Source organism: Pelobates fuscus, chromosome 3 (assembly GCF_036172605.1).
Source record: "Pelobates fuscus isolate aPelFus1 chromosome 3, aPelFus1.pri, whole genome shotgun sequence".
Classification (NCBI taxonomy): Eukaryota; Metazoa; Chordata; class Amphibia; order Anura; family Pelobatidae; genus Pelobates; species Pelobates fuscus.
Window position 1 is genome coordinate 243,576,723 of NC_086319.1, and position 72,089 is coordinate 243,648,811.

The 72,089-nt window shown below is 40.8% G+C and overlaps 1 protein-coding gene across 2 annotated transcripts; it reads left to right on the forward strand.

The window, feature by feature from the left end:
• The first annotated feature begins 21,266 nt into the window (after nucleotides 1-21,266).
• Nucleotides 21,267-44,131, forward strand: ASB13 (ankyrin repeat and SOCS box containing 13). 2 transcript variants are annotated; one of them, XM_063445462.1, is made up of 7 exons: nucleotides 21,267-21,392; nucleotides 35,949-36,136; nucleotides 37,603-37,753; nucleotides 38,576-38,710; nucleotides 42,219-42,410; nucleotides 42,989-43,160; nucleotides 43,919-44,131. In XM_063445462.1, the coding sequence occupies exons 1-6, from the start codon at nucleotides 21,326-21,328 to the stop codon at nucleotides 43,114-43,116; spliced, it is 861 nt and encodes a 286-aa protein (XP_063301532.1). In that variant the 5' UTR covers nucleotides 21,267-21,325; the 3' UTR covers nucleotides 43,117-43,160; nucleotides 43,919-44,131. The 2 variants fall into 2 exon arrangements, with proteins under 2 accessions (XP_063301532.1, XP_063301533.1); XM_063445463.1 differs by having other exon boundaries at nucleotides 38,606-38,710.
• Nucleotides 44,132-72,089: the final 27,958 nt, after the last annotated feature.

The window sequence follows — 72,089 nt, forward strand, 5'->3', positions numbered from 1 at the left end:
AATTCTCTTACAAACTAAGAAATGTATATCCTTTTTCTTTTTGACTGTTGAGAATTTTATTGCTAAAAACTGGAGGAGCACTAAAGTTCCTTCAATGCAAGGTTTAATAAAAATGCTTTATAATATATGTAAAATGCAATATATGGCCTATTCAGCTATTCTCTACCCAAGTTCTGGAAAATGTGTGGTCCTATCTTAGAGGAGAGAGTGAAAGATGAGGATTGCTGACAAAAATTTTTGACAAAAAGATTGCTGAAAAAAACAAGAATAATTTTGGGTAATGACATAGAGGCAGGTATTAACATCTAGGGCATTTGGAATTAAGATGATTCATATTGTATCAAAATTAGTGAAATTAGAAAGTCCCAGGTTCTTAATATTAATTAAATTTTTAGTGTTTATTTATGATTTAATTTGAATTGTAACACTCTTCTAATCAATTTTACGGTACTAAGGAAGGGTAGGTTGGCCCTTTCCAAGGGAGAGCGGAAAGATGGAAAAGGAAGGGGGATCTTTGTATCATACCACTCAAATTAATCAGGTTCAGTTATGTTTTCTAAGATTGTTTTTTGATGTATCATATTGATGTATTGGTATCATTTTATCAACATGAAGTATGATAATACGTAGGGAGAGACAAATAGACATGTGATTTACTGTTAGGAACCCATGGGACCTAGTGCTTTATGCTGAGGTCTCACTGAGTGAGATAAGTCTGAGGCTAATAGTGAAGAAAAACTAACCCATACTCAAGGTACATAACTAGGCTAAACAGGGAAGCGTGAATATGATATGGGCTTTAAAATCACGAAGAAGGCAATGACACATGAAAGGTTCCCACAAATTGAGTAACAGGAGTTACAGGAGTATTACTCATGTTAGTGAGCTTTTATCTGGCTTATACCCTAGACTGGGAGGCAGATAATAGCTGTACTGCGGTTGTTTAAAAGCCGTGGTAGGATGGGTGTGATGTAGGTCTGCACATAAGTAGACGCACAATTATATAGCCTGAGCGTATTAGTACAAGGCCACTGGAGTCGCTAACTTAGAGTTATGTGTGTGGCTATTATATAGCAATACAAACCCAACCAGACAATTATTTTTAGAGATAGGACTGGCTGCCTGTAAAAATAGGAAAAAAGAGACATAAAAAATAATAATGTTAAAAGAGATGGAAAAAAAAAAGTCAGGACAGCGTCCCGTAAAGAGTGCACAGGCAATTATTTTTATTAGCCACTAGTTCACATCCAGTTCATGTCTTTTATGGTATCCCCACAGGTAATTTAATGTGTCAATACTTTTAATACAAGGACTATTCCAACACGGCTTTTCTAAGTTGCATATTAGGAGGGGTTACAACAGAGCAAAAAAGTTAAATACTGAATCTTTAATTTTCATTAAACCAGTATATAAGAAGATGCAAGAGTTAGAAACAAAAGTCCTTAATTTGTTGCACACAATGTTCTTTGAAATCTGACAACACAAAAAATTAGATCATCTCTCTTCTTTTAAGGGCTTATATTTATTGCCCTTTCTTTGGGATACTTGTTCTCCAAGCCTTTTGAGTGACATAAGTGATGGTAAAACAGAGGTATGTTCCAGTGTGGAGGCAGATGTAAATGTAGCCAGAATGTGAGAAAAGCAACCTTTTTTTTTATTTCTAGTGTTACAGGACCTGAACAAATTTAAAAGACAACTATGTTTAAAAAAATGCTTTATGCGGGTAGATAGACATTTGGAACAGGGAACAACATCAAAATATGTTCACACCAACCTTAGGGAAAAATCAACTTTCTTCCAACAAAATTTTATATCTAAAGAAATGACCACATTTGAGCAATCTGTTATGGAGGATATAAATACTATTAAACCTATAAAGAAGAGGTAGATGAACCTAAATAAGGAGGAGTGGTTAGCACTAAAGACATTACAGAAAAATGCAGAAATAGTAATTAAACCCGCTGATAAAGGGGGTGGAATTGTAATCATGGAAACAGAAAAATACATACAGGAAGGTATAAGACTGGTAGGTGATACACATACATATCAGAAACTAAAAGGTGACCCCACAAAGGATATAAAACAAAAATTTAAGAATCTAATAGATAAAGGAAAAGATGAGGACATTATAAATGATAACGAACATAAATATCTAAATATTCATATGCCAAAAATACCCGTTTTTTACCATCTTCCTAAGATACATAAAGACTTGATAAACCCTCCAGGTAGACCGATAGCCTCTGGTATAGGATCAGTATCCAGTAGACTGTCGGAATACCTAGACAAATGTTTACAACCGATTGTCCAAAAAAACAAATAGCTATTTAAAAGACACTCTGAACATTATACAAATATTACAAGGCATAAAATGGGAATCTAACTTCTTTCTAGTAACCGCCGATTATACGATTATTGCCCACTCTAAAGGTATAGATGCAGTAAAATTATTTTTAACTGAAAGTGATATATATCCTTTAGAACAAATTGATTTTATTTTGGAGGGAATAGAACTAATTTTAACCAATAATTATTTTTGGTTTAATAATGACTTTTATTTACAAAATGTTGGCACAGCAATGGGGACCAGGTTCGCTCCCAGAAATGCCAATCTTTTTATGGCATTTTGGGAACACACTTTTATTTTACCTAGCAGTTACTGGGAAGCGAACCTGGTCTCTTACAAAAGATATATAGATGATATCTTCTTTGTATGGAGAGGCACGGAGGAAAGCCTGAAATCTTTTTTTACTTTTTTAAATACAAACGACTGGGGGATCACCCTGACTTCAGAATATAGCAATACGAAGGTGAACTTTCTAGATCTAACAATATATATAGACCAGGATCAAATTAAAACAAAAACCTACATTAAACCAGTAGATGTGAATAATTATATTTATCTTAACAGCTGTCACTTTTCCCCATGGTTAAAGAATATCCCCAGATCACAATTCCTTAGAATTCGTAGGAACTGCACAGACATTAACACTTTCCAAACTCAAGCCACAAAAATAAAAACACAATTTATGGAAAAAGGTTATGAGGAGGAACACCTTCGTAAGTTAATGGAAGAAGTAGAACAGACAGACAGATCCGAATTGCTAAAATATAAACAGAAAGACAAGAATGAAACACACAATGTATCCTTTATCTGCAACTATAACCACAATAGCCGAAAGATCAAACAAATTATTAATAAACATTGGCCTATTTTAAAAAAAGATCCAATGCTACACACAATTTTACCAGACATACCAAGAATTATACATAGAGGAGCACCAAACTTAAAACAAAAATTAACTCATAACCACATTAGGGAAAAAAATGTAATACCTTCTTTCATCAAGAAGGTTTTTTGGGATGTGGGAACTGTCTGGCGTGCAGAAGCACTAAGAGCGGAAAAATACATTTAATCAAGTTTCAAGATCCAAAAAACAAGAAGGAATACAAAATAAAAGATATGGTAACATGTTTCTCAAAACGAGTTATTTACATTCTAAAATGTCCCTGTAATGTTCTGTATGTTGGGAGAACTAAAAGACCATTACAAGTTAGAATAAATGAACATATACGCAACATCAGAAAGGGATTTGATAAACATAGTGTTCCAATACACTTTAAAGAAATGCATGAGAGTAACCCGGAATTTTTGGAATTCTTTGCAATCCAGAAGGTAGAATTAAATTGGCGAGGAGAGGATGAAATCAAGAAATTGGGACAAACAGAGACCAAATGGATTTTTAATCTGAGCACTCTAGCTCCATTTGGTCTGAATGCTGATTTTGAACTGTGCCATTTTTTTTTTATAAATTCTCCCTTGCACTTATCCATTTTTTATTTCTGTTTTTTTAGCATTTTTTCTTTTGTTAGTTCATTTTTATTCTTTCTTTATTTTATTTTTACCCCACTATTTTTTATTTATTCTTTGTATTTATTTTTACTTTTCTATTTTCATTTTCTCTTTTTTCATTTTCATTTTTATTTTATTTTATTATTTTTTATTCTACTTTTTTATATTTGTTTAGCATTTTTGATTTTGCATTTTTTCTATTTTTACATTCATATTCATATTTTTATTTTTATTTGTTTATTTTTATTTTTATTTGTACTTGTTCATTTTTTTCTTTTAGTATTCAAATTTATATTATTTCTTTTTTTAATCCATTTTTATCCCAACTAATATATTTTTACTTTCCATCTAATACAAGACCCCCCTTACCATTTATGGTACTAATTTATTGATTTGTTCTCTTTCCTCCAAAGCAATATCTACCTCTGTATATATTCTTATTTGTTTTACATCTCACATTAACTTTTTTATTTAACTTTGATATTTATGTATAAGCACACAATCACTTTGCATACATTGTATGTCAACAACCGAAAGGTGGTACCTTGATTGATAATTTGTGATGCAAAGGTAAACTGTATATAGATTTGAATTCTGTTTGTTTAAATATATTAGGATGTCATACATTATAATATCTATTATACCTATTCCTCTCTCCTATTTATGGATATGTTCATGAGTGAAATAATTATAAAGGACATTAAAACAACTGTAACATCGCTCTACACATCGGTAAAATCAACCGGAAGTGACGTAATGCTCATAGAGGATCATGGGATTTGAAGTCCCAGAAATGCCGGTCCGGAACGGAAATGACGTGACGCAACATCCCGGACCGGATATGACGTCGCGCAACCAATCAAGACAGCGCGAACGGACTGACCAATTGGAGTAAAGGCGGGCTTTTTTGAAGAAATAAAAAACGGAACAAGCAGCACACAAGTACAGCCGACTGAGGAAGCTAATTGCAGCGAAACGCGTCTTGGCAGAAGGAACGGAACTTTTACTCATTATTTTATATACTGATTTTTTTATTTTCTAGTTCCAGTGTTACTTTTTATTGATATTTGAATGTACTAATTAATAAATATAGTTATACATATTATTGTATCCTGCACTTGTTTCCGGTAAGGGGAGGTGTCACCCCATTTTGACACTAAGCCTGCAAACTTAGAGCCAGTGACCAAAAGGCTCTGGAAAAGGTGAGCACTTTTTTTAAACATCCATAGACTTCTAAAAAGTGGTTCCTAAAATACTACACCTAGAGTCCCCCTTTTTTTCCCTTTTGCCTTTCTATATCCACATTATGGAGACACAAATGAAGCAAGAATCTTAAGGAAGGAGAGGAAACAAAAAGGGGTTAAGCTGTCTACCCTAAAGACACGGACGCCTGGAAGTTTAGAGCCTAAAATCTCAAAAAGGCTCTAAAGAATGTGAGTAAATTAGAGCTCACTACAAATATTCACTTATTGGGTCTATACAATATTGCACACTTATTTTGTATATTTCTTTTATTTTCTATGTACACCCCCTAACAAGCAAAAAAGAGGGGTGAGTGACGTATACTTATTTCTAAATAGATCTACATAGCGCTTCACTCAAACTAGAGGCCTGGAAGGTGGTTGTTTTTCTTGGTTTTCTAACTTACAGTGGAATATTGGGAGTACCCACAGAGTGTGTATAGCAGATGAAAAATTCACTATGTATATTATAATAAGCGCCAACCAAAACCACACCTTTTTGTGTCTGTATCCTCTTACAGGACATTATAACTTCACCTCCTCTATTAATTGCAGCATACGTAATCTATTTAATGTCAAGCAAAAAATGCTGAATTTAGTATGTAGGTCAGTCATCTCAAACATTTAACGAATGCATACGATATTTTATTAAAGGGACACTATAGTCACCCAGACCACTTCAGCTCAATGAAGTGGTCTGGGTGCCAGGTCTCTCAGGTTTTAACCCTTCACATGTAAACATAGCAGTTTCAGAGAAACTGCTATGTTTACATAGCAGGGTTAATCCAACCTCTAGTGGCTGTCTTCCTGCCACTGTGAATACAGAGAACCACTTTTGTGTTGCCTATTGTTTTTAAGTACAGTTTTATTCTTCTACACAGGGGATTTATTTGGGCTAAGTTTTTTCATGCAAAGCAGTTAATAACTTATATTTGATATTTGGATAAAGGTGTAAATATTTTTGATTATAACATATACATTTAAATAGAGGGCACTCCTTATGGGGTCGGGGTGCATTGTTAATTGTAAGAGCAGACATTTTGATAAACAGCACATCAAATTTGAATTTGTGTTGTCTATATAGTCCACTAGTAGTTTTTTGTAGAGTTTTCTATACTTAATAGTATAAGTTCTTACTTTGTATCATTTCTGATATTAATTGTGCTATGGCTATTTAAGATTTTCGTGATATTTTTTCAGCATGAGAATTATGTTCCTTTTGAATAACTTGTTTGCAGCTTCTTGCCACTATTATAATTTTTTAATTCAAGGGGCAAACATTTATAGTTGTAAGTATATATATCCTAAAAAGTATTCTGCAATGATCTATGAGTGGTTATTTTTAGGGATGTATTTAATTATGCAATGTAATATAGCATTGTATTAGTTCTAACTAAAAAACTCAATAAAGCATTGCTTTAGTCCCAATTCTTTAAAAGAATGACATTTAGTATAGTGAGTGCCGTTTGGTTGAAGTACCTAATTTCCATAGTTATTTACTGTGAGTTGTAGAATGGTATAGCTCGCAATAAGTTTGGCTAATATTTGTATTGGTTGTACCCTTCAATTGCTACCCATTAATTAGTCTACCTTATATATTGATTTTGCACTCTGTATACATCACATACATTGTGTGCATTGTATAATTGTGCATTGCAGATAATGTAGAACGTGGCCAAAAATACAGATTAGGACCTAGTTTCTCGAACCAAGGGGCATGCACACCACAAGCAAGAGGTATGCCAAGAGCTGGCCAGCTGGCCTCCTTAATGTCCCCCAGGAAATGGCTGGGAGAGAATGAAGGCGGAAGTGGTGAGGGAGCTGTAATCTCTATGCTCTTCCAGCACTGGACCACAGGAAAAGGATCCACTTCAGCTCTCCCAAAGGTAGAGAGGCTGGGTGTACTTAAATAAAAATAATATTAAAAATTATAATTTGTGAGTGTGTGTAAGATAATTTGTATGTGTCAAATCAGTGGTGAGTGTGTCTGTCAGTGTGTGTCAAAGCAGTGAGTGTGTGTCAAATCAGTGAGCGTCAAATCGGTGAGGCATGCGAGGGAGCGCAGCAGAGAGAGTTCACAAATCAGCGCTCCCTCACCTCCTGCTTGGAAATTAACTAGCTGCCTTCCCATGGGGGCCCAAAGGTGGCAAGCCGGCCAGTTCTTGGGCCCCCTTTAAACAAGGCTAACAAGGCAGTCCTCTGTGTGTAACTATCTGTGTGTGTGTCTGTCAGTAAGTGTGTGTGTCTGTAGTACATTTGTGTATGTGTCTGTCAGTGTATGTCAAATTAGTGTGTCCTCTGTGTGTCAGTGTCATTTGTGTGTCATTGTCTTCTGTTTGTAGCTATTATGTGTGCATTATATTTTCATTTTGTGACTTTTATTCTTATTATCCTTACATAAACAATCACATTGTATGATATTTATTTTAAAAATCTTCTGTAATCAGGCTAGTTCTCCACTATGGGATTCATTTAAATACCCATGTCTACACATTTCATTTGGAATTTAAATCAACAGAAATTACTTTATTGAGGCAGGGGTACTTAGGATTTTTATTTTAGGCCAGCAGTAGTACTTCTCCATAAAAGGATGAGACACCCTGTTTTAGGACATGCTGAGTTTTCATTAAAACTGTTACCAGATTTAATAAAATGTGTTATTTTGATATTCTTATGTGGTTGTGAAACTCAATATGCTTTTTTTAAATTTTGCAATTACTGAATATAATGAGGGTACTCAGGGGTAGGCGCTACCATAAGGTGGCACAAATCAAAATAGGAGGGAGCAAAAATTATTTGCCTTCTGTCATTACCAAAGGGACATGCATTAGTTGACAATTGAAGATTATGCTAGCTTTAGTGTATTTATAATCTTAATTTCAGTAATGACAGGAGGCGAGTATTTTGCATTAAACTCTCTTTACTAACTCCACAGCAGCAAAGAAAAGTGAAAACAAGAACCAATCAAAATGCAATAGGAAGTATAGTATCCATAGTGAATTCTTTTGGAAGCGACATCACAGACCGATAAAGTTCAAAACCATAACATCCGGTAACAAGCACCAACTGTACGGTAATCCTCATGGAACGGGTGATAATCCAATCGGATGCAGCCTGAAAACGAACCATAATCCCACGAATTTAAACTGAAAAGAGAACGTGAAATAGGTTAGGCACCGTTCTTGAAACTGGCTGCAGTAATGGCAGTAACGCATCAATTAATTAGATATAGACTAGATAGAACTGTCTAAATTATACTAGTCTAACTGTTAGAGAAAACCAATGCAGCATGAATCAGATTCCAATCAGGAGATAAGACAATCAAGGGTAGAGACAAAAGCAGAAATAGATATTTGATAAGGAGAAGACAGAAAGTTCCCGTATGATATCTCTGAGATCCCCATCTTCCCAAGGGTGGGAATAAGGGTGGGAAAATACTCGCCTACTGTCACTACTAAAATTAAGATTATAAGCACACTAAAGCTAGCATAATCTTCAATTTTACCACATGACAGGAGGATTCCTATTTTGCATTTTTAACAATGATGCAGAAGTGACCCGGCCCCACCGGAACCGGGACGGAAATAGAACGTCCAAAATGTGGATTCCCGAGACCAATCTGTGGAACAGAGGATATTCGATAGAGAAACACCTGCCGAGAAAGCCGAGGAAGCCACCGCCCCACGGACAGAGTGAGCCCCGAAAGCAGCGACTACTCCTGCCAGAGATAAAATCCGTCCTATCCATCTAGCGAGTGTAGTGACAGAGATGGGAACGTGCGGTCTAACATAAGACACTAATAATTGTCCCGAAGTGGAGACCCGTAGCGGGGACGTTACCTCCACGTACCATCGTAAAATAGAAACGACGCAGAGTTGAGGGTCGGTAACGAAGAAGGGGTAGAAAATCGACGTCGAGTCTGATTTCGTTCGACAAGATACCCGAAAGGTAACTCCCTCTGGGGAGACCGAAAAAACATGTGTCGAGGGCCCGAAAATCCGATACCCTGCGGAAAGAAACAAGGCAAAGAAGGATCGTGAGTTTAGCCTGAGAGTTGCCAGAGAGAGAGCCTGTCGTTAATAGGCCAGTCCATCAAAAATCGTAAGACAACATCGACGCCCCATAAACGAGAGTATTTGGGTCTCGGGGGTCTCTGCAGTCGAATGCCCCTAAGGAGTTGACATACCAGCGGATCCATCCCCACAGGGATCCCTAGAAGAGGGACTTGGGCTGCCGAAATCGCGGAATGCACGACGTCAAGCAATCGGTAAGACCGACCCGTGGAGAACAGGTAGGAGAGAAAGTTCAGGATGGATGGTATAGGGGCAGTAAATGGATCACGGTTCTGTTCCACACACCAAGTGGATCATGAATTTCAAGCTGAGAGGTAACACCGTCTAGTTCCCAGTGCCCAGGAAACCCATAGGAGGTCCCTATCAGCCTGCGATAGTTTGCCGACTTGCCAGGTACCCCGGAAAGAGTCCAAGCCACCAGTTTGAGTCGATCGTCCAGGATTAGAGGATGAGGGTTCCCTTTCGGATCCGTGAGGAGCGTCAGATGGGATGGTAGTAGGAGAGGATCTGCATAGGACAATGCTAGGGGGTCCGGCAACCAGGGTTGGCTCCGACATAGGGGAGCTATGAGAAGTAGAGAAGTACCTCAAGTATTGGATCGTTCTCGCTATCATAGCGAAGGGGGGAAAAGCTTACGCTCCCGTGGTTGGCCACAGTTGGAGGAACACATCCACCGTCCTTCTCTCTGGGTCCGCCGTGAGATTCGTCTTCGCCCGGAAGGTATTCCGCCTTGAGGGAGATGTTGCGAGGTAAGCAGAAGTCGAAGATCTCCTTCGTTATCTCTGACAGGAGTCGGGATCGGGCTCCAACCAGGTGGAATGATATGGCAGCATATGAGCCTGCAAAGTACTTTTCAGATGGCCGTGAACCTCGACGTTGGTAGTCGTAGTGTGCTGGAATTGGAGTCTAAAGAATAGAGAGAAGAAACAAAAGGGTGAACCATTTAGTAGGTGAACCCTTCTGAAATACGAGTAACCCAGATAAAACGTAACTTTTATTTAATATAGTTAAAAAAATTGATGTAATAAAAAATAAGAATAAGCAGAGTAAATATAGCTTCTGCTTAGATGGGAGTAAATAAAACTCCTAAATCACATAAGGAAAAAAATAAATAAAGTAATAAAGAAATATAACTCTATTATTTGGATAATATAAGCCACACTATACAAATAACGTCCCGACGCACGTTTCGGGACGTTATTTGTATGAGGTTTCGTTGAACTGGGGCCTGAGGGCCAGAAACTGCTGGCTGCACAGCTCCTTTGGTGGCCAGCTCGTCCAAAAACACCCCTGGTGGGGTTGCTCCTGAAGACCTTTCTCTTTGAGGTCTGAGCTTTATTTAGTGATGTGAAAACATTCACGTGTCTGTTCAGGTCTTTTAGAAAGGCCTCTCCGAACAATTTGCACTGTGCCAGTGGTCCTAGCTCCTTGGTGCCCAATTCCACAAACTTTCCGTCTATGTGGAGTAGTGCTGCTTTACGCCTCTCAGAGGGGAGGGCAACGTTAGTGTACCCAACGAAGCAAAAGCATCTTTGTGCCCATTCCCGTATATCGCGTACGGGAGGGCATAAGGCTGATCGGACGGGGGGAAAAAAATAAGAAATCCCCTGAGGGGTATAAAACCCCGTCGGCGATCGCTGGGGTCCCGCGGTGTTTGACCTGCGGGAGTGGGGGTGGGGAAGGGAGAGGTTATGCTATGGAGCAACCCGAGGAAGAGAAAGGACAGAAAAAAGGGGGGGAAAAAATCGCCCAACAGTAGAAATATACCAAAGTAATAACATACACAAGTTATATGCAATACATAGTGAATTGAAAGAAAAACTATTTAAGGAATATACAGTAAAATAACATAAACATATAAATATATAGGGCAGAGCCCAGAAACTCTGACCTGTCTGCTGATGGAGCAGCAAAGAAAGAGGAGGAGGAGCCTATTCACCGTGAATACTATACTTCCTATTGCATTTTGATTGGTTCTTGTTTTCACTTTTCTTTGCTGCTGTGGAGTTAGTAAAGAGAGTTTAATGCAAAATAGGAAGCCTCCTGTCATGTGGTAAAATTATTTTTTAGACCAGCAACCAAACACTTTTCAACAAATATACAAACTAATATAAAGGAAGAAAAAAACTTTGAAAGTATTTAATAAACATTTATAAATTTACTATAAACTTGGTCACTTTGCATTATTGGGTATGGATTTCAGCTAGAGGTGTTTTTTCATTCCCCTCCTGAAAAAAAGACAGTCAGTGCCCATAGATTACTCAGATAACCTAAACCTGATATATGTGAAGATCACTGTCTCTAACTAGTAGATATTATAGTCAGAGAAAGTAATTTAAAACTCCCACTTATAACTCTGTCATCCTTTCTAACTATTTTTTTTAACATATTGACACATTGAGCCACCTCAGACCTGCTACCATCCTTAGTTGATAAATTATTTGTTGTTTTAGTTCCAGCCATTTTGGAAGGTTTATTATATTCTAATGCCTTGAAATTATAACTTTAGTAGCAATCAAAAAATAGATTACTGTATTGTTCTTGCCTTGCCTATCGTGTGCAAAAATAAAGAATTAAAAAAAAAAAAAAAATTACTTACTTTATCTCACATTCTTACAGCTTCACCAAATATGCACAAAGCTTCATTTTTTTCTTATTACACCTCCAACATAAATCTGAACTTTGTGAGAACTTAACTATTATTCTAGAAGGTACTAAGTACCACTGATTCATTATTTTATACTGAGTTTCTTGTATGTTTATAGAGCGAATGTAACTATACATTACATTTATTGCCTTATTCCAATTTTCTATTGAGATATTCTTTTTCAAATCTGCCGACCATTTTCCAATTGTCAGGAATACAATTTGACCTGCTTTCTGCTTGGTCAGATTATAACATTTGGTTATTGCTTTTTCTGTCGATTGTCCATTAAACAAATATTCTAAGTTCGTTTTAATGTTCTCCTGCTATTACTGTCTCCTATAGAAAAAAATGTACACATAAAAATTTGAAGATTTCCTTATTTTGAAGCCTTTATTCATGAATTAATGTAATCAACGATTTCACACTATAGTCCTCTAATAAATTTTCTATAGTGGAACTTCCCTTTGCTATCCAGTTTTTAAGTTCTAGATTTTCCTCATTATATTTTATTATATCTAAGTCTAACATTTCAGTATCTTGCTTTTTAATTTGTCCAATATATTTAGCAGATTTTCTAAAACTAAATTTGTTTTATATATGGAAACAGTTTGTAGGCCACAGTTTCATAATATTACACTCAAATTGTTATTACTGCAGACTGAACATTGAATTTTGTACCATGCTTCTTGGATATTATTATAAATGCACATCATATACATGTGATATAAACAATTAGCTTCATAATATTGTTTAATTAAAGGTAATCCTAAACCTCCCTTTCTAAATTAATGTCACCTGCATAAAGACTTATTTTGAATTCATCTTGCATAATAGTATAGCCTTTTATTTTTAAACATTATTTCTAATATTAATTGCTAATATTTCTATTGTTAAATATATAATAACTGTGACAGCGGGCATCCTTGTCTTGTTCTATTATTCAGAGGGAACCATTCAGCTCTTATAGTTTGACCTATAGTTCTTACAGTTGGCCTTGACTATAAAGTTTTTATAGAGCTGTGTATAAAACCATTTATTTCAAAGACACTCAAGGACTGAAATAGGAACTCCCATGCTACTCAATCAAAAGCTTTTTCTGCATCAACTGATATCACAAAAGCTTGCTGATCTTATTCTGCGCTAAGATCAGGGACGTTTTAGCCGTGAGGCAAACAAGGCATTTGCCTTGGGCGGCATTTTACTAGGGCAGCACAAAACCAGGATACACCACTGGCTAAGATATGTATTATTCTTCAAATATTATTATGTAATAAGCTCCTGGGTATTAAACCTATTTGCTCTTTATGAATGTATTATCTGATCCAGTCTCCAAGCAAGAATAGCTGTAAACAGCTTTGAGTCTGAATTTAGAGAATTTAGTCTTGCTTCACTTTTGGTATAGGAAGAATATTGTCTCTCAAAAAATCACTTAAGGGCTAAACCCAGTGTTCCCCATTTCATTATACGCCATTCTCAGATAATTACTAACATTTTATTATACTGTTTAATTAAACAACCCACTACATCCATCCATGATTTTTCAGTTTATTTATAGCCTCCAATACTTCTTCTTTAACTGGCTTATTTCGTTCAATGGCCTCTACTTTGGAGATCTTAGGGATTTTTGTATTTTATATAAATTATATAATGTTGAATATTATTTATTAAAAGTCTCTCCTATCTTATCAGGGACCATATGTATATGACCATCATCATCTATTATTTCATAAATACAATTTTAAACCTGTTTTTTTTTTTTAAATTTTTATTGTGCAGGTAGGTACATGAGATTTCCATACGTCACAACAGCGTTCATATAGATATACATACAGACGTATCAGTGGCATTAGTGCGTGCAATTTTTTTTAAAGTATAAACAAAGTCGATATAACAAGCCTAACATTTGGTTAACAGTTACTGCACTGTAGTTTAGTATGCAAGTGAGTTAGGGTTGTGTTGCTGTATACTACTGCAGTATAGTAAAAGCTTGAACATACAAGTCTGGAGGAAAGCAAGACTGATGAATCAATCATAGGATACTGCAGACATGGGTGTATTAATAAAATAGATTTGGTAGGCAAGTGAATATACAGGCAATGCTGAATGGTTAGTACAGTTAACCCCCTAGGCTTTACTTCCTTAATCAAAGCTACATTATTCATATTATCATAGGTTTCCTAGCGACAGTAGTGTTAAAATTGTGTGAGAATCAACATGAAAAATCTTAGAAATGGAATAAAGAAAGAAAGGTGAGTTGAAACATATGGAAAGAAACATAGAATAAAATAAAATACTTTGGGCCTCATGCTCAGATATGTTGGAGTCTGAATAGGGGCAGTATGGCACGTCAGAAAGTCCAGCGTTAGCCTACGCCCCGGCCTGGGTGAGAATAAAGGCTGTCCATGGGTTGTGCCATGCTGGAGCTGAGCGTGGAGACCCTCCAGCCCTGGGTCATGGTGAGAGTCGTCGTCGCTGGGCCACAGGCTTGGGTCCTCTGTCTCGAGGCCAGGTCTCTCTGATGTAAGGGACGGCTGGTGCTTTTGTTGTAACGTCGCCGCCATCGGCGGTGGGTCCTCAGCCTCCGTGGCAGATGTCGGGGTAGTATGCTCATTGTGGCTTTGAGCCCAGTCTGGCCTGATCGCGCTGTATCAGGTGTTTGGCGTGGGAGTTCGCTCTGAGGGGGCCCGCTCACCTCCTGCTGCTCTCTGCTGCACTCTTCCACTTGGTTCCGGCACGGTTTCTCCATTTCATGGGCCTCAAACTTTGCCCAGAAGTTAGCAAAGAGCCTGTTTACACCGTGGAGTAGACGCTCAAGCGTATTTTTGGAGTGACATCGCGATTTGTTTCGGAAAACAGGTGGAAACAGGTTATGTGGGGGCTAGGGGCTGTGATGGGTGTTATGGTGAAGATAGGAGCCGGGATGGGGTTATGGCGGAGATAGGGGTTGTGATAATTCATTTAGAACAATATTAAAGGAATACTATAGGGTCAGGAACGCAAACATGTATTCTAGACCCTATAGTGTTAAAACCACTATCTAGCCCCTGCCCAGTTCCCCTTGCCTCCCTAAAAATAGTAAAATCTTACTTGTATTCCAGTCTGCAGCTGCATCCTCTGCCCCTGATCTGCCTGCTTACAGCTGACATTTTTAGAAGTGATTCTGTGAACCAATCATAATGCTTTCCTTATAGGATTGGATGAGACTGTCAAGAAGGTAGATCAGGGGCAGAGCCAGCACAAGTCAAACACAGCCCTGGCCAATCAGCATCTCCTCATAGAGATGCATTGAATCAATTCATCTCTATGAGAAAAGTTCAGTGTCTGCATGTAGAGGGTGGAGACACTGAATGTCAGTATTGCACAGTGTGCAGCACTGCCCCAGGAAGCTCCTGTAGTAGCCATCTGAGGAGTGGCCAGCAGCGCTGTATGTGCCGCAAGGCAAACAAGGCATTTGCCTTGGGCAGCACTTTCATGGAGGTGGCAAAAAACGCTGTCCCCAAATTCCCAGGCAAATCCCTTGTCAGCTCAGGGCAGGCGGCTAGTTGAGCTCCAGGCGGGCGGTCGAGGGAGCGCTGATTTGTGAGCTCGTAAATCAGCGCTCCCTCGTCGCCCGCCTGCACAAACAGCCGTGCCAGGAGCCCCACTGGACCCCAGGTAAAAAAAAAAAAAAAAAAAAAAAAAAAAAAAAAATCTGTGAGTGTTGGGGGGGAAATGTGTATGTGTGTCTGGCTGGCTGTCAGTGAGTCTGTGTATATATCTGTCAGTGTGTCAGTGAATGTGTGAGAGAGTGTGTGTCAGTGTGTATATCTGTCAGTGTGTGTCTGTCAGTGAATGTTAGTGACTGTGTGTCTGTCAGTGTGTGTCTGTGAGGGAGCCTGTGTGTCTGAGTGATTGTGTATGCCTCTCAATGTGTGAGTGTGTGTGTGTGTGTGTGTCTGCGTCATTGTGTGTATGTCAGTGAGTGTGTGTCAGTGATTGTGTGTGTCTATCAGTGTGTGTGTGTGTCAGTGTATCTGAGATTGTGTGTCTGTCAGTCAACGTGAAGAGGTGAAGAGGTGTAGCCTTGTCAGGAAGGGGCAGGGCAAATTTAAATTATGCCTAGGGCAGCACAGATCCAAAATACACCACTGGCGGCCAGTGGAGTTGTCACTAGGCGGTAATGTAAACACTGCATTTTCTCTGAAAAGAGAGTGTTTACTGCAAAAACACTGAAGGGAATAATTTCTACTCACCAGAACAAATACAATAAGCTGTAGTTTTTCTTGTGACTATAGTGTCACTTTAAAATATTTTATTCTCTCATAACTAATTCATAAACATGTTTATTACATATTAACTTGTGTTTTGTGCAATGCAGTTAAATACAATAAACACACTGAGCTAAAATGGTATCATATAAGATAATGGGGAAAAGGAGAGGCATTGTTTAACACAGGGATGGAAAACGTCTGGTCCACAGGCCATATAAGGCCCGCTAAATAATTGAAATGCAATAGCCATAATGACATATAAATTATTTTTCCCCTGGGAGTGAGAATTTGAGGGAATTAAGGAGGGCGGTGCTAGAGGTTGGTGCGGCCGATTACAGCTTCTGGTTGCCAGAGGGAGCACTGTAGAAAATAAGCTTTCTGTGCCTCTCCTGCTTTACCATGCACTCAAGCTCATCCCTCACACTCAAGCTCTGTCCCGCAGGCTTAAAGGACCACTATACTGTCAGGAAAACAAACTCGTTTTCCTGGCTCCATAGGGTCCCTCCCGCCGGGCTGAAGTGGGAGGAAGGGGTTAATCCCCTACCTTTCTCCAGTGCTGGGCTTCCTCAGCGCTGGAAACTCTCCTCCTCCTTCCGACGTCATCGGCTGAATGCGCATTCAGTCAGTCCATAGGAAAGCATTTCTTAATGCTTTCCTATGGACGGCAGCGTCTTCTCACTGTGAAAATCACAGTGAGAAGCACGGAAGCGCCTCTAGCGGCTGTCAATGAGACAGCCACTAGAGGCTGGATTAACCCATATGTAAACATAGCAGTTTCTCTGAAACTGCTATGTTTACAGCAGGCAGGGTTAACCCTAGATGGACCTGGAACCCAGACCACTTCATTAAGCTGAAGTGGTCTGGGTGCCTATAGTGGCCCTTTAAGAAGCTGACATTGCAGACAGGAAGAGGCTGGAAAATGGAAACTTTACCTGCCAGTGTTCCCACAGCATTCAGTGCCAAGTAGGCTTACTCAGCAACACATGAGTAAGAGCAAGCTTGTGTGTTTATGTGCCTGCTAGTGAGAGACCTTGTCTGTAGTGAGCATGTGTGTGTCAGTAAGTTTCTCTGGTAGTGAGCATGTGTGTCAGTTAGCTTATTAGTAAGCATGTGTGTATCAGTGCCAAGTAGGCTTACTAAGCAACACATGACTAAGAGTAAGCTTGTGTGTTTATGTGCCTGCTAGTGAGAGACCTTGTCTGTAGTGAGCATGTGTGTGTCAGTGAGCTTGTCTGTAATGGGCATGTGTCAGCGAGCTTGTTTGTAGTGAGTATGTGTGTCAGTGAGCTTGTCTATGAGCGTAGCAGACTTGGTCCTCTGCTCGTTCGGTTGCCTGTACCTTCTTGTTCGTTTCCTGAATGTAAGGTTAATTTTCCTTTTATACTACAAAACACCGACCATGACCTGGCTCATAAACTTCAAACAAGTCAATAAACTCAAGTGATCTCTCTAGGTGGCCACCATTTGTATAACCAAACACACATGATTTATTAAATGGCAGCCATTTTGTCTCCTGAATGCAGGCAGCGATACCTGGTCGTCGAATGCATGGAACGGTATTTGGATAATTCACCTTGCGGTCCCCTGGGAAACTATACCATTGCCTGTTTCCCTCCCAGACAAGCCAGGAGAGCACTCTTTGAGGAAAAGACACTACTGACTGGGGCGAGCATTCGCTCCCTTAGAGCCAGGTGGAGCTTTTGTTTATCTCTGCACAGGAGCTCACGAAAGTTGACCGTCCGATACCTTTTTCTTCCTGGAACTATTTTGGGCAAGACTGGGAGAGATTCTTGCTGCACCTCCTGTTACCAAGTGGTGCCCCAGGAATCAACAGGGTTCTCTCCATTAGAGCTGCTACTTGGGAGGCGTGTGAGGGGGCCCTTAGACCTAATAAGGGAACACTGGCATGGGGATGTTAGCCAGGACGGGACTCCTACAGGGAGTGCAGAATTATTAGGCAAGTTGTATTTTTGAGGATTAATTTTATTATTGAACAACAACCATGTTCTCAATGAACCCAAAAAACTCATTAATATCAAAGCTGAATATTTTTGGAAGTAGTTTTTAGTTTGTTTTTAGTTATAGCTATTTTAGGGGGATATCTGTGTGTGCAGGTGACTATTACTGTGCATAATTATTAGGCAACTTAACAAAAAACAAATATATACCCATTTCAATTATTTATTTTTACCAGTGAAACCAATATAACATCTCAACATTCACAAATATACATTTCTGACATTCAAAAACATAACAAAAACAAATCAGTGACCAATATAGCCACCTTTCTTTGCAAGGACACTCAAAAGCCTGCCATCCATGGATTCTGTCAGTGTTTTGATCTGTTCACCATCAACATTGCGTGCAGCAGAAACCACAGCCTCCCAGACACTGTTCATAGAGGTGTACTGTTTTCCCTCCTTGTAAATCTCACATTTGATGATGGACCACAGGTTCTCAATGGGGTTCAGATCAGGTGAACAAGGAGGCCATGTCATTAGATTTTCTTCTTTTATACCCTTTCTTGCCAGCCACGCTGTGGAGTACTTGGACGCGTGTGATGGAGCATTGTCCTGCATGAAAATCATGTTTTTCTTGAAGGATGCAGACTTCTTCCTGTACCACTGCTTGAAGAAGGTGTCTTCCAGAAACTGGCAGTAGGACTGGGAGTTGAGCTTGACTCCATCCTCAACCCGAAAAGGCCCCACAAGCTCATCTTTGATGATACCAGCCCAAACCAGTACTCCACCTCCACCTTGCTGGCGTCTGAGTCGGACTGGAGCTCTCTGCCCTTTACCAATCCATCCATCTGGCCCATCAAGACTCACTCTCATTTCATCAGTCCATAAAACCTTAGAAAAATCAGTCTTGAGATATTTCTTGGCCCAGTCTTGACGTTTCAGCTTGTGTGTCTTGTTCAGTGGTGGTCGTCTTTCAGCCTTTCTTACCTTGGCCATGTCTCTGAGTATTGCACACCTTGTGCTTTTGGGCACTCCAGTGATGTTGCAGCTCTGAAATATGGCCAAACTGGTGGCAAGTGGCATCTTGGCAGCTGCACGCTTGACTTTTCTCAGTTCATGGGCAGTTATTTTGCGCCTTGGTTTCTCCACACGCTTCTTGCGACCCTGTTGACTATTTTGAATGAAACGCTTGATTGTTCGATGATCACGCTTCAGAAGCTTTGCAATTTTAAGAATGCTGCATCCCTCTGCAAGATATCTCACTATTTTTGACTTTTCTGAGCCTGTCAAGTCCTTCTTTTGACCCATTTTGCCAAAGGAAAGGAAGTTGCCTAATAATTATGCACACCTGATATAGGGTGTTGATGTCATTAGACCACACCCCTTCTCATTACAGAGATGCACATCACCTAATATGCTTAATTGGTAGTAGGCTTTCGAGCCTATACAGCTTGGAGTAAGACAACATGCATAAAGAGGATGATGTGGTCAAAATACTCATTTGCCTAATAATTCTGCACTCCCTGTATAGTTCCATATGTGCTGGAGATCCGTGGCACAGAGCCGCTTTCACATATGGTGTGATCGGGGAGCCAGGGACCGCAGCTTTCGGGTAGGACAGAAAGTTCGAGTTTTTAAACCTGGCTGCAATGATAAGCTGCAGGCCACCTGGCAGGTACCATACCGGGTGGTAGAGCATAAATTCGATACCACCTATATGATCGGGCCTTCCTCTGGAGCAGGAGGGTGATGCATGCTCCATGTGAACATGCTGAAACCCTACCATGAGCAGAAAAATTGTTGTCGATCTGCTCCCTTGCCTCCAAATACTTTGAAAATCTTCCCCTACCTGACCTCCTAGTGGACAGGAGTCAGACACCTTAGATGAGGTCAAGTTGGGAGAGCGGTTGAATTCCCAGGAGCGTGTCCAGGTACAACAGTTGCTAGAGGAAAAAGGGGCCACCTTCTCTAATGTACCGGGATACACACCCCTGGCAACTCACCGCGTGGAGACCCCAAATCAGTTACCACTTCGCAAACCCCCTTACCGAATCCCTGAGTCAGTAAAGGAGAACATGCATAAGGAGATCCAGGAGATGCTCCAACTGGGGATCATTGAATGTCCTACAGCCCCTGGGCCACCTTAGTAGTTCTAGTACCGAAGCGGGACAGTACCATCTGCTTCTGTGTGGACTACCGGAGGTTATAAGGACAAGACTGTATCAGATGCATACCCTATGCCTCGGATAAATGAGTTGTTGGATAGGATTGCTAGGGGTCAGTACTTCACTACGATTGATCTCTGTAAGGAGTATTGGCAGATCCCCCTAGCTAAAAAAGTCATCCCTAAGTCTGCCTTCATCACTCCGTTTGGCTTGTACCAGTTTCGAGTCATGCCGTTCGTGATGACGAACACTCTGGCTACATTACAAAAGGATGGTAGACCGCCTCCTAGATGGCTTCTAAGACTATGCCTGCATGTATTTAGAGGATTGTTACAGGAAGTAATGTTACTTCCTGGTTTGGTTAGCTCAGTGAAGCTAAACTTGAGAGACATCAATTGCTCAGAGCACCTGCCTTGCAAAGACTTCTTACATGCATGCATTTATATTGGGGCATATATGTTAAACAGTATTATTTTTTGTTGCGTTTGGGCAGAGTATTGCCCCTTTAATAAAGCAGATTTGGTGTATAGGTCAATCATCCTGCAGTCTCACTGCTCAAGTACTGTTTAAAAAAATAAATAAAATAAAAAAACACATTTGTCTGTTCCCTTTTCCCTAATTTTCTAATCTCCACATGCTCATAAAACATTCCCTCTGTTCACATATTCTTACTTTATAATGTGCATTTATAAACCCTTTAATTTCCCCAGGAATATTTATCACATATTAGTAATCCGTGGGACTAAACATTATCCGTTGTATAGAAAACGTGTAATCACTGTTTAATGACTATAAGGGGATAAAAGGATTCCCTACTCTGTAGAAGGAGAGGCAGACTGATACGGTATATATTTTTTCAGGGTTGGATAGACTGAGCAGATTATTCCCCTGCCAGGACCTGGCTCAGCCTCACACAACCCGCAGGCGCACTGCCCTACCTCGTGAAAATCCTCTACCTTCGTCACTTCCGGGTAGGGGAATCAGCTGGATCCACATGCGTGCTAGCACTCCTGCAACTCCGCCACAGCAAGGTCCTGGAAGGTAAGTAAAACCAGTCCTCAACAGTCACGTGAGTTTCTGACGTCATGTGTCAATCGCAGACCTCGTAAATACTTCCGCCTTGAGCCCTGTTGTCATGGAAATCAGCGCAGCTTCTGTCACCGCCCCGGCGGCTCTCAGGGGCCCAATAATTGGCGATATCGGTAAGGGATGAGAGAATAGTGCAGCGGTTTTCTATCAGCCTGTTGGTATTTCAGGTCATGTCGGATAGCAGGATGTTTTATCCCAGCGCTCAGTGTGTCAGACAGTGTTTACACAGACAACGAAATACACTGTCTGTCTGTGTCTGTCTCTAGGTGGAAACTGCACTCAGTCTGCAATTCATACTTCCCTACAGCACCGATCACAAGCTGTATTACTGACAGATATGGCATTAACAAAGGGATATTATATTATACCCACCTCCTCTACTCCCTCCTCCTACCATAATATTCCCCTACTTTTACCATACTATGTATTCTCCTCCCCCCCATAATATTCTCATGTGTCCCTCCTCATCCTTCCATAATATTCTCCTCTCTCCATAATATATCCCTTTCTCCCCTCCCCCTCCTACCATAATTATTCTCCTCTCATCCTTCTACCATTATATCCCCCTGTCTCCCCTTCTCCTCCTCCCATAATATTCCCCTGCTTTTACCATACTATGTATTCTCCTCCTCCCATAATATTCATCTGTCTCCCCTCCTCCTTCTGCCATAATATTCTCCTGTGTCCCTCCCCATCCTTCCATAATATTTCCCTCCCTCCAAAATATCCCTTTCTCCCCTCCCCCTCCTACCATAATATTCTCCTGTCTCCCCTCCTTCTTCTGCCATAATATTCTTATCCTTTGTCTTCCTGCAACCCTGATGGGCATCCAGATTCATACCTCTCAAAGGTCTCTATTCAGGAAGGAAAGTCCCTTTTTCTTTCCCATCCATATGACCCTCTTTGTAGTAACTCTCATGGGTCTGATGAGCCATTGTTTGGCCCCGACAACCGCCCCACCTCCTTGACGATTTCAGCCAATTCAATGCTTTTTCTATGGGAAAACATTGGATTGGCTGAAATCATCAATTCTGATGGGCGCGCATCGTTGTGGCGGCATCGATGTGACGCACGTCTTGTCTGCTCATGCCCGGGAGCCTTCTGGAACGGCGGGCACGTCTTGGTCCAGCGGCATTCCCACGTGGTTATGGAAATGTCGCCCATCACTCACCCCTGGTGATGGCTCCTCCTCCTCTTACAGCGGCCGGACCTGTAAACATTAGAGACACCGGCGGCTGCAGTTTTGTTAGATTTAAGGGTTTTTTAGTTAACCCTTAAAGTGCCATATCATGATTGATCTGTGGGTGTGCTACACACACAAGCCCACAAACACATGCTTCCCTGCAGCCAATCAGGGAGTGCCTTAGACTATTTAAACCTGTTTTGTCCATTTCTCTGTGCCCTGTCCTGGTTTCCATTGTGGTTATCTGAGAATCTGGTATTGATTGTAGTGTTTTTGACCATGGCTTCCCTTCTGACTATCCGATCTCTACTATTCTGTATTCTCCATTCCTAAATCGTGGCTTGTTCATTGTTTCCGTGATTTCTGCGTCTTGACTTTATCCTGTCTTGTGCTCTTTTCCTTTATACGTTAAATCCGGCCGTTCTAAAACACTTTTCTAACTTTGACCACCAAAATCTGTTACACATCTACAACGGCCAAAAAACACCCATGCTAAATAGTTTCAAAATTTTGTCCTGTGTTTAAAAATACCCAATGTTAAAGGACCACTATAGGCACCCAGACCTTCAGCTCAATGAAGTGGTCTGGGTGCCAGGTCCATCTAGGATTAACCCTGCATCTGTAAACATAGCAGTTTCAGAGAAACTGCTATGTTTACATTAGGGTTAATCCAGCCTCTAGTGGCTGTCACATTGACAGCCGCTAGAGGCGCTTCCGCGCTTCTCACTGTGATTTTCACAGTGAGAAGACGCCAGCGTCCATAGGAAAGTATTGAGAATGCTTTCCTATGGTCTGGCTGAATGCGCGCGCGGCTCTTGCCGCGCATTCAGCCGATGACGACCGAAGGAGGAGGAGAGTCCCCAGCGCCGGGGGAGCCCGGCGCTGGAGAAAGGTAAGTTTTTAACCCCTTCCTCCCACTTCAGCCCAGCTGGAGTGGGACCCTGAGGGTGGGGGCAAACTCGTTTTCCTGGCACTATAGTGGTCCTTTAACATGTTCTTAGCTTATTTTTTTTTTGCAAGTTATAAGTCTATAAGTACAAGTAGCACTTTGCTATTTACAAACCATTTTTTTTTTTTTTTTTAAATTAACAAAAGTTACCTTGTAACACTGATATCTGTCAGGAATCCCTGAATAACACTTCACATGTATATATTTTTAAAAGAAGACAACCTAAGGTATTAAACTTGGGGTATTTTGACTCTTTTCAACCATTTTACACCTAAAAGTGTAAAAAAAATAATAATAATCATATATACATATGTTAGATATGTATAATATACTATAAAATAATTACTTTTTTATAATATATTATACATATATAATGCATATATAGGATTGCAATATAAGTGTACTTTGAGATATATACACATATATCTCAAAATACACTTATAATGTAATCATATATATGCATTATATTTGTATAATATATTATAAAATGCATTAATTATTTTATACCATATTATACATATATAGGAAATAAAAACGTGTGTATGTGTGTATATAATATTATTATTATTATTATGATATTTATAGAGCGCCGTCAAATTCCGCAGTGCTTTACAATGGGTGGACGAACAGACATGTAGTTGTAACCAGACAAGTTGGACACACAGGAACAGAGGGGTTGAGGGCCCTGCTCAATGAGCTTACATGCTAGAGGGAGTGGGGTAAAATTACACAAAAAGGTAAGGATAGTATTAGACTAGTGACAGTTGCAGAAGAGGAATAAGTTGGGAGCTATTAACAGTTGAATTGATACGCTTTGAAGGAGTGGAGACTGGGTGAGCATCTAACGGAGGAGGGAAGCGAGTTCCACAGGAACGGTGCAGCCCTTGAGAAATCTTGAAGGCGAGCATCAGAGGTGGCAGTACGGACAGAAGATAGACGTAAGTCTTCAGCAGATCGTAAGGGCCTAGATGGGACATACTTGTGTATAAGGGAGGATAGATAGGTGGGAGCAGCATTATGTAGAGATTTGAAAGCAAGAACCAGAATTTTAAATTGAGCTCTATATTTTATAGGAAGCCAATGTAGGGACTGACAGAAGGGTGAGGCATGGGAGGTGCAGGCGGACAGGAAGATGAGCCTCGCCGCCGCATTCGTTATGGATTGTAAAGGCGCAAGTTGGGAGCACGTAAGACCACTGAGAAGCGGATTACAGTAGTCAAGGCGAGAAAGGACAATGGAATGGACCAACACCTTAGTCGCATCTGGCGTTAAGTAGGGGCGGATGCGCGCAATGTTTTTGAGATGGAAATTACAGGATTTGGCGATAGATTGAACATGAGGCTTGAAGGAGAGGTTGGAGTCAAAGAGAACACCTAGGCAGCGAGCCTGCGTGGTGGAGCTGATGGTAGCACCGTTGACTTGGAGGGAGACAGACACAGGAGTAACAACACTTGTAACACAGAAGTAACATACTATATATGTATATGTATGTATGTGTGTGTGTATGTATATATAATATATATATAATATATATATGTGTGTGTATGTATGTATGTGTATATATATATATATAATATATATATTCTATATGTAGAGTAATGTCTCACAAGTACAACAGTACCCCTCAAGTATAGGTTTTATGGTAATTTGAAAAGTTACAGGGTCAAACATAAGATTTGCCAATTTCAATTTTTGTAAATTGCTATTTGCCAGATTGGCTATGTTGCCTTTGAGATGGTATGGCAGCCCAGAAATGAAAATTAACCCTACCATGACATACTATTTGAAAAAGTAGACAACCCTGGGTATTCAGTTGGGGTATGTCCAGTCTTTTGTAGTAGCCACTTAGTCACAAACACTGGCCAAAGTTAGCATTTATATTTGTTTGTGTGTGAAAAATGCAAAAAAAAGAATATGAATGCTTACTTTGGCAAGTGACTACTAAAAAAAAATGGACATAACCTATTTGCAATACCTTGGGTTGTCTACTTTTTCAAATGGTATGCCATCATGGGGGTTATTCTTATTCCTGGGCTACCATCCCGTCTCAAAGGCAACATAAACAATTTAACAAATTTCAATGAAAAAAATGAAATCGGCAAGCCTTATATTTCACCCTGTAACTTTCAAAAATACTGGAAAACCTGTACATAGGGGGTATTGTTATACTCGGGAGACTTCACTGAATACAAATATGAGTTTTTTTCTGTCATATGGTGGCAGTAACTTCTGGATTTTGCTCCTCCCTGTGGACAAGACATCTTAACAAGTAATTTAAGATCAAAAGACCCTCCCCCTTGCCCTATAAAATGCCGTACCGCAAAACCTACCCCAGTTTCCTTTCTTGTCCCGATAGGGAAAGACAGGACATCCACAGGGTGAGACACACGGGCTGTCTGTCTGGGGGAACCGGTCCGAGAGCTGCCCGGGCGGTATGCTGAGAGACCCATGCTCCCTAATTGTTACGGAGCAAATGGAGGTTAGTTTTCTTATGCCGAGAATGGTTCCGGCAAAAGGCTTCCTGGAGGCGGAGCTCGTTTCTGAGCAGGTGCACAGCGGTGGAACGCACGCCTGGCTTAGAGGGATAGCCAAGGGACAATTCGCTAGGGTGAGAAGGAACTGCTCGCAAGTTCAAGATTGTATAACACAATCTAACCATATTAAGAACAAATTGGTAGAGAGAGGTTATAAGAAAAACACCATTGACAAAGAAATCCGACTAGCTTTGCAAACCGATAGAGGAAATTATCTAATGGACAGACCTCGTGCCAAACCCTATGAGGATAATGTGCCTTTAGAACACAGTATTGCACGGACCATGCTGGGATTAGGAGGAGTTTGCAGAAACACTGGTCGATTCTCCAACAGGATCCTATACTTAATACTTTCTTACCGGAACAGCCCAAACTTATTTTTAAGAAAAATCAGAATTTTAAGAACACTCTGGCACCCAGCTATGCAATAAAAAATCATGAAGATAGTCAGAAACCAGTTGCCAATGGTTTCTCTAGAGGGTGTGGAGTTTGTAAAGCCTGCCGGACTGTAAATCTCCAAAAGATAGTTTTTTTCTAGTTTCATTACTGGGGAGGTATTCCAGATAAAGACAGAAATTGGTTGCCGCACGGACTATGTAGTTTATCTACTGCAGTGTCCGTGCGGCAGGCAATATGTGGGCAGAACCAAGAGGCCCCTAAAAGTGCGACTTTTGGAGCATATAAATAATATAAAAAAGAACTTGGCCACATATTCTATCCCAGTACACTGTAATCACTGTTCCCAATTTTCTTTCACGGGTTTGAAATGTATAGGCATTATCTGTATAGGCGTTATCCCAGAGAGAGACCTACTGCATCCACAGGCTACAAACACTGGAGCCTGGTGGTTTAAACGTGGAAGTGGATCTAGTGTGTTTTTTATAGAAACATATCACTATTAGTTATAGTCACCATAGAATATATGAAAGAGGGATGGGATTAAAATCAAGCACTGATTGCCATAGAATAAATTAGGTTTATCAATAATAAACACAAAACAATTAAAAAATATCTTTTTTTGATCAGAAGAAGGAGAAAATAAAATGATAAATCACATATTAGAGGTATTATTAGATATGTAAATAATATCACAAAAATAGGATATTAGAAATAATGGTAAATATATAAATGAATATCATAAAATTATGAGATAAGAAATTAGTCCAGATTAGATACACTTCACTAATTATTGGTATAAATATAATGGGAAAATTTATTGTAACACTGAACACTGTACAGATGATTTAAGGTTAATAAATGTATATATTATATGGTGATATACTATTTGGGTCAAATTACAGACCGTTTATGTGTATTTTTTGTGGCTAGATTTCCTCTAATATAGGTGGAACGCAAAAAAACGAAGGTGGAATGCAAGCTACTTCCGGTTATACAGAACTTCCGGGTTTGTGAACTCAGTTGGAACGCATAGCACTTCCGGTTTCCGGAATGCACGAAAACGCCGAAATCAACCGCAAAACAACAATGAAGATCAGCTGTGAATATTGGAGAATGTGATTTCCAACAGATGATATTCATCTACACAGGACCAATGAGGAAGGACAGAGAGGCACATGTGACTAATTAACTTTAGGGATTAGCCCTATTTAAAGGACTTGTGGGTGGAGGGTGGTTAGGCTGCTTTTTTGTACTGCATTAATTGTAATTTTTAAAATTGTTGGTCCCTGGGGAAGTCCCATACTTTATAGAAGGGACGAAACGCGTAGGACCTCTATCTTGTATTTATTTTATATATTTTTATTGAGAATTAAAGCCGCTTTTTCATACCTTCACCCGGAGTCCTGCTTTTTGGTGGAAATATCCAGGGAAGTGTCCAGGGGAACTCCCCCAGCCCCCCATACCATCAGGGGAGGCACCATATATGCCTGAAACTGTCCAAGATCCTGTGAGTGCATTTCATATTGCGCAATGTCATTTTTGTAAAACTTTATTACACTATATTCCTTTTGTATTTATCTCTATTTAGGCTACCAGCCGGTTCCCTCGTTGTGTTTTGTATATATTGGTGATGCGTTCCACCTAATCTTCCGGGTGCGCGAAAACACATGCGCAAACCGGAAGCTTAAAGGTATATACCAAAAAAAACGCGGAAATTTGAATTTCTGTCGAATAAAAGAGTTGTGCAGGTACCCACTGACAGCATGGATGCAGGTCAGAAGAGGTACGCCGTGTCACCTGCCCCCCACACGGCTCAGAGGTATTTTGAGGTAAGATTAAAAGAAATCTTTACTTTAAAATATTCTCTGGAAAATTTATAGGAACTTTCAATCAATCTAAGCCTCCGTTTATATATTTCTCCACAGATATGTCTAGCCCAGCTTATCCTGAGATGGACAAGGAAAAACTGTCTACCTCCATGCCTAGAAAGGCTACGGTAAAATCTAAACATCTAATTTGCAGTGAATGTGCAACTCCTCTTCCAGACGGATCAAGGAAGAAGGTGTGCAGTCAGTGTACTGCAAATTCTTTGGAAAGAGATAAGCAAAAAGAGATGCAATCTTTCCTAACCTGGTTCCAAGAAAATCTGGCCCAGACCTTGGAGACTATTAAAGAGTCTAAAAAGGTGGAATCCCCTATACAGCAAGGACATCAAAGGATCAAGAAAAGAAGAAGATCATCATCTACATCAGAAACATCATCCGGGGAATATATTTCCTCAATAGATTCAGATGAGTCAGGATCCTCATCAAGTGAACCAGTGGGGTTTCCTTCGGATGAAATCCGAAAATTCATAAAGGAAGTTAGCCTAACAATCCTACCGCAAGGATCTGAGAATCCTAAAAAAGTATTTTCTGTTCAACAAAGCCTGGTTGATCTTATATTCAGGGAATGGAGAAACCCTGAAAAACGTGCCTTTATTTCCAGACACTTTAAGGATATCTTCAGACTGGCTGGCAAAGTTATCTGGGAAGATCTCCCAAAAGTAGATGTTTAGGTGGCGCAGATTGCTAAAAAGACCACTATCCCTATAGGGAAAACTTCAGCTTTAAAGAATCCAATGGATAAAAGAGCCGAAACCTCTTGTAGGCGAGCTTACCAGACGGCCGGTTTTCAATGCAGGGCTTTACTGGCAGGAGCAGCGGTTGCCAGAGCAAATGGCATTTGGCTAAATACGGTACAAGATATTTTATCATCTGACCAGGTTAAAGAACTTAGCCACATGTTTTAGAACATGCACTTGGCAAACGAATACCTTTTGGATATGTCGGTAGAAGTTCTTAAATTGGCGTCCAGAATTATGGGATTGTCTTCGGTAGCAAGACGAGCTTTATGGTTACGGTCTTAGACGGCGGATTAAGCTTCCAAATCGGTCCTTTTGAGCTTCCCATAGAAAATACTAAATTATTTGGGTCTCCTTTAGAAGAAATTATTAGGAAAATGTCAGAAACCAAAAAGGCGCTTCCTCAGGATAAGAAGTTCTCCTGGAGATCAGGTTACAGGAATTACCAGTATAAAAATAGGAGATCTTATCAAGAGAGAACGCATTTCTTTCAAAGAAGGGATAAAAATCGGAGATTCGAACAAAGAGGTGAAGTTAAAAGAACCTTCAGAGATAAAGAGAGACGTTTCTGACGCCAGAAGTGTGGGAGGAAGGCTCCAACGTTTTTTTCCAATAGGGACACAAGATTATATTTACGGAGAAACCAAGAGCAAAGTTTCTGGTATCAACCTACCAGTCTTCAAAGAGATCACAAGCTCTGTATTTTCAAACCATGCTTCTGTTGCAAAAAAGGGTGATAGAAAGAGTACCAGTAATACAAACATTTCGGGGAGTCTATTCAAGATTATTTCTGGTTCCAAAACCAGACCACTCCTTTCGTCCCATTCTGGATTTAAAGAACATAAACCGGTTTATCCCTTTTTAAAGATTTCGTATGGAGTCAATCGCTTCTATTTGTCCTCTCTTACAAAGAGGTAACTTTATGGTAAAAATAGACTTGAAGGATGCTTATCTGCATGTTCCGATTGCTACCTCTTCAAGAAAATTTCTAAGATTTGCGATAAATAAAGAAAGATCCACCGTTCATTTCCAGTTCAGGGCTCTGCCGTTTGGTCTGTCATCCGCCCCAGGGATATTTACAAAGATCCTGACTCCTCTGACAGCTCATTTGAGGGAATTGGGAATATCGATTATCCCTTATTTGGACGACTGGCTTCTCATGGCACATACAGAAGAACAGCTGCGCAAGGACCTGCAGGTCACGATAAGAGTTCTTCAAAACCATGGCGGGATCTTAAACCTAAAGAAGTCAGTTCTCATTCCAACAAGAGAAATAGTTTCTCGGATTCAAGATCAATTCAGTCTCCATGTCAATTTATCTTCCCAAACGAAAAAGGAGGAAAATCCGAGAAGCAATTTCCAATCTCCAAAGGATGGAAAGTTGTTCCTTCAGACAGGCCATGGGTGTTTTGGGCCTTCTAACTGCCACCTTTCCAGCAGTCAAATGGGCAAGATCAGAGGTCAGACCCTTACAATGGAACATCCTGACTACCTGGTCAAAAAAGGAGGAAGATTTAGACAAAAATGTCTTGCTATCCCCTCAAGTAAAAGACTCAGCCTACTTGGTGGAAAACCTCAGAGTGCCTTTCAGGAGGATTGTCTTTTCGCCCAAAAGACTGGATAATAGTCACTACAGACGCTTCAAGGACAGGTTGGGGCTCCACCATGTTCCAAGGAAGATGGTCATTCAGGGAGGCGAAGGAATCCGCAAACTTCAGAGAATTATTAGCAGTTCTTTACGCTCTACATCACCTCAGGCCTTTGTTACTACAAAGAGCTGTGAAGATCCAATCAGACAATCATACAGTAGTCTCATATATCAATCGCCAAGGAGGAACCAAAGTAAAGAAGCTTTACAGTCTTTGTGCAGAAATTATGGAGTGGTCACAAAGAAATCTGGAAGACATCTCGGCAGTTCACATAAGAGGCAGCGACAATATAATAGCCGACGATCTAAGCAGAGGGAAGTGGGATCAAAAAGAATGGTCTTTGAACCCGGAAATTTTCAGAATCCTGACAGAAAGATTCGGAGTTCCGGAAGTAAACTTGATGGCAAGAGCTTCAAACAAAAAGGTTTACAATTTCGCCTCCCTATTCAGAACAGATCAACCCAATTGGATAGACGCTTTATCAATAGAGTGGAACTTCCGTCTGGCTTACGTGTTTCCACCTCTGCCTTTAATCCCAAAGGTCCTTCTCAAGATATGAACAGACAGAGTGAGAGTATTGGCAATAATACCATATTGGCCAAACAGAGTCTGGTTTTTGGCTGTAAAGAAGATGGCCATCAATCATTGGGAACTTCCGAGATCAAACTTCCTCATTGTGAACAGGGACCTGCCCTTGAAAGTTCTAGAAATATTCAGGTTGATGGCTTGGCTGCTGCAAGGCTAATCCTTCTAAACCAAAGTTTACAAGACAGAATAGCGGTCTTACTCCACATTTCTAGAAAATCTACGTCTAAGATATACTTTAGGATTTTGTCTAAGTTTCTTCACTGGTGTAAAGAACACCAGTGCCGGATTTTACATCCATCCATAGATAACATTCTCCATTTTTTTACAAGATGGTTTTGCAGCTGGTCTGGGAGTCTCCACGCTCAAAGTTCATATATCAGCCTTAAGTTTTTTTCTAATTAAGGATTTGGCCTCCAATGTTTTCATCAGAAGATTTTTCAGGTCCATCACCCTCAAATGACTGCCTAGGCGATCGGTGTTTCCAACTTGGGATTTAGCCCTGGTCCAACAAGCTCTTAGTGTTCATCCCTTTGAACCTTTGTAGGAAGTTCTATTAAAGATTTTGTCTCTTAACGTTTTATTTCTGGTAGCCATCACATCGGCTAAAAGAGTGGGAGAACTTCATGCTCTATCCTCCTCGGATGAATTCACAATTTTTCACAAAGACAAGGTTGTTCTTTATCCAAGACCGTCTTTTCTACCTAAAGTATTATCTTCAAAGAATATTAATCAGCCAATGTTTTTACCTTCGTTTTATAGCGAGGCTTCATCTCCTCAAGAGCTCAAATGGCAGAAATTAGACTTCAGAAGAGCTTTGTTTGTAAATCTAGCCAGAACGAAAGAATTCAGAATTTCGGATCATCTATTTATTAATTTTCAGGGGCACCTCAAGGGGAATGTAGTCCCGCTGTACCTTGTCCCGTTGGCTCATTCAAGCTATAGAATTGGCGTATTCTATGGCAGGTCTTCAGTCTCCAGCTACACTTAAGGCCCATTCTACCCGAGCAATGGCTACCTCATGGGCAGAAAAAGCACTTGCATCTCCAGAGGTCATCTGCAAAGCAGCATGCTGGTCGTCTTTTAACAAGCACTATCAGCTAGACATATTCTCTGCCTCTGAAGCAGCCTTTGGGCGTAAGGTGTTACAAGCTGTGGTGGCCTAAGTCCCGCCCAGATGGGGATCTTGCTATATCCCAGAAGTTACTGCCTCCATATGACAGAAAAAACAGAAATTTGTACTTACCGTTAATTCTTTTTTTCTTAATATGGTAGCAGTACTGCTTCCCTCCCTCTTTGTTAAAGATTTTTTGCAGTATATATTTGGTCTGTGTTTCTTTTTCTTGTTACGTCCTGGGTAGGTTTTGCGGTACCGCATTTTAAAGGGCAAGGGGGAGGGTCTTTTGATCTTAAATTACTTGTTAAGATGTCTTGTCCACATGGAGGAGCAAAACCCAGAAGTTACTGCCACCATATTAAGAAAAAAAGAATTTACAATAAGTAAAAATTTCTGTTTTCAAAACAGTAAAACTTACCACAACGATGATATCACCAGTAAAAGTGCAGTTTTTGTTTAAAAAGATGCAAAAAAAAAAAATAATTATCTACACTGTCTGCCTGGGTTGTCAGGCCGGTCCCTCAAATTATAATTAATAAAATCAAATAATTATGTAGTTAATAGTTATAGTTAAATGTATTCTTTGTATACGGGTTCCTTTGGCGATTGGTTTGTTTTGACAGTGATCCCGGCAACACGATACACGTCATCACGTCACGCTGACACAGCACGTCCCACACATGCGCACTACACACAGGGGAACACTGCGCCGATTACACGATCCAGGTGGTGAGTTAATTTTCTTTCAATTATTTGGCTATAAATGTATAATTTTCATGCTATGTGTTTGTCTATGATCCTGAGGAAAGTTCCGATCGGGAACTGAAACGTCGATCCACGCGTTTTAACTTTTTTCAATAAAGAATGGAACTCACCGTGAATGAGTGCATATATATATTATGTTTTTTTTTTTATATATATATATATATATATATATATACATACACACACACACACACACACACACACACACACACACACACACACACACACACACACACTTTTATTGCCTATATATGTAAAATATATTATAAAATAATTAAATCATTTTATAATATATTATACATATATAATGCATATATATGATTACATTATAAGTGTATTTTGAGATATAGGTGTATATATCTCAAAGTACACTTATAATGCAATCATATATATGCATTATATATGTATAATTTATTATAAAATGCTTTAATTATTTTATAATAGATTTTATATATAATATATAAAAAAAAAATAAAAAAAAATTCTTATAGGTGTAAGGGGGACTGCCCACTATTGGAGCCAGCAAGTCTACACTTGTAATTGCATATTATCTACTACAGCAAAGGGCGGTGTTAATGTAATCAGAGACTGCTCTGAAGAACAGTGGGTTCAGATATCTACCTGGCCGCTTACATCCGTGGTCGGGAAGGGGTTGAAGGGGGCAAGAATGGGCCAGGGGGTTAAATAGTGATTTGTATTCCTGACCCTATAGTGTTCCTTTAATTAAGTTAAATTCTGTACTGTAAGTGTCTACTATTGGATCCAACAAGTCTACACTTGTAATTGCATATTATCTACTACATCAAAAGGCTGTGTTAATGTAATCAGAGACTGCTCTGAAGAACAGTGGGTTCAGATATCTACCTGGCCGCTTATGATAAGATTAAGACCTTTTGTTGTCAGGGTGGACTTGTGCGGGGGGGGGGGGTTTATTTGAGATCTAGTTCCTGTATGCAGTGATATACGTAAGCTGGATGGATGTTTCTACAATAAACTGTCTGACTTCTTTGAGTTGCCAAGAAGAAGCTTATTTGTCTCTTACTTGTGTATTGCTATTCATTTTTATCTACAGAGTAGTTACTAATAAGAGTATTGCCAGAGGACGCCATAGATAGAATATGCTATAGTAACCAGATAACCGTGCAGTATATCCTGCATTGCCAGTGGATTCGCTCCCAAAGCTGAATCCTAACATTTAATGGAGAAGTTAGTGGTGCAGGTTAGGTAAAAGAAACCCATGGACAATAGCATGCCTAAAATGGTACACCTTCAGTGTAGAGATGCCAAGGCCATATTGTCACAATATTATTTTGTGTCAGGACAAGTAGATTGTCCTGTTGGACCAGTAGATTGGGCTACCACTTTGGTCCCATGGACAAGTAGATTTATTTAAAAAATGCCATACGCCTGGTATTGACATATGCATATACATTGCCCCACACACTTAAAGATGCACATTGCCACACACAGAAACACAGAAGAACTGCCTCACAGAGGCACACATAAGTACACACAGGTGCACTCTAAGAGACACATACATACACACTGAAAAACATATTGACAGATATGTAGAGATACAGTGACACTCACACACATGCACAGATACAAACACACAGATCCACAAACACTGGTACACATACACACACACACCACAGAATAGACTAATCTCTAAACTGGAGACAATTTATTGTAACAGTGTTTTCTAAGTTCAGTGTTGAACCTGCCATCTTATCATGCTATAAATACTTAGTGTACTCATTATAAATGAGGCCCTCACTTATGCTTTCAAAAAAAATTAATTATAATTGGCCATTTCAATGATACTAAAATATTTCTTGCGTATAGTGGAAACTAAAATATCCTGGATATATGTAAATTATTGTAGAGGCCTATCAACATACATTTTCAACACCTGTAGGCACTATAACGACTTTATCTTTTCAAGATGTTACTATATATAGGGTGAGGTAGAGGCAAAAAATGCCTACAAAATTCAAAATATAAACAAAGAACAAGTTAGACCTGCAGATACTCCACAACAGTGTATATACAGTCCCAACAGTGTATATACAACCAAAAAACAGACACGAGTCCTGCGCATCCAGTATAGGTGTGCACACCCAGTTTAGCATTGAGAAAGGGCTGCTGCTCGAAACGTTTGCTGTTTTAACTTTGTCCTCAAATAAATTGTGGTAGCACCTGGGTGTGCACACCTATACTGGATGCGCAGGACTCGTGTTTGTTTTTTGGAAGGTGTTCTAGTGCCCTAAACATGCCCCCTTTTGTCCAGTTTACCAAATTGTTGTAGCTTTCTTGTATGAGAGCTGGAGAATGACTTCTAGCCATGCCCCCAATCCCTCTATGCCAGAGAGCCAAAAAATACACTTCCCACCTCTCATACACAAACATACCCTGAAATCAGCACACATGAACGAGCCTCTTAGAAGTGCAGTAATTTGTGAGTGGTGAGCTGTCCATGAACACCAACACCGCGTGCATCCGTTTCAGCTTTTCATAAAGAATTATAGAGTTCAATGATTCTCTATGAGAATTATTTCTTTGTCGCATCAGATTAAGAACTGCACATATGTATAAGGTCCACAATGCTTTTGAATGAGAAGCATTGAACTGGTTTATTGTCCTTTGACCTCATGACATCAAAGGGGGTGAAGCAGTATGCCACAAGGGAGCTACTGATGGCGCTGGAATAAACTTTAGTAGCTGATTTATTTTACACATTATTTATTAACACATCATTTCTCAATATTATTGAGACAAATGGCTTATGTTACAATAAGTCTTCTAACACAGTACAGTGTTCTTTTTTTAAAAAAAAAGTTATTTTTTTATTATTTCGTCAATTAGGAAATTGGGCTGACAGAACACCTGTTCACGATGCTTCAAGAAATGGACAAGCATTACAACTGAAGGAGTTGATTGACAGTGGGATCTGTGTGAACCTGGTCACAGTAGACTCTATAACACCCTTACACGAAGCCTGCCTCAATGGGCATACTCACTGTGTTCAGTTACTTCTTGCTGCTGGAGCCCAGGTTTGTATTATGTCTATTTTGGCTTTGTATTTATATATTTTACATTACTCTTTACATTGTGGATTTTATACACCTTGACTCGAAGATAAAAAAAAACCAACTCCATCAGGGTTATTCACATAGTGAGAATTCAAGGTGAATGTAAAGTGGATTTCAAATTTAAGGCAAAAATAGCTGAACTGGACACATTCTCAATGTCAGCTATGCTTTTAGTTCAGCTACTTTGGCCTTCACTCTGAATTCTAACTTTAGTAAATAACTCTTTCTAAGTACAAGTACAAAATAGAAGGTAATTTTGCAACCTTCCAAAATAGATAATGGATTTTGTTTTATACCGTGTATTAAATGCAATCTTTGTATCTCTCACTGGGTCCTTATTAACCTCTATAATGCATTCTTTAGATTTTAATGTTAGGTTTTCTGTTTACCTATATATTATAAAGCACCGAGGAGAACTATATAACATATATTCAATGTTTAACGTTTTGTTTTAAAGTTATATAGAACACATATTTTTACTAATACTGCCATTTTAATGTGCTCTTTATTCTATTTGGCATATACTGTCCTTTTACACATCTCTATTACGCTCTGAATCATACACACTAACACAAAAACATGAGGCAGAGAAGAAGCTAGAATAGAGCATATTATCTGTACTTCTGGTGGCCAGTGTTAGCCATAGTAAAAGGAAGGCAATCAATGCCTGAAAAGCAAAAACATAGTCTGACAAGCCAGGGTCAGGAGTACAGAGAGACAACCATGTGAAGAATTAAAACCTTAGTCAGGATATTGGATATTACTTAGTCGGGATGATACAAAAGTAAAAATCAGGAACACGTACTCCGTAAATCACACACACTTGGACACATAAAACATAACAGGGCATAGCAGCAATCGAGAAGGGGGTTTATATAGTTACAAGATATTTCCCATTGGCAAGTGATATCTTCCTGTGCTAGCAAACGGAAATTATGCTGGAATGACACCATGGATAATGACATGCTAGCATGATGTAGGTTAGCAATGTCGACAAAGGTATCAGTGTGGAAGCGAGTTGCACCAAAATGAATATGGAAAGGTTGCCGGGTAGTGGTGTCATTGGAGCTGGAACCAGTGTCAAAATCTATATGCAAAGTACGCACGGCCAGAGTTTTGTTATCGTTTCCTACAATGCTAAATTTACTTAGAAGTCTCCTACAATTTCATATAATTCACAGTTTATTGAATAACCATGTTTATGTAGCATTAATATTCTAGGTTAGGGGTAGGCAACTTCTGCACTCTAGATGTGGTGGACTACATCTCCCTTAATGCTTTTCCAGCATTAAAGCTGTGAGAGTTTTATTGGAGACGTAGGTCTAAGTCTTTCTGGTCATAAATTAAGTAATTCACCAAAATCTTTTTTGGTCCCTCTAACCAATAAAATGGTTCAGTATACATATCAATTTCAATTTTTTATTCAGGTTGATGCTCGGAATATTGATGGAAGTACACCTCTCTGTGATGCATCCGCTGCTGGCAGTCTCCAATGCATAAAACTCCTTTTAGACAATGGCGCTAAAGTGAATCCTCCACTTTTTACTGCCTCCCCACTCCATGAAGCATGTATGAGCGGTGAGCATTAGGTCATTGTCAACTACTGAGAGTATGGATAGCAGAGTTCTTTAACCTCTTACAAGAATGTTTGCATTTAAAGGAACACTATTGGGTTAGGAAAACAAACATGTATTCCTGACCCTATAATGTTAAAACCATGATCTAGCCCCCCTGCCCCCCCGTGCCCTTATAAATATAGCAGTCTGCTGCTGCTAGCTCTGCCCCTGATCTGCCTGTTGGGCTGACATTATCAGAAGTGGTGTTCTGAGCCAGTCACGATGCTTTCCCATAGGATTGACTGAGCTTGTCAAGGAGGCAGATCAGGGGCAGAGCTCTGGCCAATCAACATCGCCTCATGGAGATGCATTGAATCAATGCATCTCTATGAGGAAATTTTTGTGTCTTGATGCAGAGGGTGGAGACACTGAATGTCAGAGCTGTACACTGTGTATCATTGCCCCAGGAAGCACCTCTAACAGCCATATGAGGAGTGGCCAGTGGAGGTATCCCTAGGCTGTAATGTAAATACTGCATTTTCTCTAAAAAGACAGTGTTTACTGCAAAAAGCCTGAATGGAATGATTATACTCACCAGAACAAATTCAAAAAGCTGTAGTTGTTCTGATGACTATAGTGTCCCTTTAATGTTTTTTTTTTCCGTTTTCTATATGTTTTTTTTATGTAATTTATGTGATGCTGAAGGTTATAATCTCTACTATAACATTATATTTTATTTCCAGTTTCCAGTCTATTTTAAACATCATCATTGAAAGCATTTAAAAATGAACCTATATAAGTAGCGCTAGTTAGACAGACTTATTGTAATTCTAAACTCTTTCAGGTAAATCTGAGTGTGTGAAGTTTTTAATAGACGTGGGTGCAAATCTTGAAGCTCATGATTGCCATTTTGGGACCCCCTTACATGTGGCCTGTGCTAGAGAACATCTTGACTGTGCTAAAGCTTTACTCAGTGCAGGTAAGTAAAATCTAATTTTAATTATGAATTCATAGGTGGTAATATTTAAAAGGAACACTATGGCATCCCTCTAAAATTTTTATTTTTTCATCTTGGTTATTTATAAACAGAAAGTGTATACATAATGTGTGCTACTTATAATAATTTTAATTAAAAATAATATACCATGAGCATACAAAACATTAAACATACTTTCTACGAAATATGATGACATGATGTATTGTGGTAAAGAAAAACATTAATCAACATTAATCAGGGTGAGGGTCATGGCACCCCCCTACCTGGTAGCTGTCACGGTTCTCACCGTGACATCCAGACGGCCAGACGTGGGTAAACAATAACTTTGCAGGAAGACCATAAATTTGCAAAGAACATTGTTCTGCATAAGGTGATAGAAGTGGAGAGGGCGCGGGCCACATCAGGCCTTTTGATTAATGTAGGGAGGCGGTAAAGTAAAGACTAATGTGGGGTCAACCAGGACAAGTGTTCTGTAGATCAAACCTGAGCTCTTCCAAATCCTGAACAGTAAGGTTGTCTGGGTGGCTGCTGCTACCAGTGAGGGACGATACTTCCTGTGCAGCCAAATGAGATTAGAGACAAGATGCGGTTTAATGAGCTTATTATCTAATTTAACCCAGTGTAGGGTTTCCTTCTGTAAAAAAATGAGGGAAGGTTTACAGCCGCATGGAAATAATCATGAAAGTAAGGTATTCCCAGTCCCCCATTGAGACCAAATTTTGCAGTGTACACATTGAAACTCTGGGTCTCCTGTTGGCCCAGATAAACCTAGACACATCAAAATTCACTTCTAGAAATATGATTTTTGTAAAGGATACTTAAGAGTGCAAAACATATATTGTAATCTAGGTATAATTGACATTTCGATAGCTGCTATGAGTTCCTACCATGACACCCATGCGAACCAATTGACCTTGTACCCAGGGTGAGATACTGCTGATATTGTTGTACCTGGCATACCAACGACTTGTAATTTGAATGTATTGATGTCTTCTGTGTGGCAGTGTGCATTTCCCACCCTTTTTTCTTTCTGTGCTCTCTCCCATATTATATAGTTTTCAATAAATTACAAATATTTTTTAAAAAGCCAGGAAAATAAAAAGGCAGAGACGCTGCAAACTAGCTTAAAATCATATTATTTATTGACATTTTATGAAAAAAAAAAAATACAAAATATGTTTTTCCAGATTATATATATATATTTTTATATATATATATATATATATATATATATATATATATATGTATATATATGTGTATATATATATATATATATATATATATATATATATATATATATATATATATATATATACACTGGTGTGTGTATATATACAGATAACTAAACATCCAGGCAATACATTACAGATACTGAAAGATCATTAAAATAACTCCTTGTACCTCAACACAAATAGTTCATGGTTTGTTTTGTTTTTATGACACAACTGTGAATGTGATAGAAATTAACATGGTCAAAATCTTTTGCGGAAAGATTTTTAAATCTTGCATGTGATCTGTAAACATAACTGAAACTCTGTCTAAGCGGTATAACGTGCCAACTCCTTATTTGAGGGAGGATTTGTCATGTCTAAATATTATTTCCTACGCAATAGCATTTCCTTCAATGTGTTTTACCAGTGAGATGGTATGCATTGGATTATGTGCAGTTCCTTTTTGCCTCCAGTTTCCACTTCTCATTACTCCTGTACAGGCTAGTCTTCAGCTCCTCTGTCCTCTGCAACAATAATGAGTAGGAAGTTGTGATGCAGAGCCTAGTTGCTCCCAGAGTTATTATCTATTCAAGGAGCATATTTGGTTGTCCTACTTGGAGTGTCACTTGAATGTGCGATGATAAAATACAAATTTAATTAAAATATTTGTTTTTTAAATTTCATAATGATGTTTCCCAACAAAAATCCACTGTCACCTTAAAATAATGTGTTAAAATATTCACTTTTTAAAAAATAAATTATTTTTATATATTTCTCTTTATTTACATTTCTTTTTATAAAGTGTTACAAATACAATACAAAAAACAGCAACAGAAAAAAATTATATGAACTTCGTAATGAGACTTATACAGATAACTTATTAAACATAATTATTTAAGAGGATCTAATAAATACTTAAGTAAATCCTCTATATCTGTTCTTTCTATCTTTTACGCTCTTCATACTAGTCAAATAATTTATTATACTCGAGTCAGTGTCTATATTATGGCAATTTACATTGCCATAATACAGACTGGGGGCTTTGGGGGCTGCAGAGCGTTTACTTACCTCTCCTGCAGCTCCTGTCAGCTCCCTTCTCCTCTGCGCCGGTCCGTTCAGCACCTCTGTCAGCTCCCAGTGTAAGTCTCGCGAGCGCCGCAGGGTCATAGTGCGGCTCTCGCGAGACTTACAGTGTGAGCTGACAGGGGAGCTGACCGGACCGGCGCGGAGGAGGTGGGAGCTGACAGGAGCTGCAGGAGAGGTAAGTAACAGCTCTGCCAGCCCCCTCCTCCCCCACTGAACTGCCAATGCCACTGGACCACCAGGGAAGGAGAGCCCCCGTCCCTGCCATGTATCAAGCAGGGAGGGGGGACGAAAAAAATAAATATAATAATAAAATATTAAAAATAATAATAATTTTAAAAAAATAACAATATAACAAAAAATTAAAATAATAATTAATAAAATAAATAATAATAGAACAAAAAAATGATTAAAATAATAATTAATAAAATAACAATAATCAAAATGCCCACCCCCACCAACACACACACAAACACACACTGCATCACACACACTCACACCTTATTCATATACACACACTGCATTCATATACACACACTGCACTCACACACACACTGCATTCATTCACACACTGCATTCATACACACACTGCACTCATATACACACACTGCACTCATACACACACACTGCATTCATACACACACACTGCATTCATACACACACACTGCATTCATACACACACCCTGCACTCATACACACACACTGCACTCATACACACACTGCACACATACACGCACACACTGCACTCATACACACACACTGCATTCATACGCACACACTGCATTCATACACACACACTGCATTCATTATATACACACACTGTAAATAAATATTCAATTAATATAATTTTTTTAGGATCTAATTTTATTTAGAAATTTACCAGTAGCTGCTGCATTTCCCACCCTAGTCTTATACTCGAGTCAATTAGTTTTCCCAGTTTTTTGGGGTAAAATTAGGGGAATCGGCTTATATTCGGGTCGGCTTATACTTGAGTATATAAGGTACTTTCATTCTAGCAACAAAAAAATAAAATTAAATCATCTTATTTTAATTTTATTATATTCACATTTCAATGTACCACTTGTATAAAGCAGACATATCAGGGTAAGAATACATTTGCAAGTGTTCTACATTTTGGTTTTACAAAACTGAACGAATGTATTTAGAATGTAAATATAACATGTCGTGTTTCCTAGGAGCTAATGTAAATGCAGCAAAGCTACATGAAACAGCACTCCACCATGCAGCAAAGGTGAAAAATAAAGATCTAATTGAGATGCTTGTTGACTTTGGAGGAAATGTATATGCCAGAGACAACAGGGGGAAAACGCCTTCAGATTACTCCTGGCCAAATAGTCCTACTGCAAAATGTTTGGAGTACTATGAAAGTAAGCTTTATTTATGTGCCTGGTTATGAACCTTTGATTAACTATTATAAAATAAGTTTAGTGCATCTGAATTAATCATGACAATAAAACAGGTGCTATTCTGGAGCAAAAGAGCTAAATTAAGAGCAAACACCATGGAAACCAATTAAATGACTCCATATTTAACATTTTGCACTGAAAATAGCACCTGTTTTAGCCTTGATAAATCCCACCCCTCCCCAATAGTTTATCAGGCCAATGATTATGATTGTGGTGCATATGTTTATCCTATTGAAGTATACAACCTTTGTATGAGTGACTCAAGACACTTATTCACAAAATAATTAACTTCTTCTAACATATTTTGACATGCACTTATTATATTGACTTCATATATAAAACATGCGGTATCATTTATCTGATATTTATTTCTACTTTGCTTTACTTGTAATGTGTTAATTTATAGTTTGAATTGACAGTGTAATAAATGAAGCTATTGAACAGTTGCAAACCTTCAGAGTCTTCATGATTAATATGTTAATCAGGTCTGTGATCACTTGTATCTCCTCGAAATATATCTAAACGTTCTTATATTACAGAAATGCCAAGGAATTTGTCCCAACTCTGCAGAGTCAGTCTGAGAAAAGCTCTTGGTCAAAGACCAGTGCAGAAAATCTCTAAATTGAATATCCCTCCACGACTCATAGGATATGTTTCATATGATTAAACTGATTAAATTGCAGCAAGATGCAACATTTTGTCTTACAAAAGGTATGTTAACTATGCAACTGGAAATGGCACTTTGTTATACAATTCCTTACAGTTCCTTAAAATGTATGATTGCAATAAATTAATTTTTCTAACTTAAAATGTGTAAAATAAAGTTTGAGTATTTCTTAAAATCCTCACTGCAATTTGAATCTGATCTTAAATGATGGCTAGCTGCTCTTTAGGGTGCACTTTGAATTTTAATTTATTGTGCAGGAGTATAGGCGAATACTCCATTGTAATTTGTGTGAATCTAAAATAATCAACATCTCCTCATAGAGATACATGTAATCAATGGGGAACATTCAGCATCTCCATGCAGAGTGTGGGGACACAGAACACCAGTACTGCACACTGTGCAGCAATGGATTAGGAACCACACCTTGTGGCCACCTGAGTGACTGCCACTAGAAGTGTTACTAGGCACCAATGTAAACACTGTTTACAATAAAAAGCCGACAAGGAAAGACTATAAAACACCAGAACAACTACACTAAGCTGTAGTTGTTCTGGTTATTATAGTGTTCCTTTAAGTACAGAATTACACTTGGTTTCACAGTTTTATTTTCCTGTTTTTTTTTGTTGCTCTGTCTTGTAATTAATAAAATAAAGTTTGTAAAGATATTTGGGTGGGTAATGTGAGACTCTTGGTATGTGGGTTTCTGTTTAGGCATATCAATTTAATTACAATTTTAGTATATATGTAACTATACAGTATCTTCAATGTACTGATATTATTTATTATTCCTCTTTCTCTTTAGTCCTCACAGGCTAAAAAGAAGACATTCAGTGACAAATGGTAAAATTGGCCTGCAGATCTAACAAGCTGGAAGAGTTGGTTGAAGTATCTTCATACAGAAATAGAATTACCGTATATACTCGAGTATAAGCCGAGTTTTTCAGCACATTTTTTGTGCTGAAAAACCCCAACTCGGCTTATACTCGAGTCACTGTCTGTATTATGGCAATTTACAATTTACATTGCCATAATACAGACAGGGGGCTGTGGGGGCTGCAGAGCTTTTACTTACCTCTCCTGCAGCTCCTGTCAGCTCCCTTCTCCTCCGCGCCGGTCTGTTCAGCACCTCTGTCAGCTCCCAGTGTAAGTCTCGCGAGAGCCGCGGGGTCATAGTGAGGCTCTCGCGAGACTTACAGTGTGGGCTGACAGAGGTGTTGACCGGACAGGCGCAGAGGAGGAGGGAGCTGACAGGAGCTGCAGGAGAGGTAAGTAAGAGCTCTGCCAGCCCCCTCCTACACAGTGCCCATCCACTGGACTACCAGGGAGTGAGATCCTCCCTCCCTGCCATGTATCAAGCAGGGAGGGGGGGACGGAAAATTATTAAATAAAATAAAAAATAATAATTAAATTAAAAAAATATATAATAAAAAATTATTAAAATAATTACAAAAAATAATAATAATAAAATTGCCCACCCCCCACCAAGGCTCAGCTACACACACACACACACACACACACACACACACACACACACACACACACTGCACTCATACACACACACACACGCTGCACTCATACACACACACGCTGCACTCATACACACACACGCTGCACTCATACACACACACACTGCATTCATACACACACACTGCATTCATACATACACACACATCACTCATACACACACACTGCACTCATACACACACACTGCACTCATACACACACACTGCATTCATTATATACACACACTGTAAATAAAAATTCAATTAATATAATTTTTTTAGGATCTAATTTTATTTAGAACTTTACCAGTAGCTACTGCATTTCCCACCCGAGTCTTATACTCAAGTCAATAAGTTTTCCCAGTTTTTTGGGGTAAAATTAGGGGCCTCGGCTTATATTGGTGTCGGCTTATACTCGAGTATATACGGTACGTTTCAGAATGTATTGTGTGTTCTGACATACCTGCATTACATAGCTTTCACAGACACAAAAGTGAAGTGTTATTGTTTTCCTTTTTTTAATGTAAAACTGAAGCAGAATGTGATAACCTATTCCTCTGCTCCATGCTAAACTAGAAGTATTAAAATTGAAAAAAAAATGTATATATCTATTGTATTAGAAAGGGTCAGTACGACTGGAACTTTGACATTTAAGTTTAAATTTAAAACTTTCATCTGGATCAATATATGTATATAGTAATATATATATATATTATCTAATTATCCAATTATTTAATTTATAAATTTAAAGCAAAGGTGGCCAAACGATCTCCAGTTCTTTGACGTTCACATCTCAGGCAAAATCCTTACAGACTGTATAAGCATCATAGAAGTTCCATGCAGTTCCACAATATCTCGATCAGAATATTGTATTTATAAAGATTGAGCCGTAAATTAAGTCAGATGTGAATGCAAACATTTATTATATTTGTGTAAAAAAACAGTTTACACTGGGGAATCCTGTGTAAAGATTTAATACAGATAATAATAGAGCATTTGGTCTGATCATCAACATGTTTGCAATAGACTGTACAAAGCTTCTAGAAATAACTGTGCTCTACTGTAGCCTTGTATATGTTTTGAAAGAAAAACGGTCACTTCTCTGAAATTAGATACTACCGTACTGAAGTCTTTACTGGGATGAACAGAGGAGTTAGGTTCACACAAGTCTGCAGCACATCTGTATTTGGGACAATGTCATTACTCCATGATACCCCAGATGTGATTATATGTGCAAATGTGTCTGTGAATACGGCACTATGGTTATTTAGGTTATTTGCAGGGTGTGCTCTGGCTAGAATAGGACACAAGGTCTACAATATCTTTTATTTTTATTTTTATTTATTTAAATGATATAACTCATAACTAACATTCATGCAAAAATCAACATGATCGTTATACTTTATTGTTTACATGCTTTATCTCAGGGGTGTTTATATGTGACAATACAGTTGTTATGGGACTCTAGTTAATTAATCAATATTAATCAGCTGCTTGCAGTCTTTCCATCTGTTAGTTATATGGCAAGTGTAGTCCAGTAAACTGGAATTATAGCTTTGCTTTAACTGTTTCATGTCACTGTTTCTGAAGTAATTATACCTGTTGTCTGAATAGAATAATTTACATCAAGATAAAAAAAAAGTTGCTATTTTACTAGTTCTACTATCTGATTCTTCTTTTTCCTAAATTTAAACTCTTATATCAACAGACTAGTCCAGTCTCTTGTGGTTTCCATTCATTTGCATGAGCAATTCTTGTGTGCGCATCTCTGTTGTCCATAACCCTGCCTTTTCTATTTAATTGAATTCAGTATTCCGTACATCTCAGCACCCAAGCCCTATCAGGTGGTAAATTAATATTCATCATTGTACGGTAATATTTCAGAATAATTTTATAAATGCTAGATGCAATCGACTAAAAGTTTTTCCACTTTTTACAGCAATGTTTCTATTATATATTAGTTGTAACTATGATTTGAGCACACAATCTCTGGCAATTGCAGTGAGTGCCTGGATTGCCAGGAAAGCACATTTTTGATTGATTTTGTCCAGTGAATGAGCAGTCTCCTAGTTCATTATTTAACAAACACTACAAGCTTTAAAATGAAAGCTAAAACCAGAAATGTTCCTTCACTGCTCCAATCAGCATATGCCACTTTCTCTAACTTCCCAATTCATATGCCACCTCCTGCATTTTCTTAATTACTATCTCTCTCCTCTGATATGTAGTGTGTGTGTGTATATATATATATATATATATATATATATATATATATATATATATAAAATACAAAATTGCTTTCACTCCTGGAACAGGTAAATAATGTGCCCGGTGCTGGTCAGGCAAATAGCATAGAAAAACAGAGAATGACCGCACTCAGGGACTTGTAAATATCACTAAAACTTAACTTTTAATGTTCAAAATAAATCAAATCAACGTTTCAGCCCCATATTTGGGCTTTCATCAGGATGGTAAAAAACATTTTTACGGGGGCGGAGCTTACCAGCCGAGCGAGCCAGACGTGCATGGCGAGAGCTCCCGCATCCGACGTCCTGATTCTGGGCATAACGCCCGACCACCGGCTCGTGCCGACCGCGGACAAATCTCTACTTATCCAGGAGGGGATGCTGCATCGGGGGATACCTGATATGAGGCTCCCCGTCGCTGTACCTTCCGCATCGCGGCCTGCGGCCTGCACTGGTGGGAGCCGCGGAGAGACGGCCGCTCTCCTGGTTCTCAGGCGGAGGAGGGGGCACTCACACATCGCCTCCCCCCCCAGACCGGTGGGAGATATCCCGGTCCCCGCCAGAAGGGGAAGCTACAACCTTACCCATATCGGCAGCAGCCGATGAAATCACAAGCGGAGCTGAAGCGGCGATTCCCAAGATGGCGGACATGCCTGAATCCACTACACGTGGCATGGAAACTTGGCAACCCAGGGTGGATGGCCTTACAAGTGAAGCTACTGACACACTCGAAGCGATCTTCGACAGATTCTGGGCTCAGCTAGCAGACAGAGCATGGTACACAGGTATGGCACAAGAACCACCTGTAAGCGAAAGCAAACACTGCAAGATGAAGGGTGGGGATAAGCCTATAAGGGGACAGATAGCCCAAGCTCACAAATTCAGGCGGTGGGCCCTGACCCACAAGTTCAAGCCAAACGCTCAGAGGGCTATGAACCGCAAGAGACAGCCCAAAAGCCAGTTACGCAAACCCCGGAGCAAGAGGGGAGCCTTATCACCACCTCACCCTAAAGATCCCACCCTTATGGTCAAGCGGAGGAGTCCAGCGCACCAGCAAAAGAATTGGCCAGGGGTGGCCACCCGCAAGCTCCCAGACGACCACTCCAGGGCCACAGTGAGTCCACAAGAACGTGGTAAAATGAGGCAAGCCCCAGCACAGTTCGCAGGCAAGAGGAGCCTCACAACGCCACATTGCAGACAGACCCTCCCACGTTATACCTGCTTCCTTATGGCACACCTCACCGACGTTAAACCGCTCCCGAGCGAGGGGGTGGGTTGATACGAGACTTTCCTCCTGAGGCATGCAGCGGACTTTGGGTGAGAACCCTTCCCACACCTGCCTACACGTATCTAGGCCTCCGAGCCACGTCTTGCCCTCCCACTTGAAAAACAAGACATCCCCACTCTTGTTTGACTACAGTTGTACTTTCCATAATTGTTTATTGTTTCGTTTACCTGCTAGCAACCAGAGTAATTGTGCTTCTTAAGATGCCGACCTGTAACAGAGATGTTTTGTTTTTTGTTCTTTTTGAGCTCCACAGCGATCTGCAGTATGTTTATAACAGGTCTCTGTGTAGTCCAGCCAACCACAAAAGCGAAGATAGTGGAGGTTTAAATGTGGTCCATAACGATTATCTATGTGATGCCACTACTACTGAAAGCATGTTTCATTATTGATAATGTTGGTTAGAAACGCGTGTCTGGGACCGAGCTTTATATAACCGAGGCCGACTTTCAAAAATGCCACCAGACATGCTAGACGTACCTTACACTGTTTATTACTGTACCACATGTATGCTCCTATCTACATAAGACGCGGCGGTACACGCAGCATGACACTTTAAGCTTGAACCGTCCCTGGAACAAGCATTGCATAGTCCTGTAACTCAAGCCGTGGGTGTCTGCCCGCTTAAATTTAATAGCCTTGTATGAGACGGATCATAGCTTGTTACCGTGCATAAAACCGTTGTCTTCTGCTATAACCCCTGATATGACCTCACACTATCATTACATAATGCGTGCCAAGCTACGGCATAGTGTAACGTTGCTCTCTTGTATACCTAAGATAGATATCGCTACAAGAATAGTCTGTTAATTACATATAAAAATTTACTGATATTCACATGCCATGAATGTACACCAACTGTGTTTAAGTATTTTGAATATGCTGCTGTGGCATTGACGAACGTCTTGTTATTCCTCGCACAAAGAAAAATAAAGAATTATAAAAAAAAACAAAAAAAAACAAAACATTTTTACCATCCTGATGAAAGCCCAAATATGGGGCTGGAACGTTGATTTAATTTATTTTGAACATTAAAAGTTAAGTTTTAGTGATATTTACAAGTCCCTGAGTGCGGTCATTCTCTGTTTATATATATATATATATATATATATATATATGTATATTTATATAAAATATAACCCCTCCCCTCTACATTTTCCAAACTCATCATCTGTTGCCATATTTTCCCAATGAGCTTACTCCAGTACATCTCACCAGCAATGTCATCAACTCAAACCATATTTTCTTATTTGCGTTTCTCCAGTTGATAATTATAGTCTCCTGTTTATAGCCCCTAGTCCAATTCTTCTAAATAACTCCACCCAGCCAAATTCTCCTCTGCCCAGTCACATCCTTCAACAGAATACACTGGCCTAGCCACATCATTCCGCAGTACATTAAACTACATCTCTCCAAGTACATGGTTCCCTTTACATCTCCCCTCCTCATCTTTTCCAGTACAATATTCCCAGTACATCACTCCTTGTACATACCCCCATGCCCCCAGTAATTTCCTCCCTCCCATATCTATCCTCAGTACATCTCCCCGGACCCACATCCCACCTATAGACATTTTTCCATATCTCTTTTATTATTATTTTCCTAGCATATCTAATACAGACACACACATACTTACCTACAAACTCAAACACACAGCTAAATTCATAATATACTAGCTATTTACCTCTCACCTACCAGTTAGTGGGTAGGGCATGATTGTGACTGTTATTTATATCATATACGTTTTTAGTATTGTGCTTATCTTGATATCTCAATTGCTACCACATTTCAGCCTAAGTGTAGCTTTATATCTGTATGTAATATAGACTTACTAAAGTTGCCAGTATGGTATGTATGTAAAACAAAGCAAATATCTAAACCCCATAATATGCCCAGATTCTAGTTAATTTTATGATTTATAAGAATGATATGTAATTATTAATGGAATTATAGAAGGTTCAAGTTAATTTCAACTCGCAGTTCCAATACCCAGAAGGGCTAAAGACTAACATGTTTTTCTAGAAACCTATGTCTAGCTCAACTCAAGAAATCAAAAATACAAAACATTTGTTGCAATCATATTATTACTCTTAATTTCTTTTCCCACTGACAAGACTTAACATCATTATCATAGAACGAGTACATCAATGAGTACCTGAAGTATGTCAAAATCATGGTCTTTAGGTAAATCATTAATGGAAACAAAACAGATTTGAAACCGGTACAACAACATGTATTCTGGATGAATTATTTATTTTTGTGATTTACTCCAATCTAATCATGTAATTGTGAATTATTTTATATTTATTAATTCCTTTTTTAAATGATTGTAACTGTATGTAGATATGTGCCAATTTGCAGTTTTCTTTTCTTTTTTTTCTTTTTTATAAATATAAGCTATTTTTTTCATTTAATTGTTACTATCTGGACTTCAATGTCTTTTTTTTATTTTTATTTTTTTACATTCTATATTTTTGCGTGTTGACTTGAATGTCTTAAGCAATAAATGCAAATAATGCACATCTGTGCTATTGTAATTTAATTGTCTCATGCACTTCATGAAGTTTTTATTTTTTTTTAGATTCTTTATTTTATCGTGCACATAACAACAACATACAGAGAAGCAAGCAATGCCACAACAGCTCTTGCTCACGTGACGGTCAATGCTTTTCATTTGTCTGGCATATCAAATCTTTGCACATTTTATAATATATTAAAGATTCATCATGAGTTAAACTAACATGTCGGCTTCAGGTTAAGGCAGACTAGGAATAATCTCAGGTTGAGCATACGAATATTGAAGAGGATTAAGAGAATACAATTTTAACTACAACGTTTAACATTTATAAGGTGTAAAGGTTATTAAGATATACTAAGGGTTAACTTTGTGTGATATGGAAATGGTTAATAATCATAGGGTAGCTTAAGTCCCGAGTAGGAGGTGATGGCGAAATGGCATTACGGGAGGCTGCTTGTCTTGGGTCTCACGTCCCAAAGAGTCCCCTTAACCTATGCCTTCAAGAGTCTCTTTCCATCGATGTATCCCACAGAGGGACTCACCCATCCCCGCTTTCAGGTTCGAGTGCTTGAGAGATGTACTTGTCTGCTTGCATAGGTGGAGGTCTTTTGCACACCTCTCAGGGATGTGCGCCGGTGCCAGATGGGTCTGTCTCGGGTAGGGGCGCAAGTTCTTCTTGGCTCTGGTGTTGAGTTGCTCTGTGGGTGCATGCTTGGGTAAAGCTGGCAGTGTCTTGTGTGGGGTGATCTTCACTGGCGAGCGCCGCTGAGTGGGTTTCTCAGCTGGCGGGTGACCGCGGTTTCTTCTGCGCCATTTTTTTGGCGAGCTTTGCTTGGCCGGCTGAACCGCTTGGACGGTAGCGGTAAGATGACACCCTTGGTGAGTCCACGACCGGAGCGTGTGTGTTGCTCATTCGTTCGGTCGTCGAATTTCTTCCAGAATGTCTCAAATGCAGCGTCTAGCCATGCCATGATATCAGGCCCGGGTTTGCTCTCTGCCATTTTGGAGGCAGCTCGCCTCTGTTGGCCCAAAATGGCGGACCAACATGCAGAGATCTCGTCGTCCGAAGAGGAAGCCTCGCTAGACACACTAAATGAGATCCCCCAAGCCGGCGGCCTGCATATGGAATCCTCGGACGAGGAGAACAACACCCCAGCCACAAAAGGGGATATCAAATCGCTCCTCCGCGACATCCACAAGATGTTCCAGGCGGACCTAGCAATTCTGAGAGAAGATATGCTCTCACTCACAGGGCGAATCAAGGCCGCAGAGGAGACATCTACCCACCTCAAAGCTGAGCACACCACACTTGCCGCAGAGCAGAAACGGCTAACAGACTTACAAGCCACAATGACACAAAAAATTACTGCTTATCCCCACTCAACAAAGGTCACATTGACACCCTTTGAAAAGATGTGCCTACGAGAAATACCAATCTGAAAAAATGTATCACTATGCTACAGAATTGTCACCACATATGACAGTATCCCACCCTGGAGATTCATGACGGACTGGCAAAACGACATCCAATGCACTCTGATCACGACTAGGAATGCATATTCAATGCACACAAAGGCTTCACCACCTGTGCCTCCCGCTTGGAGACATCTCTTAAAATACTATACCGATGTATAGTATATACCAGAGAATACTGTTGGAGATGCCACATACATCAGGAAACAATGTTCCACGTTTGGTGGACGTGCTGTTCGGTGCAGACCTTCTGGAAAGATATCACTGCACTAATACAGGCAGCAACAGGTTACAATGACGGAAAAAAGTCCCCTGCTGATTTTGAACATTTGCCCACTGACAAAGAAATGATCACTCTATAATCTATAAATAACGGTAGGTGTATTTTAACAGTGAGAGACAGACTAACCCAAAAAAAAAAAATTCTGAAAAACGCATGTAAAAAAAATTATAAATTAGGAAGGCAGGTGGCGGCACTCAGCGGTCCCAGGGGAGGGGGAGCCAAGACAAACTGCTACAACGGTTTATGGCGGAGACGGGGTTGGTGGACACATGGAGAGCACATAATCCGGGTGCACGGGACTACACGTACATCTCGGCCCCACACGGATCCTATTCCAGAATAGACATGTTCCTTGTAAATGATAGAAGCCTACCACGAATAACTAACACAGACATTGGGCCCATCACTTGGTCGGACCACGCCGATGTCTCTCTGACACTGGGGAGATTGAGCGAGGCGACCTCATGGACGTGGAGACTTGACGCCTCCCTACTGAAAGATCAGTCTATAGAAACCCAGATTAGAACGGAGCTCAACAGCTTTTTCGAGACCAACATTACCCCAGACGTGACATTGGCGACAGTGTGGGCGGCCCACAAGACAGTCATTAGAGGTACCCTCATTAAACTAGCAACTGCTAAAAAGAAACTGAAATTCCAGAAACTAGAGGGACTCCTGACCGACCTGAAAAGGACGGAACACCAACACCAGCACAGTCCGGACGACCTGACTGCGGGTCGTTTGAAAGAGCTAAGGTTGGCAATACGCCAGCTGCTCCTTGACGACACAGCCAAATCTATTATGTGGTCCAAAAGGACCTTTTACGAACAGAAGAATAAAATGGACACACTCTTAGCTAGAGTCCTAAAACCCAGACTGAGAGGGGGCCACATTACATCAATTAGACATAACGACGGTTCAACTAAAACCAGTCCCCGAGATATAGCGGAGGTCTTCACGGACTACTACAAATCCCTTTATAATCACACACTGGGATCAGAGTCGCGGACGGCAGGGGATGAGGCACTGGCAAAAAAGTTCCTGGCAGACTTAGGGTTGCTCAAGCTAACACAGGTAGGAGTAGAAGCACTAGAGGCAGAAATTACACCAGAAGAGGTGGCGCACGCCATAGCGATGGGTTTGACGGAAGCTATTACAAGGAATTCAGAGAAGAGCTAGCCCCCCAATTAGCCGCCGTTTTTAATGATTTTAGAGCAGGGGGCGCCCCAGACCTGGACATGTCACTAGCAACCATAGTCTTGTTGCCTAAACCGGACAAAGATCCGAGCATCCCGAGTAGCTATAGACCAATCTCACTGATTAATCATGACATGAAAATCCGGGCAAAGATACAGGCGACAAGACTAAACCCTTTTTTAGCTACATTAGTAGACGCAGATCAAGTGGGGTTCGTGCAGGGCAGACAGCTGTTTGAGAATACCAGAAGGAATATTGATATTATCTGGAAGCAGAAAATTACACACACCCAGACCTTGCTGGTCGCTTTAGACGCTGAAAAAGCGTTCGACAGGGTCACATGGACGTACCTATTCACACTCCTGTCCCACATGGGATTCCCCGAGCAGGCCATAACTCTGATCAGAGCCATGTATACCAACGTACGAGCACAGGTAAAAATTTCAGGCGCCCCACTACAACCGTTCAGATTATACTATGGCACCAGACAGGGGTGCCCTCTATCCCCGCTCCTATTTGTGCTTTCCCTGGAACCCCTACTCCAGGCCCTTAGACGACACCCAGATATACGGGGGGCACGGGTGGGAGGTAGGGAATTCCTGGCTTCGGCATACGCGGATGATGTGCTCTTGGCGCTCACTGATCCTGTCAATTCAATGAGGGCCTTGCAGGGAGTCCTGGAAGCCTATGGAGCTGTTTCAGGATACAAGGTTAACATGACCGAATCCAGCGCCCTCCCCATAGAGATTCCGACGGGGGACTTGACAGCTATACAAAGGGCACACAATATCCGTATTGAACATCAGTCGATCAAATATCTAGGCATTAAACTGACTGCAGCCCCTGACCAACTTTTTCCACAGAATTATACGCCACTTCTGAAACAGCTCATCAGGGAATTAGAGACCTGGAACGATAGACCCATTTCCTGGATAGGGAGGATTCATGCGGTCAAAATGAATATCCTACCCAGGATGCTATTTTATTTTCAGTCTCTGCCCGTTCATGTCTCCAAGACGCACCTAGCGCCCTTGCAACAAGCAATAGGCAACTTTGTGTGGCAAAACAAACGCCACAGGATCTCGAGACACATACTGCACAGACCAAAAAACAGAGGCGGGCTAGGCTTGCCTAACCTATACGGATACTACATAGCGACACAATTGTCGCAAATAGCATTATGGCACTCACCACCCGGTGAGAGGAAATGGGTGGACTTGGAGTCACTGATGATGGGAGCTGACATTCCACAGCTACTTATATGGGTCCCCAAAGAACATAGACCAATCATTAGATCGACTTGCCCAGCTATCTTGAACTCTATACATATCTGGGATAGAGCTCAACAGCGACAAGGGCTGGCATCGGCCCCATCACCTCTGATGCCGTACCTACGAAATAGAGCATTCCCTCCCTGCATGGCAGCGCGCAATTTTAGGAACCTAGAGAGACTAGGCCTGCAGCGCATACATCAGCTGGTGCAGGATGCGGAGGTAGTGAAATTTGACGCCTTACAACAAAGGGGTCATCTCACTCCCGCAGATTTTTTCAGGTACCTACAAATAAAGGATTTTGCAAAACAGACTTGGGTCCGAGCGGCGGCCCTAAAGCCCATGACATTCTTTGAACGAATTTGCACTCAGGACCATATGCCTAGGGGTCTGATAACTCGGCTGTACGCCCACCTCTGCTCAGTAACTAACGAAGGGGGTGATTTGGCTTACACGGAACGTTGGGAGAGGGACCTAGGGGAGCAGCTGGAAGGGATAGAGTGGCAGGAGATTTGGGAAGCCAATCACAAATCCTCAGTTTGCATAGCGTTCCAGGAGCAAGCGATCAAGACGATGCTCCGCTGGTACACAACTCCTGTAAAGCTGTATCAAATGAAAAAGAGCACTACTGACGCATGCTGGAGAGGGTGCGGAATGAAAGGGACATATATCCACATGTGGTGGGAATGCCCCCTGATAGCAAGCTTTTGGCAACAAATTAAAGATCTAATAGCCCAGGTGCTGAACAGGGCTCCCCCTCTAGACCCATGGGTATACTTACTCAGCAGAACGATAGATGGGTGGACTAGACACGAACAAAAACTCATGCACAACATAACTTTAGCAGCCAGGAGAGCAGTGGCAGCGGACTGGCTAAAACAAACCACCCCACCGATGGCAGGAGTCATTAATAAAATTAGGGAAGTACACCTAATGGACGACCTGACAGCTAGAGTTAGGGGAACCCAAAAACAGTTCCAGAAAATATGGTCTCCTTGGGAAGATAGCCCCTTGAGTTAAAGCTCCTGGCAGACTTTGAGACTGCAAGTTAGGAAATTAAACGGACAATACTCTCCCCCACCCCACCTTGTCTTTTCCTATCTCGATACTTTTCCCACTTTTTCTATCTATCTCTGTATATATGTAACAATAGTCTCCCAGAGGGAGCAGAGAGAGGTACACCCAAATCACGACCTCAAGCATAGGGGTGACTAATGGGGTATACACCAAGGCCCTCAAAGAAACATACCAGCTGCCGGTAGGGGATGGAGCGCACACAGCAGCCAGCAATGGGTGACTACACAGAACTTCAAGACACCGGTGGGTGTGCACTACACAATAGAATCCGTAGCACACAAAACACTCCGATGCAAGTGCACACTATCGGGTCAGAGGCGTCCCGGCAGTTGGAGGGAGAACTCCTACACAGTGTATCTACCTTAACAACAACCATCTTATACAGGTTACTACAATTTTGTTGCTTTGTTGTTCTTTTTATTTTTTCTATTATATCTCAAAGATAAACCTGACAGTCCGTAGCTTGCCATGTCAGGGAGCATAGACATTGATATAACACACGTTGCAGGCGGAAAAGGTGATGGCTCTTAGACAGTCAATCACCGGGTGTCTATGCTGTGGACGAAATGATGCACCCTATATGCAATGTACATGTTAATTGCTGCAAACTACAAAATGCTCTCATGCTGTGTATGCTATCTCTGTCAACACAAATAAAGAATAAAAAAAAAAATTATAAATTGATTTGCATGTCAATGAATGAAATAAGTTTTTAACACTTTTGACTTAGTACTTGGTGGCAAAACCCTTTTTGGCAATCACAGAGGTCAGATATTTCTTGTAGTTGGCCACCAGGTTTGCATACATCTCAGGAGGGATTTTGTCCCACTTCTTTTTGCAGATCTTCTCCAAGTCATTAAGGATTCGAGGCAACTCGAGTGGCTAGGCCACTCCAGGACCTTAATGTGCTTCTTCTTGAGCCACTCCTTTGTTGCCTTGGCTGTGTGTTTTGGGTCATTGCCATGCTGGAATACCCATCCATGACCCATTTTCAATGCCCTGGCTGAGGGAAGGAGGTTCCCACCCAAGATTTGACGGTACATGGCCCCGTCCATCATCCCTTTGATGCGGTGCAGTTGTTGGGGTCACAGGTAGCATTCCTCCTCCTCCAAACATGGCGAGTTGAGTTGATGCCAAAGAGATCAATTTTGATCTCATCTGACCACAACACTTTCACCCAGTCCTCCTCTGAATTATTCAGATGTTCATTGGCAAACTTTAGACAGGTCTGTACATGCGCTTTCTTGAGAAGGGGACCTTGCGGGCGCTGCAGGATTTCAGTCCTTCACGGCGTAGTGTGTTACCAATTGTTTTCTTGGTGACTATGGTTCCAGCTGCCTTGAGATCATTAACACGATCCTCCTATGTAGTTCTGGGCTGATTCCTCACCGTTCTCATGATCATTGAAACTCCACGAGGTGAGAACTTGCATGGAGCATCAGACTGAGGGAGATTGACAGTTATTCTGTGTTTCTTCCATTTGCGAATAATTGCACCAACTGTTGTCACCTTCTAACCAAGCTGCTTGGCGATGGTCTTGTAGCCCATTCCAGCCTTGTGTATGTCTACAATCATGTCCCTGACATCCTTGGACAAGGGGGACAATTTATACAATACACAAGAACCAGCACAGTCACTTATCCACTAAACAGCAACTTCAATGTTGACAGATAATATGGTGGTTTAATTACATTATATGATCATGTAAACCACTAAACCACCATACTTGAAAACAAGAGAAATCTCAATGTATCCATCCTGGTAAAAAATGTATAAATATAAACAAATAACCCTGCCACAATGTCAATGTACCCAATCTTTGGCAGGTCCTACTCTAACAGCCTAATGTCTGCTCTTATGAGATTAACCCACTTACTTGGGGAAAAAATTCCATCTGGGGCTAAATAGAGCCCTGGATACATCACTTCACAATTGTCATAGTTTTGCGTCAGTGTAGCAGTAGCACTAAAGTTTCTTCTCTAACTTGATTATATTCCTTCAGTCTACTTTTCTTATATTGCTTTAGTGGGCAATCTGTGTCAGGATATATGTATCACTAGCAATTTATCATGGATTACTCTCCCTTAGTTGCACACCCTGTAATATATAATTTCCCAGTAGAGATGTTATATTTTAGTAATCCTTTAAGTAGTTTTGTACGGCATGACTAGCTCATTATTTGCAATTCTTTTTCACTGTCCATACTGTAGCTTGCACTTAGTCTATGGGTTATTAATTTTTATACAAATTTTTTACCTTTTTTATGAATGTTAAATTCTGGTAGATGTTCACAAATCTCTACACTGCTCCTACCTACAGGTCCTCCCTAATACACTTGTATGTCCTGTCCAGGTCCCTACACTCTGCCAAAGACCTACATCTATCCTCTGTTCATGCTCAATCCTCTGACGCCCACCTTAAAGACTTCACTAGGGCTGCACCTTTTCTATGGAACTATCTTCCCTGCTACATTGGGCTTTCCTCCAGTCTCCATTCCTTCAAAATATTTTGCACCCTAGTCAAGACCAGCTACATGATATCCCTCCGAAATAAACAAACCAAGAATTGCCAACTTTGTGTCTGTTGTGTGTCTCTTTCCCTCTTCCCCTCTGTGTGTATCATTGTCTTCCTTCACTGTCCTCTTCCCCAGCTTCTCGAGTCTGTGTGCCATTGTCCCCTTCTCTAGCTACTCTGTGTTTCACTGTTCCTTTCTCCAGACCCTCTGAGTGTCTCTTTGTCCCCTTCTTCAGCCCCTTTGTGTGTGTCATTAACCCCTTCCCCAGGCCATTTTGTGTGTCTTTCCTCCTCCCCCTCCCCCCCCCCCACCCCCACCCCCTGCATTTCTGCACATGCACAAAAAAATGACAGTGGTAAACAAGTATAAATGGTAACATTGTTATTGTAAATATAGTAACATGGAGACCTAGGTAGAGTAAATGAGCTGAACAATCTTCCAATGTCCAGTCAGTACCTGTTAATTGCAGAGAGTCTGAGTTTTTGCTGTTATCTGGGTTTGGGAATCAAGGCCTATTTCTTTATCATTGTGTTTTGATTGAATCAAGCTTTTTGCACGATATACCGTAGAGTTTTTTTTTTTTTTTTTTTTAAAGTAATTATTTTTTTCCTTAGCACAAGCTTGTTGGTCGGGCTCGGTATTTAAATATCATAGTTTTCATGTATGTCACCATTTATGTATCCACTACTAGGTGCATGACGTCGTTGCCAGGCATATGAACTAGAACTACTAGATAAGGATTGTCTCACCCATGTCTTACTTCTTAGCATTGAATATCAGGCCTGAAATTCATTATAATGTTGAACCTAGTAGTCTCTTTTGGTTATCAATAGTAACATAGTGGCGACATCTAGTGGCTAGAATTTTAATTGACAAAATACTTATAACTTGCCATCACTAGCTTACCACCCTGCTGCAGGACTTTCTGCTAAGGGCAGTAGGTGGCTTTCCCCAGCAGTGACCGGGATATCCCCCACCAGTCTGGGGTGGGGGGCCTGTGGCACTATATAAGGCACTATGTTCACACCGTGACCCGAGTTGGGGGTCTTCCACCTTCCCCAGACACCAGGCCATGAGGCATGCTAGGCCTTATGGTCGGATTACGGGACCTCTCCAGTTATCAGCAAGATTCAGGTTTCCCTGTTTGCACGCTTGGTTCAGGTTAGTGCTCCGGTCTCTCGGGGCCAATACTGGGGCAGTATTTAGAGGTTCAGGCTCATTTTTTGTCCCTAAGTGCCGGAGCTGTTAGAGAACACATCTGGGCATCTTGGTGGTCAAACCCTGCTCCTCTCCCCCCCCAAATCATTTTGCCACTTCTTCAAAGGTATACTAAAGGCATCAAAACAACTTTAGGTGAATGAAACAGTTTTACTACTCTAGTTGCATTTAATCCGGCTATTCTAAGGTCTGGTAATAGGTTTACTGTCTTTTCGTATTTGCTGTCCTTGTCTTTGCTTGTTGGATCTTATCTGTCCGTGACAGATGCTCACCCTGTCACATTACTTCTTCCAACCATGTCACAATCACCCCCTATCATTCTCACCCTTTCTCATTCTGTCACACTCAGCCCTCAATCTTGTCTTATTCATTCCCTTTGCCCTATCACTCTCACACCCAACCCTGTCTCATTCACCCCCTCTCCCTGTCACCCTCACCATGCCACAGTTACCCTTTTTCTCACCCTGTCATAGTCGCCAACTAAAGACATTTATCATACATACACAGTCATGAATTTTTTTGCATTTCTATTTGATTGTTTCCCAATTATATATCTTATTTACGCCTTCTTATATTCCTATCTTTGTTAACCCAAGGGTTTTAGTTACTACTTTCCCTTGGCTCTCAGCAATTTGATTATTTTGTAAATGTTTTTTTAAAAGGTTTTTTGCTCAACCAAAATTTAGTTTTTTGATTCCAAACACCTGCACATATGTATAAAAGAATGACAGGTTGTGCTGTTAAAGGGCGTGGCGCTCAACCAGGCCCCTGTTCAGCAATACCCATCTCCCTCTCTGGTCCGCAGGCATAGTGCTGGCAGCCGGCAGGGGAGGGAGAAAGGATCCGGGAGCTCAGCCTGCAGGTCCTCCGGGTCCTACTCTCGCGAGCACAGAGCATTGAGTGAACTCTAGCCCTGGAGCTACGGGCTAGAGTTCACTGGGACCACCGGGGATTACCCACCGGACCACCAGGGATGGAGAAACGTCCCCCCTCCTCCTCAATAAAGGTAAGAAGGGAGGGGGGGACATAAATATATTTATTTAAATAAAACAAAATAAAAAACATTATTATAAAGCCTGCCTACCCTCCTTCCCCCCATACATACACTGCCTCACACACACACTGCCCCCCCATACACACACTGCCCCCCCATACACACACTGCCTCCATACATACACTGCCTCACGCACACACTGCCCCCCATACACACTCTGCCCCCCCATACATACACTGCCTCACACACACACTGCCCTACACACATACATTGCCCCCCCATACATACACTGCCCCCCATACATACACTGCCCCCCATACATACACTGCCTCACACACATACATTGCCCCCCCATACATACACTGCCTCACACACACTGCCCCCCCATACATACACTGCCTCACACACACACTGCCCCCATACATACACTGCCTCACACACACACTGCCCCCATACATACACTGCCTCACACACACTGCCCCCCATACATACACTGCCTCACACACCCCGCCCCCACACATACACTGCCCCACATACACACACTGCCCCATACATATACTGCCTCACACACACACTGCCCCCATACATACACTGCCTCACACACACACTGCCCCCCATACATACACTGCCTCACACACACACTGCCCCACACACATAAACTGCCCCATACACACACTGCCCCCATACACACACTGCCTCACCATACATACACTGCCTCTCACACACACTGCCCCACACACATACTGCCCCCCATACACACACTGCCTCACACACTCACTGCCCCCCCATACATACACTGCCTCACACACACACTGCCCCCCATACATACACACACTGCCCCCCCATACATACACTGCCTCACACACACACACTGCCCCCCCCCACATACACTGCCCCCCACACACACACTGCCCCCCACACACATACAGTGCTCCCCATACACACGTACACTGCTTCCATACACACATTGCCCCCATACAACACACATATACAGTGCCCCCCATACACACACTGCCCCAAACACAACTCTCACACGCACTGCACCGCTTACGCACACACTGCCCTCCCATACATACACTGCCCCACACACACATACAATGCTCCCCATACACACGTACACTGCTTCCATACACACATTGCCCCCCCCCACACACACACAGTGCCCCCATACACACACTGCCCAACACACATATACAGTGCCCCCCATACACACACTTCCCCAAACACACATACACTGCAACTCTCACACACACTGCACTGCTTACACACACACTGCTCCCTAACACACACACGGCAACCCTGACATAGACTGCCGCCCTCACGCACACACACACACACACACACACTGCACCTTTCACACACACTTCACCCCTCACACATACCACTGCTCCTATGCCCTATATCCCAGCAGACCCCAGGTAAGTTGTCAAACTGTTCTTAGACGGTTTGACTACTTACTCTGGGTTGGGATAATGGCACTACTGGCACCATAACTACTACACTGAGCTGTAGTGGTTCTTGTGCCCGGATTATTTATTTAAATAATCTACAAGTGCCCCTCCCGAGATCAGGCTCTGGATCAGCCACTGCCTGAGCGTGCGGGCCCTGGTGCAGCCACATTGATTATATGCAATTCACTATAGTAGAAATGAAAGCCATGCTGGAAAGGTACACTTTATTGTATTGTGCACGTGAACGTAAGTTTTGGTTGCAGTGTTATTCACTTAACTGTGAAAAGTCAGCAACTCAGAGTCAATATCAAATTTAAGATCAAAATAACATGAAAGAGAGCTGATTTTTTTTTTGCATTTCCAATATGGCATTTTTGGCCTAAAATCTTAAATTGACTTAATTTTTTTAATGAACACTGAATTGGTAGTGAGTTAAATCCAGACTTGCAAACCTGAGGCTCAAATAGTCCAGCTCAGTTGGTGATGTTTTCCAAATCAGATATATTTTTGTTCACATTTTACAATGCTGATTTTAATTCACTACACCTCTGTAGCCCTTTAGTGTATGTGCGTGCTTAAATGAGAGCCCAATATACATACAGTGATTCTCTAAGGATCTACTTGCATATTGATAATAATTATTCTCTGTACTGAATATAAAAATTTTCCCCAAAGTGTTAATTGTTTAGGTTATGTAGCCATACCCTGCAATAGTGTATAAATAATTTGCATAATTGCTAATTAAATGTGTTTATTTAAAATTAATTTAGTTTGCAAATTATGCCATAACTACAGTCAAAGAGCTAACTATGCATCGGCACTGGGAGCCGCAACACTGCAAGCCTCTGAACAGTGAATACAGAGACTAGCTCTCTGTATCCAGTGCTGCAAGCCCCGCCTTTCAATATAACTACAGCTCCTTATACACACAATACAGCCCCTATTGTTTTTTTCACTTTCAGTGTTAGTGGGGACCTCATGTTTGCTCTACATGTTTGCAAAGTAACACATATTAACACTTCTAAAACATATTAAAAGTAATTATTTTGTTATAGTTCCTATTTAAGACTATATGTATTTTAATACATTTTGATTGATACAAAAACTCATTACCACCCAAACCCTAATATCACAATTTAACCGGCAGATTTATTGAGGATCAAAGTATCACACCAATGTTTTGTCCCTAAATGAGGTCTTTATCAAGATTTGTTAATTTGCATGTTGAGGATTTGCCAACCTTGCATCCAGTTTTGAGCACCTTGGATTATAAAAGAAGTAGTGTGCTCTTCCTCCAATTGATTCAACTAATAACCATATACAACTTGAGAATCAGCAAATCAAATTTGTACTTAAAACCCCCCAAAACCAACACCCTGTGTACGCCGCTTTTGTTTCATGATCTGTTAATATGTGACCTAATATAAATTACTCATCAGAGGCAAGGTTCAACATGCTTGGTGTTAATATTGGCAGAAGGGTGTGAGTCACATGGACAAAATGTTCTGTGTCTAAATATGAGGTTAGGGAAGAGTGGCAAGGCTAGATTAACACCTATTTGAATAGTTGTCTGAGAGGGTTTTAAGTATAAACTCAAATAACAGTTATCACAGTGTGCATTACCAGGTGCACGGATTATATTTTATTGGTGGACTAATATTTGAAAAGTTAAAGAGACATACGGTAGTTAGAAAATCCAACAAGATAAAGATACAGGAAATGTGCACACTTTAAAATATATACTTATAAAACATTTATTGAAAGCAGGAAAATGGAATGTGAAATAAGAAGATACAAACAATATAATATATTTTTATTCAAGTAACCTGTTTGGGAGGATACATGAAGAGCTATTCCGAGCATCATAACCACTGCAGTCTGTGTAGTGGTTATGATACTAAGAGTGTCCTGGTTCCATTTTCCAGTAGTGGTTCCTGCCTGGCACCGATTTTCATCAAATGACAACATGGTTGCATCCAGCTTCTGCAAACCTGCCAATCCTACTTGTCATTCATTGGCTTAAAGAGTCAGCTGGTCGCTCTCAGATTAAGAATATACACATTAGGCAGCCAATGACACTGAAAGAGGTGAAGTTATTCTTCTGGCAGCTAACCTAATTATCACAATTTGTGCAGTGTTTCATACTGAAACGCTGTACTTACAGGCTCCTTGTGCCATGAGCACGTAAAACACTGGAGTTTGGAGTAATCGTTCAATTCTTGAAGTTGCAGGCATCTTTTCCTAAATAATAATAATAATAATAATAACATAAAGTATTTAACCAGGAAATATATTCAGATTACTCTGGTTTCCAAGTACCGTATATACTCGAGTATAAGCCGACCCGAATATAAGCCGAGGCCCCTAATTTTACCCCCCAAAACTGGGAAAACTTATTGACTCGAGTATACGACTAGGGTGGGAAATGCAGCAGCTACTGGTAAATTTCTAAATAAAATTAGATCCTAAAAAAATTATATTATTTACAGTGTATGTATATAATGAATGCAGTGTGTGCGTATGAGAACGCAGTGTGTGGGTATGAGTGCAGTGTGTATGGGTGCAGTGTGTGTGTATGGGTGCAGTGTGTGTGTATGAGTGCAGTGTGTGTGTATGAGTGCAGTGTGTGTATGAGTGCAGTGTGTGTGTATGAGTCCAGTGTGTGAATGAGTGCAGTGTGTGCAGTGTATGTATGAGTGCAGTGTGTGTGTGTGAATGCAGTGTGTGTATGAATGCAGTGTGAGTGCAGTGTGTGTGTATGAATGCAGTGTGAGTGCAGTGTGTGTGTGTGAATTCAGTGTGTATATGTGAATTCAGTGTGTATATGAGTGCAGTGTGTGTGTGTGAATGCAGTGTGTGTATGAATGCAGTGTGCATATGAATGCAGTGTGAGTGCAGTGTGTGTGTGTGTGTGAATGCAGTGTGTGTATGAGAGCAGTGTGTGTGTATGAATGCAGTGTGTATATGAATGCAGTGTGTATATGAATGCAGTGTGAGTGCAGTGTGTGTATATGAATGCAGTGTGTATATGAATGCAGTGTGAGTGCAGTGTGTGTGTGTGAATGCAGTGTGTATATGAGTGCAGTGTGTGTGTGTGTGTGTGTGTGAATGCAGTGTGTATATGAGTGCAGTGTGTGTGTGTGTGAATGCAGTGTGTATATGAGTTCAGTGTGTGTGTGTGAATGCAGTGTGTATATGAGTGCAGTATGTGTGTGTGAATGCAGTGTGTATATGAGTGCAGTGTGTGTGTGTGAATGCAGTGTGTATATGAGTGCAGTGTGTGTGTGTGAATGCAGTGTGTATATGAGTGCAGTGTGTGTATGAATGCAGTGTGTATATGAATGCAGTGTGAGTGAATGTAGTGTGTATATGAGTGCAGTGTGTGTGCGTGTGAATGCAGCGTGTGTATGAGAGCAGTGTGTGTATGAATGCAGTGTGTATATGAATGCAGTGTGAGTGCAGTGTGTGTATATGAATGCAGTGTGTATATGAATGCAGTGTGAGTGCAGTGTGTGTATATGAATGCAGTGTGTATATGAATTCAGTGTGAGTTCAGTGTGTGTGTGTGAATGCAGTGTGTATATGAGTGCAGTGTGTGTGTGTGTGTGTGAATGCAGTGTGTATATGAGTGCAGTGTGTGTGTGTGTGTGTGTGTGTGAATGCAGTGTGTATATGAGTGCAGTGTGTGTGTGTGAATGCAGTGTGTATATGAGTGCAGTGTGTGTGTGTGAATGCAGTGTGTATATGAGTGCAGTGTGTGTGTGTGTGTGAATGCAGTGTGTATATGAGTGCAGTGTGTGTGTGTGAATGCAGTGTGTATATGAGTGCAGTGTGTGTGTGTGTGTGTGTGATGCAGAGTGTGATGCAGAGCCTTGGTGGGGGGGTGGGCATTTTAATATATTTTTTATTATTACTATTTTAATTTTTTTTGTTATATTATTTTTTTTAATTACTATTTGTATTATTATTGTATTATTATTTTACAAAAAAATTGTTATATTATTAATGTATTTATTTTTATTACTATTATTCATTTTTTGTCCCCCCTCCCTGCATGCTAGCGTGCCAGGGAGGGGGGCTCCTTCCCTGGTGGTCTAGTGGCATTGGTAGTTCAGTGGGGACTGCAGAGCTGTAACTTACCTCTCCTGCAGCTCCTGTCAGCTCTCTCCTCCTCCGCGCCGTCCGGTCAGCACCTCTGTCAGCTCACACTGTAAGTCTCGCGAGAGCCGCTTACACTGGGAGCTGACCGAGGTGCTGAACGGACGGCGCGGAGGAGGAGAGAGCTGACAGGAGCTGCAGGAGAGGTAAGTAACATCTCACACAGCCCCTGTCTGTATTATGGCAATTGCCATAATACAGACTATTGACTCGAGTATAAGCCGAGTTGGGGTTTTTCAGCACAAAAAATGTGCTGAAAAACTCGGCTTATACTCGAGTATATACGGTACGTCCTGGGTTTGTTACATTTCCCAACATTCAGGGATTGTTACTATTACCCAATTTAATTTTACTAATTTTATCTACCTTGAAAGGATGAAAGACCGAGTCAGCCCTGCCCAAGGGTTGAACAGATTCTACTGATGATGCATTGGCCCACTTTGTTACCTCTGCTACAATTAAAGGTTACATCTAAATTTAAAAAAATCACTATATTTTTAATGAGTTATTTAGATAATGGATTAAAAAAAAATATTGCATAAAACATTTAACTAAAAAAATAAAAAGTTACATACTTTTAAAGGACAATATAGGTGCTGCAACTGCTCATTAAAGTGGCTATAGTGTCTGGAGTATCTTGCCGCTATCCTTCCATTTAGCATTAAATAATTTTTTATGTTTTAATGCTTAACAAGAGTCCTCAGCAACCCATCCCCTCTGAGCTGCTTGCCTGAGCAGAAATGGGCAACTGACCGCTTCCAGCCTACCATAGTGCTGGTAAAAACTGGTATGGTTAGAAGGACCATGCCTCAGCCATACATCCAGTGGTGGCTGGTTTGTTGTTGGCCAGGGATCCGTATTTAGTGATAAACTACTCAAAAATGGAGAGACCGTGAAAGGGGACTCCAGGCACTTTAACCAATTCAGTGAGTTTAGTTCTCTCTCTAAGGAGGAGAGAGCACCTTTCTTATTGTGCATGTAGTGGGTGCACAAAACTACTATAAGACAAACATTTTGTAAGGTGGAGGCTAGAGGCGCATCTAGAAACCACCGGGCTCCAGTGCAAAAAATGCCCTGGGCCCCCCCCATGTGTCTCATACCCCCGCCCGGCCCACAATGTTTCTCATTCCCCCAGCCCCTCCATGTGTCTCATTTCCTCCACCCAGTCCCTCCATGTGTCTCATTTCCCCCCAAAGCCCCTCCACATGTCTCATTTCCTCCACCACAAAGCTCCTCCATGTGTCTCATTCCTTCCCCCCAGCCCCTGCATGTGTCCCATTCCCTCCCCCGAGGCCCTCCCTATGTCCCATTCCCCCCCCCCATGTGTCCTATTCCCTCCCCCATGTGTTTCTTTCCCTCTCCCCCATCTACCTGCTGAAAGGAAGTGCACTCTCAGTGGGCACTTCCTGTCAAACCACCCAACCACGCTACACACAGGGCAGGAGGGGAGCAGCACAGCACAGCTCACCCCTTTTGCCGATAACCCGGGAACCGGGGGCCTCGTCACTCCAGGGGGCCCTGCCACAGCTGCGACAGTGGGCCACCGGCAAACCTTTAGGGCTGGTGCACAGACGCCGCAGCCCTGAAGGTTTGCCAGTGGCCCACGGCAGCTGCAGCCAGACCCTCTAGAGTGACGGGCCCGGTAGCAGCGGCAGACACTGCAACAGTGGTAGGTGCGCTACTGGAAGAGGCTGATTGACCGCTATTGGACTGTTTAGTGACAGCAGCATCACAGGTGTTATAAGGCACTCTCAGTAAAGAGAGTAGACTCAGGTTACTCTAAGCAACATGCATGTTGTAGTAATGGAAAATGCTTTTGTTGTTTAGACTTATCAGTTAATATTTCTTTAACGTTTTCATATTTTTAATACTGGAAGAAGTGATCATCAAACACAAAAGCATGTGCAATGGGTGTGCCTGTGTGTGCTCAGGCACACCTTAATGTAGGGTCTGATTGTTCTCCCTGATCCTTATTTAGATCTCTGTAACCATTTTTGTGTGAGTCTGTGTTAGCTTATTACGTGTTTAAAGAAAGAAAAATAAGATTTCTTTGGGTGCACACCCTAATGTAACATACTATGATCAAAAATCAACTGTTAAAAAAGGGAGTTTGTAGTATGGTTTATAGAGTGATATAGTTATGCTGTGTGCTTTTCCATTTTCCATTTATTTGAGAAACAAATTTCTCTATTACTTCTATGCCTCTGAGCTCAGGAAGGAATAGCTACTTTTGGTCTTTGGGCAAGTACAAATGAATGACCTTGAAACCACACAAATCCCAGTGTATATAAATATGGCAAATCTAGACTTCCAATGCTGGGGATATATATTCATGCAACCTACATCAGTATGACCTGTGCAGCATGACTGAGATTTCTCAGATAACTGCAATGACAGCCACATTGTTTCATGAAAATTTAATTTAAAATAAAACGTAGTCTTGGCATCAATAGACTGTGGGGGGCTGAAGCCCAGGATGTGAAGCTCTTGGGTACTAGAACTCTACAGTTGATAGAGGCATATACCTTTTTCAATACACAAGATCCAGTGCACTCACCTATCCACTAAACAGCAACTTCAATGTTGAAAGATTTTATTTGTTGCTGTTGCTGTTTAGTGGATTGGTGAGTGCGCTGGATCTTGTGTATTGTATAATTTGGCCCTCAGCAGCACCCCATTTATGCATGTTCAGGTGAGTGCAGTCACACCCCCTTGTTTCATATATATATGTAGTAAGGCCTTTTGGCCTGTGTTTGTGGGAGGGGCGTATGACACACCCCTTCCCTACTTAAGGGACACCCCTTACCTGGCTCCATACCTTCGAGGCCAGCGTTGCATGAGAATCCACTTCCGGTTCACGTGCGGCGCCATCTTGCTTTTCAAAAAACCCGCGGTTTTCGTCTGGTGTAGCTGTGTCCAGGATTCCTTACAGGTTTTCGCCCGTCCAGCTCCCCACAAATCCGGTCTTCGTCGCAGACTACGTCCTAGTGACTTCCAAATCGTAAGTTCGACGCCTGGATCATTCCCACGGCGTCGCGCTGTTAAACAGGCCTTACTTTACGGCCTAACACTTTACGGCCAGCTACACTTTCGGCTAATAATCCTTTCGTTAGTTTCTATACGAACGGTACTCATTCACCAGTACCCACTTCGTTTCAATTCGTTGTCTCATATCATACGTACTCATTCGAACTAACTGTCTTTCGGTTTTCTGCATTTCTCATACAAGTAACTTTCGCCTATTTCTGTATCAAACAGTTCTGGTCATTCAAGCGATATATGCTTTCGGCAGTTTTGCTCATGTCATTCACATCGCTATTCCTTTCATAGCTTGAAATACAGCACACAGCCTGTATACGTATATATATAAATATAGGTCGGTTATTTACCTGTTTTATGTACAATCCATAGGATATGTTATTTAAATCTAATTATGTGTTTTGTTATTTTGACTTTATATAATAGTTCATGTTTCTCATTAAATTATATAGCAGGTATAGTACATAAATGTGATAAACTTTCTCTAAAGGTATTTCTGTATATTACGTTGTCACAACCATGTACACACGATTACATGGCACGTACACTTCTGACCTTTCTGCATGTACTCAACGATATATCGAGTATACAAGAACACGGTCCCAATATCACAAACTGTCGGGTTGAATCACACTTTTGGTTCAACCACTCATACGTCAACTTTTTCTGCATATGGTCAAGTTTCATATTTTCTACCTCACCCACATCTTTCATTTTATATCAAGGCTTATATAATCCATACCGGATAAATCACATAAAACTCCCTGCACCATGAATACTACAGTAGCATGGCCATATATATTTATCATTTTTGGTCACCATGTAGACACATTATACGCACCCACTACCAGGGTAAATCCCTGCGTTACGGTTTTACTCCATAACAAATCAGGCAGGTTACTACCATGCTCAAAATTTTCCCCTCCTACACATACGGTCAAATTCAACTACAGCATATCTAGTCTACATTAGTATCACAGGATCCAATTCTCATACTATCATTTCTATTTCTACCCATTTAGGTTTATCCAGGTTGTTCTATACCTGACGCTTCATATACATATACATACTATCAGGTACGTAAGCCTGCTCACGTATCACATACGTTCTCCCTACATAGGACATAGAGTACTGGCAAATCAGGGGTATAGGCCCAAATAGGTATCTCCCCTCTTGGCATACTGCCTATAGTTTAGCGGTCCGCGAGGCCAACACCCCGCCTCAACGTTTCGGAGGCAAACGCCCCTCGAGCCACACGTGAGTTAGCCGCCTCGCATTATACAGAGGGCGTCACCTGTCACTCCCTTCCCCTGTTTTCTTTTATTGTCACCGAGAGGCCTACGTATTCCTGCCACTACGATGGGTGGCCTCAATATCCCCTCGCGCCAACGCATAGATAGAGCCTCTCATAGCCACTTGGCAACTAGCAGGGCCTCACCTGTCACCAAAGAACAAGATTAATTTTTCGCCTTAACCGGCATAGTTAGCCCGCCAGTACATCCCCTGGGGTTTCAACACACTAACGATATATTTTCTCATCTAGTATGTCTCAAGAAGGGTTAGAGGATTTCTCCATCCTGAGCACTCCGGTTAGACCAAATACCCCATCACCGGAAGAAGACATGGCTAGTCCTGCATCGTTCAGGTCATGGACAATCCCTCGCATTACCAGCGAACTCAGGAGGCAACACATTCCTTTCCCCGCTACTGCCAGGAAAGCGGAACTATACAAATTATTGCACGCCTCAACTGATAACTCTGATGCAGGGGAAGGGACTAGCCAGTCTAACCCGACAGATATACACGGCATGCTAACATCCCTCATGTCATCCATGGGCAAGGTCAACTCCAGGCTGGAGAAACTGGAATCGGTCACCACAGCCCTTATCATGGCTGGGTCAGCCACTGTGACCCCTCCGCCACTGGTCGAGTTGCCACTAGTTTCTCCAGCCACCACCTCTGACGAGCAGGAGGTTAACCCTGCCCATATGACACCTGAGCACCTTAAGAAAGACATCCTGGAAGGTAAAGATGTCAACTTAGCTTCACTACTAATTGCCTCCCAGGATGTGGTGGAGCATAAAACTTATGCGTATGAGGATATTTCTGTGGTGGTCAAGTCCAGGGATGCACGCCTAAATAGGAAACTCACCATCCCGGAATTTGTGTTGGCTTTTGGCATCTACCGGGATGTCATATGTGCCGTTTACCCACACAGGCGTGAGGAATTTGACATGTATATGCACAGGCTGGTGGACCTGGGCAATAAATATGGTGGATCGGCATTCTACGATTACCATAGATCTTTTTCTGCGAAAGTGTCAGGCGCCTTCTCACAGTACGGGACAAGGTCCAACTGGAGCAAGATAGACACAGTGATTTTCTGCAGACACTTTGCAGGTCTAAGGACGCCGGCTTGTGCATACTGCTCCTCCATGTCTCTTTCGGCAAATTTTTGTCCCACCACTGCTAACGAGCATACCCACTTGCAAGGACCTAGCTCCGCTGGTCCTATGGAGAAAATATCTAAAGACAAACTGGGTAGGCCTATCAAGTTTCTGGGCAAATCCCAGATATGTAATAACTTTAATGTTGGAACATGTAATTACAGCGGTTGTCGTTTATTAAGTGTTCTTGCATAGCAAGACCACTTAATGTTATCTCACATATATATTATTATTAAGTGTTCTTGCATAGCAAGACCACTTAATGTTATCTCACATATATATTATTAAGTGTTCTTGCA

Excerpts from the sequence above, each read along its gene's own strand:
- ASB13 (XM_063445462.1), top strand. The coding sequence starts at position 21,326 with ATGGAAATCAGCGCAGCTTCTGTCACCGCCCCGGCGGCTCTCAGGGGC. Across the intron at positions 21,393-35,948 it reads CCCAATAATTGGCGATATCG|GAAATTGGGCTGACAGAACA; the intron begins GTAAGGGATGAG and ends TTCGTCAATTAG. Across the intron at positions 38,711-42,218 it reads TAAAGCTTTACTCAGTGCAG|GAGCTAATGTAAATGCAGCA; the intron begins GTAAGTAAAATC and ends CGTGTTTCCTAG.